At 59.1% G+C, this 69,402-nt stretch overlaps 1 protein-coding gene across 1 annotated transcript; it reads right to left on the minus strand.

Moving 5' to 3' along the window:
• Positions 1-6,398: 6,398 nt before the first annotated feature.
• On the minus strand, positions 6,399-37,234 carry CDH22 (cadherin 22). The gene is made up of 9 exons (XM_054979911.1): positions 37,187-37,234; positions 36,580-36,747; positions 35,917-36,104; positions 34,356-34,609; positions 25,641-25,777; positions 12,425-12,546; positions 11,230-11,347; positions 7,330-7,581; positions 6,399-7,081 (listed from the first exon to the last, which is right to left on the minus strand). Exons 2-9 carry the CDS (start codon positions 36,668-36,670, stop codon positions 6,567-6,569), a joined length of 1,677 nt encoding a protein of 558 aa, XP_054835886.1. The 5' UTR covers positions 36,671-36,747; positions 37,187-37,234; the 3' UTR covers positions 6,399-6,566.
• Between the last annotated feature and the right edge of the window lie 32,168 nt (positions 37,235-69,402).

The following is a 69,402-nucleotide window of genomic DNA, read 5'->3' on the forward strand; positions in this document are numbered from 1 at the left end:
GAGCCAGCGCCCGTTCTGCCACACACCCCATCCCTGCTGTAGCAAAGTGGTTAAGTGGTTGGGGTAGCAACCTGCACTCTACCAGTTCTAACCCCACCACTGCCATGAGCTCAGTTGGTGGCCTTGGGTCAGCCCCTCCTCTCAGCCCCAGCTCCCCAGCTGCATTGTGGGGATAATTATAACACCAACTTTTTCTCCGCTCTAGGTGAGGCACTGATCTGTCTAGAAGAGCGGTATATAAGCACAGCTGTTGTTGTTATCCCACCGCACCCCACTCAGTTCCTCCCGATTCACATGGGGAGTGTTAAGCCAGGACAACTGTGGGGCCGTGCTTGCTGGCTCCCCTGCTGTGTTTCCAAGCCCTCTGTGCAGACTGCCTTGCCAGGCCTTGGGCTAACCAGAACTCCTCAGTTTTGCTTTGTGGGCAAGAGGCAGATCAAAGCCAGTGTTATCTCAAAGCTTCTTCAAGCACCTGCTGCTGGTTGGATCCTGCAGGCGTGGGCACACACACATGCATATAAGCTGGGAGAGGCAGGTGCCATCTCCAGGGGACTGGTGCTGCCGGAATGGCAGCTGGGCAGCTCACGTGGGAGGGGCAGTTTCCCTGGGCAAACTTCCCTTCGCTGGTCAGCACATCAAAGGCGGAGTGAAGGCGGGGGCAGCGCTCATTTCCTGTGTCCTGGAGGGGCCTGAGGAGTGCAGAGGGCATCTGAGGGCAGGCCCGGGGGGGACGCTGCTGTTCCAAAGGGCTGTGGGCTTCCTGGTCTGATAAAGAGCCCAAGCTTCAGGCCTCCGCTCCTGCCTCCCTTTCTAAGTGCGCTGTTGTCGTCTCCTCGCTTTCCAGGCCCCTGTTTAGCTATGGGGGAGGGGGGAGCCTCTTTCTGGGTGGGCGAGGGCTGCAGGCTCTCTTCCGTGGGGCGCATGGGTGGGTGTTGCCTTTCCCTGTGATGGGGACAGAGCTGCAGCGGTGGGAGATGGATGGGCGGGGGGGGGGGCGTTGCTGGCTGCTGGTCCCTCTCATCCAAGGCGGCCCTGGTTGCCATGGCAACAGGCCACGAGAGCTGGTGCCAAATGCCAGAATGGCCCACAGGGGTGGGGGCACAGCAGCCAGTGTGGGCGCCAACCTCTCTCAGATTTCCAACCTCCGTCAGCCCCCGTCCCTCCCTTCCTGGCAGAGCCTAGCGTAGGCCTGGCATGGAGTGGATGGTGGGGCAAGCAGAACACCCCCCCCCCCCGGATGTCCCTGCTGGGCAGATGAGGAATGCTGCTAGCAAGCCGCCCACCCCACTGCCTGCCTGGCAGAGGAGCTCTTGCTTTTGCTTCTCTGTGCCAACTCCCCTTGGCAGAGGTCGAGAACAGTGACCGCCTCTCTGCTGCGGTGCTGCCCACCGGTGCTGTTTTGCAAAGGGAGGCATTTCCTCTGTGAAGGCCCCCCCCCCGGAGGACCATCCAATGTCCCCCCCCCCCCCCCGGCCAGGCGTGTTGTGGCTCAGACGACTTCCCTCCGTAGTGCTGGTGCAGGAGGCGCCTAAGAGCCTTCTGGTCACGTTTCCAAGACAGGCTCCCTGCGGTGGGGTGAGGGGTCTGAGGCGCCACTCATGCCCAGCCTTCAGTGACACAGGAGGGGACTGGCGACCCACGGCCTGGTTCGGACTCAGCCGTTGTGTGCTGGGCCCAGGAGGGGAGGGGAGGGGAGGGGTGGCCCGCCCTTGGGTCACTGGCTGGGCCGGGGTGGGGTGGGGTGGAGATCAGTACTTCAGGAGGGTGAGGCCCTGATCATCACTTTGAAGGAGAACAAACTGAGATTGAATCCAGTGGGGGGTGGGGGGGATCCATGCTGGTCAGGCGCTCAGCTGCTCTGCAGAGGAAGGCGGCCCTCCAGGGCAGTAATTTCCCCAGCTGGACAAAACAGACAGAGAGCAGGAGGACACAGGGGCTCACGCGGCCTTTCCCCTCTGCATCTTGCCCCCAGATGCTCATCCCGCCAAGGAAGGTCTAATCCTGCTACCCTGAGCTAGGCCTCGGGAACCTGCGCGCTTGACTACCTTCCCAGCTGGGAGGGCTGCCCAAGAGGAGTCTGCAGCCCTTTGAGCCCCTCCCCAGAAGTCAGGGGTGCCAATTCTCTGGGGCATCCAGCAGCTGCCAGGACAGGGCAATGACTGGGGCTCGCTCAGCTGCCTCTCAGCCGGCACCAAACTGGCCTCGCGTGCGGTTCTCTCACCACCCAGTTCCACTTGGACACGGGAAGCTGCCTTCGGCGGAATCAGACCCTGGGTCCATCAAGGTCAGTCTTGTCCACTCAGCCTGGTGGCTGCTCTCCAGGAGTTGGGCCGAAGTCTTCCACACCACTCCCTATCTGAGCCTGTTCATTGGAGCCGCCAGGGACCGAGCCTGGGACTCTGGCCTGCAAGTCTCTCTCTCTCTCTCTCTCTCTCTCTCACACACACACACACACACACACACACACACGCGAGTACTCACTTCAGCCCTGCTGCACTGAAGGCCCTGTCAGGATTGGGGCCTGGTGGCATTTTTAAACCCTGTAAAATGGTGGCAGCACCTAAAGGTCTGACCGGAGGATGCTGTCATGTCTAGTCTGCCCCTAAGATGGCCTGGCGAAGCGCTTGCTCAGTGGTGGCCCCTTCCTGATGAACACGTCTCCCAGAAGGGGGAAGGAAGGCTCTCTTTCTACAGAGCTTTCCCCCGGCAATGGTCATTAAATCTCTTTGGCTTTTAACTGAACATCTCAGCAGGGAAATGTGTTATGGAGGGCTAGTTACAACGATATGGCACAACTTGGTATTAACTATTATCAAATACTTTAATTCCCCCCCCCCTTTCATTTGTTAGTATTCATTTATTTGACACCTTTGCACCCCACCTGTCCTCTTCCGGCACTCAAGGCACTACAACTTTGGGAACAGTCGTAAAAAAAATATACTGCTTACGGGATTCGAATTGCAACATAATGGAACAGACCGGGGGGGGGGGCACTTTTATAAGGAAACAGGATTATAGTCTACGGCAATTCTGTACTATATGCATCATCTTGCTTTTACTGCCACTGTCTTCTACCTTTGCAGTTCACTATTGTTCATGGTATGCCTTGTCTTTAGACAGTTTTCTGTTTGCATTATACATCTAATTCCCAAGTGTGGATACTTAAATCTGAGAATTTGCACCCCTGGGCTACAAACCGGATGATTCTGCAAACTTGGGGACAGACGAACCCCCTAGAAAAAATACCTTGTGGGGTTTTAAATCCCCGTAAAACAAGAGTGCAAGCTCTGCACACACACACACACACCACTAACCCCCGGGACAGAATCGCTGCTTTTGAGGGTGGGCTCCATGGTTTTAGACCCTGCAGTCAGAGGCCCCTCCCCTCCTAACCCCCCTTCCCCGGCCCTCTCCCACTTGCCGGGCAGCGATGAGCCTCGGACCCCCCATTTGGCGGGATGCCCTGGAGAGCCTGAGCAGCTGGCAAGGTCTCTGCCAGGCCGATCTTGTGCCTCAGGCCAGCCGCAGCCAGATTGCCCCGAGTGGCCCCCTCCACTCTCTCCAGAGGCCCCCTTAGCTGCTTGCCTGGGGTCTGTGGGGCCAACACGGGGCTGTTCAGCATCGTGCCACACACGGGTCTCGTCTTACGAACATTGCAAAGAATGTCTTTGGACCTCCTTGCGGGATTCTGTGGCAGGGAGCTTCCATGCTTGCTCTCCGGAGCTCGGTGACCGAGGCCCAGAAGGAAGACCCCAGACCAGTCAGAGTTCAGCCAAGCAGCCCCTGTCCGGGGGCTTCCCACCAAGGAAAGGCTTGCATATGCCCCCCCTCGCCCCCAGCTTTGCAAGTCTGGGCTCCGTTTCTTTTCCTGGCAAGCCCCCAGGAGGCATGATGGGTGAGCAAAGCAAAGAGCCCGTGAGGCCTCCTCCTCCTGGCAGACACCCCCCCCCCCCCGGTCTGTGGGCTCCTTACCGGCATCAGGTCTCCAAGGCAGAGGCGGCCCTTCTCATGACCTGCGGCCTGGTCTTTTTAACTGGGGCTGAACTTGGGGACATCAGAAGCTCCTCCGCCACGAGGACAGGATCCCACCCGAGACGAGGCAGGGGAGGTGAAGCAGCCGCCCCTCCTCTGGCTTCAGCTGCCTGGCTCTCCAAAGGAGGGAGGGAGCTGAAGCGGGCCGGGAGAGCAGCTCTCAGATCCAGGGGGCTGACTAATTGATGGGGCTTGGGGGGGGGGGCGAGGGGCTGCTGGGGTGAAGGTTCTTTCCGTGGCCTAGCCGGGATCCTCCGGTGACTGCAAGCCCATTCAAGTCAATGGGAATTGCAAAGTACGGAGTCATGAATTACAAATTATGAATTGTAAATTATAAATTATATGCATTACAGAAAGATGTGAATGAAGAATTCAGCTTCTCTTGAGGTCCACATGCGAATTCAAATATGCACCACTCAGACTCCATGACTCCGGCTGCCCCTCTGCTTCCAAGCCCAGACCTGCTGCCAGGGCCAGCACTCAGCAGCGGAGTCCCTTTGCCCGGGGCTGGCTGGGCTGGGCTGGGCTGGGCTGGGCCTACCTGCAGCACACGGCCAACTTCAGGCCTTCCTTGACGGAGAGAACCCTCCCCTGTAGGGAACGATCCCGTGGCCTGCGGATCCTGTCCCACCCCCAGGCGGTTCCCAACTGGCCTGCCCTTTCCCACAGCTGGAAGGAGAGGCCCCTGGGGGGCAGCGGCCTGTAGGCTCGGCGGCCTTCCCGGAAAGAGGCTTTGGAGTTGGAGCTCCAGCGGCAGCCCGGGGGGCTCCTCCCCAGCATCTGTCCTGCTCTCCTCTCAGGCAGGGCAGCCAAACCTGTCCCACCCTCCCCACCCACCCACCCGGAAGGTCACACAGAGCTCGGCCCCCACCCATGCAGCCAGGGCCCAAAGGAAAGAAGCAGGAAGGACTCCAAGAAGATGACAAGGAAATCATTTATTTCCGGTCCAAGGCCTTGTGGAAATCACAAGGAGGTGGAAGTGGGTCGGCTGACGTAGAAAACAAAGCAAACTTGACACTGTCCAAGGGCTTCACGAGGCTGCCACCTCCTCTCTGCAGGGCCTTCCAGGACATGGCCTCTGCCCCGGGGTGGGGTGGGGGCTGCTCCTCTACACAGGGTGGACAGGCAGCCGGGCAGGAGGCAGTGCCGATGGCAGGTGCCTGACACACGCACAGGGGGAGGGGTCGTCAAGACGGCTGCTCCGTGTGGGGCAGTGTATGGAAGCCGGGGGGTGGGGGGAGTCAGGTAGATACCCTGTTTGGCCCATTGCGTGTGAGCTCAGCTGTCCCGGCAGAAGAGGGCAGGAGCGCTCACCCCCCCCACAGGGGGCTCGGAATGCACAAAAATGTTCCTGAGGAAGAGAGCAGGTTGCTGCCTCTGCTCCTGCGCTGGCCCCACCTTGCAAAAGGGGCAGCCCAGTCCCTTCTCTGGCACCAGAGGCGAAGTCACAGTGAAGGCCACCGAGCCCAGGCTGCAGGAAGCCAGTCCCCCCCACCCCCCCACCCCCGCCGCCCAGCTCTCCCGAGTCCTCAGCAGCCAAGAGAGACCTGGAGAAATCCTGAGAATGGGCAGTTCCTCTTGGGCAGCACAGAGGAGTGGAGGGGCCGGCCAGGACAAGGGCAGGGGCTATGGCAGCGGCTGCTGGGAGGGAGGGAGGGGAGCTGGTCAGAGGGCGAGAGCCCCCCAGGCAGGGGCCAGGGCCAAGTGGGAAAGTCCTCCACGGCTGGGCCTATCCTGGGCTCAGAACAGACCACCCGCGTTTGTGCGGGGGCGGGGGTGGGAGTGGGCACACAGAGGGGCCAGGTCTACTCAGAAAGGGGCACCCAAGCCAGACACAGCAGCCCCACCCTCCGAGTGGGTGCAGCGCCTTGCTGCGGGCCTGGTCAGGAGGACAAGAAGCCGAGAAGAGGCACCTTGCAGAGAGCTCCTCGTGTGCAAGGAGGGGCGGCCTGCCATTCCCTCCCAGGAGAAGACCCTGAGCAACGGCCCCTTGGTGGGGTGGGAGGTCAGAGGGAACGTGGTCCTTCTTTACATGGGAGCAAATCCTCGGCCCAAATCTCCCCCAAGAGCCCCTCCAGCACTCACGTCCTAAGACACGCCCCCTCCAAAACCCCTGGTGGGGACAAAAGAAGGAAGAGGCTCTTGGCAGAGACCCTGCTTAGCTTAACAAATCAAGGCCTGTCAAGTGCCGGGAATCAAGCGACAGAACCCAGGCTGGCAACAAAGCCTCCCCCTCCTTCCCGGAGCGGCAGCCCCCTCCCGCTCCCAGGCATAGTGACTTAAATGATTATTTGCCCCCCCTTAAGAGTGTTTCAATGGTGGAGAAGGGCGGAGAGGGGATTACGCCCCCCCCCAGCTGCCTGACTCAGTCTGTGGCGCCAAGCCCCCCTGCCTCTCTTCCCCCCCCCGCCCCGTCTTCTGGCCAAGACCCATGGCTCATCTGGGCAGTGCCCGCCCATGCAGTGGCCTCACAGAGCCACAGTCCTTCTGGCATTGCCTCCAGGGGGCTCGATGGGCTCTCCGCTGGCCGGGGATTAGGACTCTGCTGCGTCCTCCTCGCCACGGCGCCCAGCGTAGAGAGCCGCCAGCTGCCGGAAGCGGGGCCCCCAGCTGTTGAGATAGGAGAAGTCCTGCTCGGAGCCCGTGGAGCGGGAGTTGATGGAGCTGAAGGAGGTGAGAGGGGAGTCCGCCCCTTCGAAGGCGTAGGTCTGGAAGGAGTCGTAGGGGGGCACCGAGGGGTCCTCGTCCGCCAGCCCCACCTTCCTGCTGATGTAGTCTCTGAACAGGGAGAAGTCCAGGTCGGGGGCCTGGCCCCACTGCGGCAGGGATCGGAGTTCTGAGGGCAGGCCCGGCCCCCCCTCGCCGCCCCCTTTGCTTTCGCTGAAGTCGTAGAGGCTGCGCAGGGCCGACATGTCGTAGGCTTCCGTGTCCTGCTCCCCGCCCCCCTCGTCGTTGTACTTGATCACGTTGTCCCGCATGTCCTCGTCCTCCTCGGAGGCCAAATGCCCCTTCTGGTGGCGCTTGAGGGTCAGGATGAGCAGCACCAGCACTGCAGGGGGGGGGGGGGGAAGGGCAGTCCTTTTGCTCTGGGCCAGGGGATCCCCGACCCCTGCCCAACAGGAGAGGGGCTAAGCAGGAGGGAGGCCACGCACCGCTTCAGAGCACGAAGCCAGGGAGCTGCCCCCTCAGCCCTGCCAGCCTTTTCCAGAGACTAGTCTGGATGTGGGGGGGGGGGGCTGCCCCCCAAGGTGGCAGGACACGGCTGAGCTGCCTGGAAGGCACGGGAGTGGTACTTACCCACCAGAATGAGGGCACAGACCAGCAAGGCGATGAGCGCCCCGGGGCTGAGCGAGGCGGCCATGGCGTAGGCTGTGGCGTTGCAGGACTGGATGGTCCCCGAACTGTCGCAGCCGCAGACACGAATGGTGAGGGTCCCCGTGCTGCTCAGAGCCGGGGGTCCGCTGTCCACCACCAGAATGGGCAACAGGAAGAGGTCCTGCTCCCTCCGGTTGAAGCCCAGGCGCTGGGTCCGCACCGCAGCTGTGTTGTCTGGGGAGAAGAGAAAGCAGAATGGAAATCAGGACAAGGTGCCACCAGAAGTCGCAAGGGCCATCCCCATCTCCGTCCTGCCAGGCTGCCCCCAGGGCCTCTTTCATCTGCACAGGCAGCAGTCCAAGTGGCAAAGCTGCCCCCTGCAGCACCCCTCCCCACCAGGGCCAATAGCTGCCCGGCGAGAAGCCAGGCCTCCTGCTGAGGAGTTCGGGGCGGGGGGGGGGGGGCAACCAGCCACTCCTTGCCAATGGGGGGACCACTGCAGAAGATGCCAATCAGAGCTCCACATCCACCCCCCCCCAGCAACCCCCCACAGGACCCCCGCAGCTGCCAAGGCCAGCCCCCTTCCGAGAGAGAGCTGAGAAGGGGGCTCAAATCACCAGGAAGAATCCAGGGAAGTCCCTGGGGGGAGCCCGGGGGGGGGGTCGTGCAGTGCCCTTCCCTCCCCCCATGCACCAGGCAGGGGCTGCATCACCAGCCAGTCCCTCCAGAGAACTCACGGAAATCTCAAGACCCCCTGCCAGGACCACGGGTGCCCCTGCTGCCCTCGCCGGCCTGCCCTGGGACTGGTTCCCCCGACTGGCCCAGCCAGCCTCACCCTCAGCACTGCAGGCAGCAGCCAGGCCCCCCCCGTCCCCCCTTGCCCAGGCAGAGCATGGGTCCGTGCCCAGCTCCCCCCCCAGCCCCCTGCTAGATTGTCAGGATGCCTCTCTCCACCCCAGCCCGCCTCCCCGCATGGGGGTCCGGCTAATGAGACCTTTGGAGAGTTTCTGTTTCCACTCGTCTCGCCTGGAGCTCTGCCGTCCTGGGCAGCCTCCCTGTGTCTCTCCCAATCAGCCGCCAGCCAGCAAAGGGCCCCCTCCTACGTGCAAAGCAAAGCAAGGCAGCCCTGCCTGGGGAGGGGGCTTTGGGTTCACGGCTGCCTCTGCAATTGGCCCAGCAAGCACTAGAGGGATCCCAGAATGGCAAGAGAGTAGGGGCCTCCCCCCCACCCCCATTAGAGCATCATCCCATAGGGCCCATGTGCCTGGAAGGTGGCGAAATGGCTGGCAGCTGCTCCGGCATTTCCAGCCCAGAGAGAGAGGGGGCTGCACCTAACAGCTATTGCGCCCCAGGCCCTGTAGCCACATGAGCAATTTCCTGCTCGTCCCAGGCTGGGCAGCAGAATGTGAGACGGTACAAGGACCTGCACCACTTTGGAATGCAGCCGAGAAAAACACAGCACTCCCCTACTCTTAAAAAGCTCCCTGCCAATAGAAAGCTAGCACTGCAGGGAGAGAGCTAGGCTAGAGTCTCTCTTCCTGGTTAGTTTTCTACTTGCAGGCCGTTTTCAGAGGGAGGTGTTTCTGTTGCCTGCTGTCTTAAGCAGAGCAGCCTATTTGGCTTCTTCCATCTGTCTGGGAAATGCTTATCCTGCACTTCCTCCAAGGTTCCCCCCTGCTCATTTTATCCTCACAACAACCCTGTGAGGTAGGCTAGGCTGAGCGAATAACTGGCCCAAATTCACCCCATGGACTCTGTGGCTGTGAATCTGATTGTCCCAAGGCCCAGTCCAATGCTCTAACCATTGAGATGCACTGCCTCTCTCCTCATCCTGCTTCGCTGTCAAGCTGGCCTCTTTGGTGCTGATTGACTGCATTTTGGGGGGCCAGTCTGGGTGGCGTGAAGAACAGGCTCATTTTGAATCAGCAAGAAGGAGAGTAAGCCCCCCCCCCACATACCCCCCCGAGAAGAAAAACAGCCCCAACATTCAGGGAAATTGTGCCATAGCTGAAGCACCAGTACAGCACCAGTTAAATGTCACCGAAAATGGGCTTTGACAACATGTAGAAGGAGAGAAAATAAGGAGGGAGGTCACAGATATGCCCAAGGCCGACACGCCAAGCACCGCGCACGTGAGGACACCCCTAACAAACGCTGGCCGAGGATCCAGACAGCCTCTCTGTTTGAACTTGAACCTTCTCAGAAAAGTTTCCAAACAGTTCCCTTGAAGCAGACCATTTCTCCTTTCCGAATTAAAAACCAGATTCCTTTAAAAATTATATAAGCACGAGGAAACCCGCCCCCGCCCCTGAAACCACCTTCTCAGAGTCGGAGGCACGTCTTTTCGGCAGCAGCCGACTTGCAGGGCCTGCTTCAGTCCCGCCTCTGAACTCGGCTTCTCAAGGGCGTGTCCACAAGGCAAACTTTCTAGCATCTCCTGACACTACGCCAGGTCTGGAGAGAAGGGGGGGGGCGAAAGGCAGCACTCCCGTAGGAATCCGCTGGGCCCTCGGAGCTCTTCTCAGGCCTCTTTCGCAAAGGGGTTTTGCTGTGCGTGGCCAGCAGGGCACCCCCACTTTGGGGGGAAGCCATTCCTCCGCTCCAGCTCGGGGGAAGGGTGCGGGGTGGCTGCGGGCAGAGACGCCATGTGGGAGCTTTGGCCATAGCTCGTGGGGGGAGGCTCAGCTCCACCTGCTAAATGTCAAAGGTCTGCACCCCCCCCCCTTTAAGCTCTTTACTTTCCTGCCTGGAAGTAGGCAATGTGCGGTTTTTGAAAGGTGCCTTTTGAGCCAAGAGAATGCTGGACTCTCAAGCAGTGCTCACTATATCCGTGTTAGGAGGACAGCTGGCCTGGCCTGGCTCCACGTGCCGCACATGCACAGAGCAGCTCTCGAGCACATTTGGTGATGCTCTTCCCCCTCTGAGGTGGCGTTTCTCTGATGTAGCGCTGCTCCTAGCACTTCAGCTCGGACACAGCGCTGCGTCATGTGGGGGTCCTGGGTTGTCCTTCGGGCCAGGCCATCCATCTGCATCACAACTGCAGCAGCCCTCCGGTGCCTCAAGCGAGGCCGGGTCTTTGCAGTCTGGCCGCCGAGAGCCCTTTTACAGGGAGACTGGGGGCTGGACAGAGCACCCCCCCCCGTTTGAAAAGCAGGCACTGGAACACTGAGCCCCCTTCCGCACACACGTGCACTCCGCCCCCGCCCCCATTGCCTGCACACGGCCTGCCTCCCAAGCAGGCCCCAAGGAGTGCTCCCAAGGAGGGGCAGGTGCCAGGCCAGGCTGCGCCGAGTTCCACGCCTCATGCCCCGTTCTGCTGTCGCACAGGATGTAAAAGGACAAGATTTAAGCGAGAGCTTTGTGTCTCCATCTGGGCTGGCATCCATCAGCAACTCATCTTGGCTCCAATGGCAATATTTATAAATCACATCTCAAAACTGGCTACAAATTTGTACAAAGAAGCAGATGGGCCGTTGGCGGCAGTTTGTCACCATCGATTTATACGGCGCCTGAGAGAGTGGGGAGTGGGGGTGGGCGGAAGGGCAGAGGAGGTGACAGGAAGGGGAGGGGAGGGCACGGAGGGGGCTTGGGGGGAGCTTCAGGGAGGAGGAGGCGGCGGCTGGCACAGACGGGACGCTGGAGGCAGTGGAGCGGGGCCTCTTTCCCAACTGGGAGCCACCCACGGAAGCATCTCCGGAGGTGGCTGGGAAGGCAGCAGCACTCCTGCCCGCACCAGCTGGGTCCCACCAGGGACCGGATCCCAGCTGAGGCCAGAGGTGGGAGAGGAGGGCAGGTGTCCCAGCCGTCTGGCAGAGTAGAAGGGCCCTGGCTGACCTCTAAGGTGCCCCTCCGCGGGGAGGGGGCATCAGGTCAGGGACTCACCCGTGATGTCCAGCAGAGAGAAGTGACGGCTGCCCGAAGCCTCTGGGGCCAGCGTGAAATAAAAGTGGTGGCCACTTTGGGGCTCGTCTCGATCCACAACGCTGATTGTGTGGATAAGCTGCAGAAAGAAGCAGAGCTGAACTCGGGGCCAGGACAGAAGGGGCCGACAGCAGCACCCCTGCCCGCACCAGCTGGGTCCCACCAGGGACCGGATCCCACCAGGTCTCTTCCTCAGAGCCGTGGCGGGACAGAAAGATCCCCCAGGGGCTCCTTCCAGGGCTTGACAGGAAAGCACATGAAGAGGAAGGAATGCCTAACAACACACACACACACACCCCAGCCCCAGAGTGGTGGCTGCGAAAGGCTCCCAAAGCAGGGGAGGCCCTCCTCCCCATCTCCCGCCCCTTCCCCTTCAAGGCTATTTCAGCCACGGTGCCCTTGCCACAATGCTATCCCAAGGCCACTGTTCGGTCTTGGCCCCGCTTCCGTGTTTCCGCTTGCTTTGCTGTGACCTTTCCACACCTGGTTTGATACATTCTTTGTGGAAAGGGTGCAGTCAAGGTGCCCTTGGGTGCCACGTGGATGGGGAGGGGCACATTGGTGCTAGTTCTACCCACCCTGGCACCGCTTCCCTCACCTCAGCCCCTGCAGCCGCCATTCCCCACCCCTCCCCGACACACCAGAGGGCTTTTCCAAACTTTTTTTTTAAAAATCAGGAGTTGCTAGATCACTACATCACTATAACAAGCTGTTTCCATGACTTGCTAGTACCCAGCTTTCCTTTTGAAAAGTCTCTAGTGCTTTTGGGAAGACTTACAAAGAGAAATATCAGGCTGCACCTGCCCCCTTATCTCTCCACAATGAAAAGGGCTGGATACTTGCTTTTTTTTTTTAAAAAAAAAGATGGGAACAAATTGATTGTAGCAATAGACCATTATAATGTTATAGAGATCTACCAATTCTCACTTTTCCCCAAGAAGGCCTGCTGTGCAGTGGTGGCTGCAGAGGGCTGAAGCAAGGGAGATGTCAGGAAACTGTTGTGTGGAAACCTGCTGCCCCTGCCGCCTGCATCCAAAGCAACAACTGCACACAGAACCGTCTCCTGTGGAAGCAGCCTGGCTGCACGAGCGCCCACCACCTTCCCGCAATGCCTACTCTGATCTGCAGCCACTGAAAGTAAAAATGCCCCCCGCACCTCTCCTGGCTGGGCATCCTCACACACAGCAGCCTCAAAAGGAGTGGCAAGTTCAGGTGGGTTGTCGTTCACATCCAGGATGCGGATCTGGAGGGACGTCCTGGACACTTTCCTCTGATTGTCTGGAACACACAAAGGCACAGCAGGCGGACTGAAAGGGCTGCAGCCAGCTGCCCCGAACCCCCCCCCCTTCACTGCAGCCAGGCCCAGGACTGCCCAGAGCTGTGAAAAGCCTCCTGCTGCCCCCCTCCCTCGGCTGAAACCGAAGGCCGTGCCCTGCCCAGCTCCGTGGGCTCTCGGGGGCCATCAGAGCAGTGCACCCCAGCCGTGGCCTGGCCACAACTACCAGGAGGAAGTCGAGACAAATCCAGGGATGGGGCCTCCAGGAGACGGTGGAAGCACGGGGGCAACTGGCCCATGCCAAGCCAAGAGACCGGGAAAGAACCAAGCAGCACTGGGAACGGCCCGGGCGGCGTGCAAATGGCCTGCAGGACAGTCTTTGGGCGCTCCCTTCAGAGCCGCACGGGCAGCGGGGCTGGCGATCCCGAAGACCCCTTTCCGGAAGGGTTTGCCGGTGCTGGGCTAGAGGACTCACGGGTGGGGAGCCCTGGAGGAAGGCAGTGCCTGACCAGGAAAGCCTGGGCCAGCCGGTTTCCAGGGCCACAGGGGCGCGCGAGTTCGGCCTGCAAAAATCCATCCCCGTGGGATGATGCTCACTGACGGGTGCAAGGGGGTGTGTGGCACCTAAAGGTAGCACGTGCAAGCCCCACACTGCATGCGCCCCAGACCCCAGGCCAGGAGCTGCAGTTGAAACCAGCCTCAGAAAAAGATCCATGCCCCCCTCCCCGTCTCTTCCCCAAACACACAAGCCCTTTGTCCACAAGATTGTAAGGGCAACCTGCGAGGCACGGGAGGGGGGGGTGTCTCCTGCATTGCCCACAGTGTGGGCACGAGGGGCAGACCCATGTCGGCAGAGCTTCTGTGCTTGTCATGCATGCAGGGGGACTGCTCCCTCCTCACCTCCCTGGGCAAGGGTCTTGCTTGCTGAGTCCCATCTTCCCAGACTCTTGTGGAGAGGGTGGCGAGGCACTTGCAAGCCGCAAGGCACAGAAGCCCCTTGGTCCGGACGCACACACATACTGTCCCCCCCCCCGCCAAACCCCTCGAGTGACTGCCCTCCCCTGCCACACCCAGCTCAGAAGCATCAACTCTGTCTCTGCCGGCACCAGACCCAGCCAAGTGGCTTTGGACCAGACAGCATCAGAGGATGCGGGGGGGGGGGGGAATCCACTGAGATGCTGACTCACGAGTACTCGCCCCACCCCCAGGGCAGCTGCAGACCCCCCTCCCCCGAGTTGCCACAGCTGATGCAGAAAAGGGGGGTGACCCTACCTGACCACCCCTCCCACTGGGCCACCATTCACTTTATTAAAACATCCGCCCCCCCATCTTTTGACCCACCAAAATCCATTTTACTGTACCCTTCCTACTAAAACCACAGATGTAACATTATAAAAGTAAACATTAAGTCACAACAAAAAGCACAATCTTAGCAAAACTATAAAGGGAGAAATAAATATGTCGGCCAAACTGACCCCTCTGCAGAATCCCTCTTCCGACCAGCCCTCCGCAATCGAGAGCACCCAGGAGCTGCCAGGGCAGCCTGCCTGGATCCCGAGGGCCACGAAGCCAGGCGCGAGGTGGGCCTCCCGAGGCGGGGAAGGGGGTGTCGTGGTGAAAGGCCGGTCCCGGGTTCAAAGCTCCCCTCTGCCAGGACCCCAGGCCAGTCGCATGCTCTCGGCTCAGTCCACCTTGTTGTGATGAGCGAACGGGCGAGCACTGCTGCAGGTCAAACGGGTACCCACTGACATGAACAGCAGGGTGTATAAACCAAGGAGAGTCAGGTGGGGTCCACAGACTCGGTGCCACAGTTGACTCAAAGCTGCTTACAATATTATTCCGCCCTGCTCCATTTTATCCTCACAACAACCCTGTGAGGTAGGTGAGGCTGAGAGTGTGACAGGCCCAGAGTCACCCAGTGATCTTCCCTGGTGGAGGTTCCCATATCCTAGTCCAACACTGCAACCACTACACAACACTGCCTCTCTTGAACTGACAGGCCAGGCATTCGCTCCACCCTGCCTACCTTGCAGGATTGGTTTGAGGGCAACTCAGGGCATCAGCCACATATTTATTCTGCCCTGAACTACTTCGGAGGAGCCACAACTCAGGGGGGAGGAGCTTCTGCCTCAAGTGCAGACAGTCCCAGGTTCAATCCCTGGCAGCGTCTCCAGTCCCAAGAGACAAGGCTGGCTGAGAGGGACCGAGGGCTCACATGCCCTCTAAGGCGGCCTCTGGAGCCTGTGAGTTAGAAAGGGAGAGAGATCTCACAGACGAATAGTCACCACGCAGCCTAGCCAGCAAGGTGCAGGGGGGGCCACACTGGCAGCTCCGGGGAGGCAGCCGCCCAGTGCCCAGTGCCCAGGGGCTGGCAGGCACCCAGCAACCAGGCCCAGCCTCTCCCTGAGATGCAGAAAATTATGCATCCAGTGGAGGGCGGCCTCTTTTTCTCCCCCTCCCACAATACTAGAACTCAGGGGCACCCAAGGAAGTTGGTGGGCAGTAGATTTGGGGGAGGGGGAAAGCCTTGCTGAGTAGTTAATCCGTGGAACTCGCTGCCAGCAGCTTCAAGCAAGAGGGAGATTCTGTCAGTGGCTGCAGGCCAGGAAAGGGCCGCTGCCTGCGAGGATGTCACCTCTGAGCCCGGCTCCAGGAGGCAACTCCAGGGGAAGGTCTCGGCCTCTGGCCCGGGGCTTGGCTGCTGTGCGACAGGCTGCTGGACTGGATCTTTCGACTCCTTCCCAGCAGCTCCAGCCTGCAAAGAAGCCGCCCAGCCAGAGCCACTCTGGTAAGGTCAAGGCCCTGTGCAAGCACCGAGTCGTTACTGACCCCTGGGGGGGAGGGGGGACGTCGCATCAAGACATTTTCTTGGCAGACTTTTTGTTATGGGGTGGTTTGCCATTGCCTTCCCCAGTGGTCTACACTTTACCCCCAGGAAACTGCATACTCATTTTACCGACCTCATAAGGATGGAAGGCTGAGTCAACCCTGATCCGGCTACCTGAACCCGGCTTCCGCCAGGATCAAACCCAGGTCATAACAGAGCTTCGGCTGCAGTACTGCCGCTTACCCCTCTGCACCACCGGGCTCCTTTTTGCTCCTGCAAAAAAGCTGCCCAGCCCAAGCCACTCCGAGTGGCCATCAGTTATTCAAAGAGGTTTTCTACTCAGATAGGAGGGAATTATTGTAGGGAGGGGGCCTCAGATCCTGCGCTAATGAGTTAGGGACCTTGGACTTCATCACTCTGTCGCCTTGCCTGTTATTTGCTGCTTTGCATACGTGCTCCTACGTACTACCTGTGCTTCATGTTGTCTAATGTCAGTCCTAGAATTATGTTGTTTCAGCATTTCTTCAACGCTGTATTGGATCCTTGCTAATGCAATGTCTTTGTGTATTGACATTGTTTATGGAAAGGTCCTTGATACTGACTGTACTAATCTCACACTATTGAATCCGCCTTGAGTCTCAGTGAGAAAGGCGGACGATAAATGACATCAATAAATAATTTAGGGTGCCACGGGGGGGGGGAGGGGCGGGACGGAGCAGGGCAGGCCTCTGCAGCCTGGAGCTGGGTTCTGATCCCGGCAGCTCCGAGGCCCGCCCGAGCGCTCCCAAGGCCGCGTTGCTCGCCCGATGCCCCGCGCCCCAGCAGCTGCGCCCTGCCCATAACCGCGCTGGGCCCCGAATTCCGCGCGGCGCTGCAACTGAGGGCCGGGAGCCGGCCGGCCTCCCCGCGCCGATCTGCCGCTTTGCTGATTAGCGGGGCCCGGCGGAGGCGGCCGGAGTCGTCGTGCCCGAGAGGCCGCGCCATCCGGGGGCGCTTCGTGCCCGGGAGCCGCCGGGGGGCACGTCCCGCTCCCGTCCCCCGCCCTCGGGGGTCGGGGCGCAGGCCCAGGCAGCGGCCAAAGGGCTCCAGGATCCGGCCAGGCTGGCCCCGCCGCGCGTTCCCAGGGCAGCGAAGGCCGGGCCGCCCCCTGCGCTGCGCAGGGCCCCCCTGAACGGGTGGAGGCGGCTGGCTGGAGGGCCACCCCCGGCGCCCCGGGTGCGAATCCCCGCGCGCCGTGGGGCGCCCCGGCCGCAGCGGGAATCCCGTGCGGGGCGCTCGGCCCCCAGCGCCCCCCTGGATCGGGCCCGTGGCGCACGGGGAGGGGGGGGCTCCCGCCGCCGCCTGATTCTGCTGCGGTGCGGTGGGCGAGGCGGCACGATGCCCTGCCGCGCTCGGCGCCCACCGGGCCCCCAAGGAGCGCGGGCGGGGCGAGTCGGGGCCGCTCCCTCAGCCCCGCCCGCCGCAGAGGCCAGGGCCGGGGAGCGCGCTGGGGGGAAACGCGCGTGCTCTCCCGGTCCGCTCCCGTCCCGTCTGCAAACGGCCCGGCGGCTCCCTGGGCCAAAGGCCACCACGCCAGGCACTCTCTCCGTCCTGGGCGGGGCAGGAGCTTTCCCAACCCGGAGCCCCCTTTCGCTCCGCTGAGTCGGCGCCACACCTCACTCCCCCAACTGCCCCCAGCCAGAGTTATTCTTCCCAGCGCACTTCTGGGTACACTTCTGGGCACTCGCAAGAGGAAAGCGGGTGTGTGTGTGTACGTGTGGAAGAGCCAGTCTTTGGGCCAGGCCTCTGCTCTCAATTGCCGCCGCCCCTCCCCGATTTCCCTTGGGCAGGGAAGGGGGCAGCATTGCCCTTCCTTAGACAGCCCCTGGAACTGGCTCCCAGCTGCCTCTCCAGCATTTTCACCGCCTGGCCAAATTTCCTTCCCCAGGCAAGTAAAGGCAGAGCCACCACAAACAAGCCCACCTACCCCCTACCCCCTGGGTGCCCTCCCTGACCCTCGGCACAGAAGTGGCTGGAGGCAGCCCTGGAGGAGCAGAGGTCTCTCTTGCCAGCCCCCTCATGTGGGCTGGAGGGGTCCAGTATTTCTAGAGCATCTGACCAGGCCCAGGCAGTGTCAATGGGACCCATAGATGAAAGGGAGCGGCAGGGAGAAGCTGCCAGCCAGCGTGGCCTTCTCTTCCAGCACCAAGAGAGGGGCCAACCAGCTGCTCAAGGCCCCTGGAACCAGGCAGCTGGGCCACTTGCTCCATTTGGCTTTAGCCCCCGTTTAGCAGTGGCCACAACTGGAGGGCTGCCTTCACCGGAAGATGTTCTGGCCAGGCCCAAAGTATTGTCCGCCGTAAGCCTTACCCAGGATCCTGCTAAAGATCAAGGGCTGCAGGAGAGCAAGCCGGAGCCCCGAAGACAGTCCGCAGCTGGGGATCTGAGACCACCCAGCGGGCAACAGTCAAGCGTGCTTTGGTGGGCTGGCGCAGTGCTGGTGACTCTTCTCCTCCCTGGACCCAGAGCCTGGAGGGGGGCTTTGGCTGAACAGGGGCCTGGCCCCCAGCCTCCTAGCCTGACGCTGCAAGGGTCCACAACTCCACTTTCAAGCGTCTCTCTTGCTTCACTCCATGAGTCGTCCACCAATTAAATGCAAAGTTTGAAGGGTGCTCTGAACCCCGAGGGAGAGAAACCCTCCCGCCAAAGATCCCTGCCTCCCCCAGACCCCTCAAATTGATGTCCCAGCAGATCCTCCTCCCACTGAACCCTGGCATAAGAAGGGATTCCCAGAGTCCCCCCCCCCCGCCCTGTGTGACTTCTCCCTGCTTCACAGCCAGGCCTCCCACTGCTCCTGTCAACCGGCCCAGCCCCCAGCCCCAAGGAGAGCAGAGCTCAGAAATGCCAGGCCACCCGCTACCCACGGGCTCCCCAGCCTGCCACGCCCTCTGCGCCCTCCAAGCACAGGCAGTCCCAAGGCTTTCAACTCTCTTACCTGCGGGGGTGGGGGGGGGAGGTAGGGAGCATAGCCTGCGCTCCCATCTGGAGCCGGCCGCGCATCCAGGCCAGGGGAGATGGTCAAAAATCAGCCAATGCTGTTTTTTAGGGGGATGCCCAAAGGGCCACCCAATGGGACTGGTTTGGCAGAGAGGAGAGCCTTTCGTCACGACACAACGCTAATTCCTGCCGTTCTCTGCCCTAAGACGGGGATGGCCGGCAGCTTAAAATGGAGCCTCCCTGTTTCAAGGCAGTTGAGTGCTGGATGAAGGGCTCAGCCTGCAGAGAAGAGCCCCCCTTATGACCTCCCCCGCAGGACCACAAGTCTAGTCCCTCTCCAGCCACGGGCAAGGATTCTGTGGGGGCGTCGCCTCCTCTCCAGCAGGGCAGGGCAGGGCAGACCCTGACCCAAAAGGCCCACTGGAGGAAAGGGGAGCAGGCCGCCTCTGCAGAGCCGGGAAGCACACCGAAGGCGGCAGCAACCAGCATGATTCGGGGGCCAGGGCAGCCTTCCTACAGGGCGCAAGGGCCAGGGGCTTTTCCCTTCAGGGGAAAGGAACCCAAACAGGGAAGGGGGAGCTGACAAGAGGATCCTAGCAGGAGGCCTGGCTGGAGAACGCGGGCCGAGGGCTGCCTCTTCCTCTCCCACAGCCCCAATGAAGCTGATGGGCAGGACGAGAGTCGGGACTGACAGCAGAAACTACACAGAGAGCCAGAAGTGGGATTTGCAGCCCACGGACATGGCGATGGCTGTTAAAGGGGGCCAGGCAGATGCACGGGGGAGAGGCCGATCAAAGGCTCCTGGCCGGGGACAGGAAAGGGAACCTCCACATTCAGGGGCAGCCAACCTCTGACCACCAGTGCCAGGAGGCAACTTCAAGGGAAGGCCTCGGACTCGTGCCCTGCTGGTGGCCCTCCAGAGGAACTGGTGTGAGGCAGGACTATATGGGCGAGACGGGACCCTGGACCAAGTGGACCCACCCTGGTTTGACCCAGCTTTGGCTGTCAACCCTGTGGAGGCCATGACCCCTGGGCACGGCCGCCTCTCCTCCAGCTGGCACTGCAGCCCTGGAGAGGAGCAGCCCCGGGGAACAGCAGCCTGGCTGCGTGGGAGAGGCAGGAGGGTGACAGCATCAGAGGGCACTTGGGAGTCAGCCCAGGTGGGCAGGAGCGGGGCACGAGGCCTTCGGAGAGGAAGCATCGCCTCCCTCGGCGCTCTCCCCCACTGGCATCCCAGCTCGGCTGACTGACATGCAAATTAGTTTAATTATTTCTTCTTCTAAAATAAATTATATTTTGCAGTGGCTGCAATATGTTGTGTCAGGCAAAATTACATTCAATATTTTTAAGCTAATTGATGTCAGCCTTGAGAAAACGTGATTGACAGCAGCAAGGAAGTGAGCCTGCTACCTAAATGCTTTCCTAAATTAAAATTAAACATGCCGTTTTCCTGCGTTTCCTCCAGGAGTTGGGGTGCCGTTAATCTGAGAAGGCCACGTGGTGTGTGTAGCGGGGGGGGGGGGGGTTGACAGTGCTGGAAAAACACACAGAACAAGTGGGGGGAGGGGGGCTCTCAGCTATGATTGGCACCTGCTGGTTCCACCCAGGAGCTCCCCGCTGAGGGACTTCCGGCAAGAGGAACCACCTCCAGACCTGGATCTGCTCAGCAGGGAAGTTGTTCCGCATGGGTAACAGGCAAGTGCCAGGGGAACGTATCCAGAAATGCAGCACAGCCTTTGGCGATGCAGACGGGGCTGGAAGGGGGGCTTGCAATAAAGGGAGAATGGGGGGTGGGGTCACAGCAGCCCCCTGGCACTCCCACTGACTTGGCTGCTGCATCCCCTGGGACCTCACAGCACAGAACTCCCAGGATGGGGTGGGAGCCCTTGCAGGGTGCACCACCCTCAGTGCTCAGGTCACCCACCCACCCCAGCCAAGAAAAGCTCCCAGGCACAGGAAATCCAGGGAAGCTCTGGGTCTGCCCTTTCCTTTGGGAATCAAGGATGCCGGTGCGGGCCGAGGCTTCGGACCACAGCCAAGCAGCCTGGGTGCAAGAGGGGGGGGGGGGGCTGCTGTTCTACGCAGCAAAGCTTTCCTTACAAAGCCCCCTTGTTGCTGTGGCTGCCAATGCAGTACAGTGGCAAGGGGGCTTCTGAGGGGCACATCTTCCCTGCCCATCCCCACTGTGCCCGTTCTAACAACAACAACAACAACAACATTCAATTTATATACCGCCCTTCAGGACAACTTAATGCCCACTCAGGGCGGTTTACAACGTATGTTGTTATCCCCACAACAACAAACACCCTGTGAGGTGGGTGGGGCTGAGAGAGCTCTGAGAGAGCCGTGACTAGCCCAAGGTCACCCAGCTGGCTTCAAGCGGAGGAGCGGGGAATCAAACCCGGCTCTCCAGATGAGAGTCCCGCACTCTTAACCGCTACACCAAACTGGCTCTCAGTCCCCATGACAGCAATGAGCCTCCCCTTTCCTGGCAGTTAACACAGCAATATGTTACCAGGAAAAAATCCTCTAAAAAGCCCCCCCCCCTTGGTGGGGAGGAGCAGGAAGGAAAACAGCTACTGCATCAAACCTGGGGCAAACACCCCCCCCCCAATTCCCTCCCTCCCCGCTGGGGCAGCCCTTGCTGCAAGCCAGTCTCCCGCCCAGCCCTCTGCAGAGCAGAGCAATTCCGGCTTCTGCCAGGGGCTGGCTCCAGCAGGGCTGTGGGGGCGGGGGGGGGGCTTGCTCCTCTTGGGAGGGGAAGGAGCAGTAGGTGGCCGCCTGCCCCCCCCCAGCCCTGCCCCAGCTCAGCGGCAGGAGGGTAATTAAACAGCAGTCCCAGCACCAGCACTGATTAAAGCCCGTCTCCGCCAAGAAGATTTATCTTCTCAATTACCAGCAGTGGACACAGCAGTCAAGGGCCCATCATTTTACATGAGCACCAAAGAAAACAAGGAGAGAATCACTAATATTAGCCCTGGGAAGGTAAACAGCCTGCGCCAGAGGAAAATTTATTTGCACAACGCCTGCCTCTGCCACAGTCCCCTCCGCCACCTGTGCAGGGGTCCAGGCCTGACCCGGTCCTGGCGAGAGCAGTGGGTGCCCCACATCCTGGCCCGGGCCTGCCACCCCCCCAGAGCCTGCGGTGCCTGCAGCTGGGAAGGGGCCCTCTGGGACGGGGCGGGGGGGGAGCTCTGCATCAGGATACTGGCACCCCCAGCTGGCACCCCCACTGAAGGTCACAGTTCCAGAATGGCTGGAAACAGGGAGGGGCCCAGGCACCTCCAAAAAGCTGAGGCCCCTTGAGCAGGTGCTTCCTCTGCACTGGGGAGGTCAGACAAAAGGGGGGGGGTGCGCCTTACCTCCAGGCCGAGACAGAGGGTGACACGGCCCCACCCGGAAGGTGCAGGTCCTCCCACCCCAGTCTTGGCAAAGCAGGTGGGGAGAGTCTCCCGCTGTAGGCCGCAGCCCAACACTACAATGCAGGTGGGTAGACTGCCCCCCACCCCACCCCCAGGGGGGGCCTCCGCTCCTTCCCCTCCCTCTGCAGCCCAAGCTCAGGCGCTGCTCCTGACCCCTCCCTCGCCGCCCGCTCTGAAGGCCTTCCCTTTACCACTGCCCTTTCCAGCAGAGGAATCAGACATAAACGGCACTTTAAATTCAATATCCGCCATTAATATTTCATGATTACAAAGCGCTCCGGATAATGTCACTGGCAGGAGCGTCTGGACAGTTAAAACGGATGAGTCAGAGTTTCCTGACAGAGAGACATCGGCACGCCAAGGCCCAGCCGGGCCCAGCGCCGGCACTAATGCGGCCTGACAGCCTCTCAGTAGCCGGGCGGTTGACTGGTCGGCAAATCGGAGCTGCTGGGGGAAGAGATTTGCCTTCTGAGTCCTGTCGCCTCGAATTTGCTGGCAAGAGCCGTGCACCAGGCAGTCCCTCCGCCCCACTCGGTGGCTGGGCCTGGAGAGCAGAGACCGGAGTGCCCCCCTGCCAGAGAGGCCCCTGCTCTGAAAGGCAGGACTGACACGCCCGCACCTCCACCCGCACCCCCTGGTGGGGCAGACCAAGGTGCCCGTCTCGGCCTGCCCATTAGCCAGCTCAGTACAGGAGACTGATTGCCTCCTGGTCCTTTTGGCTCCAGCACCGGAACGTTCTAGCCAGTTGTGGAATTGGAAGGCCAGGCCAGGCCACACCCCAAAGCAGGAACCAGAAGGCTGGGAAACATCCCACTTTGGAAAGTGAAATGCAAGAGCGTGCAGACCCCCCAAGCAAGGGGCACTTCAAGATGAAAGACTCCTGGCAGGCATCAAGGAGAAGTCAGTGCCGCTCCCCGCCCAGCAGAAGCATCCCTTTGCTCAGAGGATTTGCAGAAGGGAGTTGCATTGGAGCACCCTCCCCCCCCCACACCCACACAAATACACACAGGAGCCAAATCGCTGCGGCCATTGCTGCTATGACCCCTTTCCTTTTCATTCCCCTCCAGGAACAGACTCAAAGCCTCCCTGAGCCACAGGAACAGGCGGCCACTGCTGAGCCTTCAAGCCGAGCTGCAAAGACATGCATTGCACCGGGGAGGCAGCAGCACCCCCCCCCTCCAAGGGGGACCAGCCAATCAGGCACAGGCGAGCCAGGGCAGCCCAGGCAGGCAGCTCACATGCACACTCCCAACCAGCCCGCCCCCGCAAGAGCACCCATCACTCAGCTGCACACTTGAACACCACCTGCCGCCCCCCCCCCCCCCGCACAGGCTGCCCAGCCCAAAGCCACAGGCACACCCCGCTGCCTTCTTGCCCTGGCAGCTCCTCTAGATTCTTCCAAGCATGGCTGGGCCATTGCCCCCCAGGGACACTATGAGTGGCTGTGGAGCCAGGGGTCACTACCGTCCCCACAAGCAGCTGCTCTCTGTGCCTCCCTCCCCCTGCCAGCGCACCCCCTCCGCTCTCCTTCCTTTGAAACCCGGCCACGCTTGTCGCATTGCCACCCCCACACAGGTGCCCCCCCCTTCTACCTGCCTTTGCAGGGAATATTTATTCTGCTGACTCCTTCCTCTCCCCCTCCCCCTTTCTTTCAGCAAAGCTCTCCAGCCCCACAGGGGGAGACGGGGGAGGAAACTTCTTGGTCCCCTTTCCGAAATCTGCTCATCCGCCCCAGAGACCCAGCGGAGGGAGGCAAGCATCAAAGGCTGGAGCCAGCGGGACCAGGCAGCCTTTGTTTCCTCTGGTCTTTGTTTGAAGTGTGGCAGAACAGCTTTGCCGCTCTTGGCTTTCCTCTTCTGGGAGAGTCTGGAAGACGGGAAGGGGGAGCAGAGAAGGGCCTCTGAGAAGCAGGAGGGAGGGCCAAGCAGCACAGTGGCGCTCACAGGACCCGGATTAAACAGTGCACTGCTGGGCCAAGCAGCAACCTGGGGCCGGCAGAGCCCTCGCCTTCCACAGCCACCCTTCCGCCACTCACAGGAGTGGTCAGACGCCAACTGCCACTCTTCCCAGGGCCGCCCTGCCTGCCTGCCTGCCTGCCAGACAACAGGCCAGTCTGCACAGGCTGTGGGTTGCAGAAGGAGGCCAGAGGGAAGCCTTGGCCCACAGCACAGCCCACGCACCACCAACGTCCCTTTGGCAGGCAAGGGGAGCCAGGCAGCCATCCGAGGCAAACCCAAGTGCAGAATCGTGTCTGAAAGAGTGTGGAATGCTGGGCTGGGGGGTGGGGCTGGGGGGCAGCAAAGCTTCTCTTCTGAGCTCCAGGAATCAGTTTATGAAAGACACGACACGCACCTCTCGCAACTTCTGCACTGAAGGTCCCAAGGCAATGAGTGGAATAAAACAGTCCTTCCAGCCCCAGAAGCCCCAGAGCATTCAACGGGCGTAGCCCCAACAAAATCAAAATCCAACTGCTGTGAACAGAAAACCGCAAAGCAAGAGTGGACGGGGCAGCTTTCCGCTGTGAGCCGCAGTGAGAGCAGCTCCAGAGGCGAGGTGCCCCCAGGCCCCGTGCCCAGTGCTGCCTCCCCGCCACGGCCGAAGATTTGCTCCGGTGGGCATCCTCTTAGGTGAGCTCGCAGTCCTGGAAGGACCTGGCCCCCGAGCCAGCGGCCTTCCACACAGCAACGGTTGGTTCCTTGTGGTCGCCCCGTTTTCTCTGCCGCCGACAATTCAGCACAGCAACTGCCGCCGGGATTCCAGAGGGGCGGGTTTTCCCACTCTCCCAGCCACATTTCCTCATCCAGCCACCGTCCCCGTTCAGGCCACTGGGGGCCTTTTTCAGATTAAAAAAAAAATCAGCAACGGCTGGATCGCTGTGACATTTTAATGCCGTAACTCTCTCTCTATCCATTGGGTCTCTCTGAATCCCCAGCATCCATTTTTCAAAGAAGTCTCTGGCCCTTGTCTTTCAGAGATGGTCAGAAAAGGGCTGGACACTTAATTTTAAAAAAAAATGAAAGCTGGGGATTCAGAGACCCAACAGACAGACCCTTACGTTATGATGCTAGAACAACCAAGCCAGTTCCAGATTTTTTAAAACACCCCCTCCCCGTGGCACAGGGGAGGAAATGGCAGCTGTGGGGGAACCAGGGAAAATGGCACCAACTTGGATGACTCCTTTGCAAGCACACCTTACCTTCCACATGGAAAGCAAATGTGCTTGAGCTGTGTACTGGAAGGAAGCATCACATCAAACAGTTTGAGAAAGCACAGAAAGACGAGGAGTCTGCAATGAGGCTGCGTGGAAGCTTGGAAACAATCCCGGGCAGCCGAGAGCTCAAACTGGAGCAAAAAGTATGTGTGGAAGCCATGGCTGGATCTAGCAGCACAGGCGAGATGCGGTCTTAAACTTTCTTCCCAGCTGCATGCTGGCTGCTGTTTTTCACACTAAGCAGAACTAAGCAGAAGCCACTAAGCAGAACAGGCAGTTTTCTGCCGCCATCGCCATGGGCGAGGCCAGGGGAGTCCTAGGGAACAGCCCTCCAAGGGGGGGGGGGGGTTGGAAGTCTTGGGGGCGAGAGAGACACACTGCGGTAGGAGGAGCACAGCAGGCCCAAGGCCACGGCAGCTCAAGCTCTCTGGCCAAGCAAGCGGCTTGAATGGAAGAGTAAGGCACAAAGTGCTCACACGCAGCTCCTGGAAAGTCCGCTGGGGCAGCAGTCCCAGTGCCCGTGTGCTCGCTACAGTCCTGGCTCACTTTTGGCAAAGGCAGCCCCCACCTACCATTTCCTCAGGAACGGCGGTAGTGCACATGGGGCTTCCATGCCCTGCGCTGCCCAGCTTCATCTGCCGCCCCTCCCCTTTGTCTCACCTGCCTCCATGGCCAGGATGGTGATGTTGTGCCAACCGGCCGTCTCCCGGTCCAGCAGCTTGCCTGTCACAATGGTGCCCGTCTCGGGGTCGATGTCAAAGATGTGTTCCAGGTCGGAGGTCCGGTCGATGGCATACCTGCCCCCCCCCACAGAAAAACAAGAGAGCTGTGAAGGGGCTGCCCAGAAGGGAACGCAATGGGGCGCTGAGGGGTGGGGAGGGGTTCTAGCACAGCTAAGCCTGCCCTCACCCCCCACGGAATCCAAGGGCAAAGAAGATTCCCATTCTCAAACCGATGCAAATCAACCACATGCCTGAGTTTTCTCCTTCACTTACATAATGCATGTTGCTTCCTTGAATATTCTTTTGACGAATATTAGAAAAGTGCACAGAGATAAAAGGGAAGTCTGGAGCTGGCCGGGGGCCGGGGGGGGAAGCCATAAAGAACAAGCCAGCAGCTGTGGGGGCACCAGGCCCTCCCACGACTGGCCTGCCCTCATCCGTCCCCACCAGGCCCTCTTGAATGAAAGGCAAGACCTTCGGGCACTGGGTTTTGCACCAGGTGTTAGAAGCAAAGCTGGCCCAACCGGCTGGCCCAGGCACGCCCCCAGGCTGCCCCTCCCCCCACTGCCCTCTCTGGAAGCCCCCAACTTCCCAGCACTGGCTCTGGACCAGCCATGCGAATTGGAACACGCACTCACAGAGAGCCAAGCTAAGAACCAGCAGGTCACACCTGCAGACGGTTGCCTGCCGCTTGTGACGGTGCTGCAAGGCTTGGCAGTGTGCGTGTGCGTGTGCACACAGCGTCTCTCCCATGGCAATCCTTCCTGCACCCCCCCCACCCTCCCCTGAAGAGCTAGCACACTGGGGAAGGGATACATTCCGGCACACTCACGCGCACGCAGCAGGTAGCCCCCCCCAGCCTATTCACCCCCCACCTCCTTTCGCCAAAGAGCTGGTACAATAAAGTTAATGACTGGAGTGAAGGAGGAGTGGAGAGGGGATAAAATCCAGAGACAAGACCAAGGAGAAGGGACAGCAAATGCCACCCTGGCCAGGCTCCAAACCTCAAATGTCCTTGGGAGATTAAAGCCCAAGAAGAAAGGCCAAGGAAGGAGGATCCCAGGTGGAACGGGAAAGAAAGCAACGCCAAGTGGGGAGCCCCCAGGACTGCCACAAGCACGTCCCCCGCAAAGCCCTGCGCAGTCCAGGAGCCCTGGTTCCCTACAGAGCACCTTCAGGTCCTCCCGGGAACGGACCAGGGAGATCTGGCACGGGGGCCTGAAGCAGCTCTGAATACAGCCTGGTTGGTTGAAACCTGGCCAAGGAAGCCAGGCTGGTACCCAGAGCCAGACCATGGCACAGCAGACCCAAGGAAAGCACAAGAGAACACGCCTGGGTGTCACCTACAGCTCACCACTTCAACCACTCCTACAGGCCATGGCTCAGTCGAAGAGCCTCGGTTTGGCGTGCAGAAGGTGCCAAGTTCACTCCCCGCCACCTCCAGCTAAAAGGACCAGGCAGGGGGTGATGAGAAAGACCTTGGCCCGAGACCTGGAGCCCTGCTGTCATTCTGAGCGGACAAGACTGGCCTTGATGGACCGAGGGTCTCACTCATCTGAAGGCAACTTCGTGTGTGTCCAATGACCCACGGGCTCTCCAGGTTAAGGAGATTCTTCTTTCACAGTCCTCGGGTGGGGGGCCACTCCTAACTTACCAGGAGCCCCCCGCAACCTAAAAACAGCTTCTCTCACCCAGAACCTCGGACCACCCGACAGAGAGACAAATCCAAGGACAGGCCAGCCAACAGATCAAGACACCAACTTCATCCCCCTGTACACTCGGGCAATACTCTTGTGGGATCTAATGACGTCAGCTGCACCACCCTGCGCATTATCCAGTCTCATCCACGCCCTTCTATTCCGCCACTACACGAGAGAATCATTGGACACAAATCAGACGTAAGACACCACAGCATTTAGGAACCAGTGCGGGGGCATTTTAATCTCCCTCCACAGACTATTACAGAACTGAAAACCACTGTTTTCAAACAAAAAAAAGTCTTCAAAGGAAATATGCAGCATGAAAGGGCTGAATTAGAAGTCATCAAGAAATTAAATAATACATATCATCCAGGCTTAAACAGAGACTTGGATTTCCTTACTCATCATAATTTCAGGTCTCACTTTTTAGAAACCTTAACGGACTGTTAGTAACACTCCATATCATACCACAACCCTTTAGAGATGTCTACCAATTCTCACCCTTCAGACTGCTTCTTCCTTAATTAGCGTGTTGTGTACCTGCTGCTATTACCCTTTTATCTTCTCGGCAGGCGAGAGGAGGTCTGACCTCTCTCCTCATCCCTTCTGTATCGCAGCCCAAGCTACTTCAGTCCTACGTGATTCAGGGCCCATGACTGCTGGTTGCTGAATTGCTCCCTTCCCCTTCTGTAACATTCTGGATAAAAATGCGGAAAATCTACTGCTTCTGAGGAAGTGAGTTCTGACTCATGGAAGCCCATGCTGGAATAAATGTAGCCAGTCTTTAAGGTACCACTAGACTTCTATTTTAGTGTGGTGGTTAAGAGCGGCAGGACTCTAATCCGGAGAGCCGGGTTTGATTCCCCACTCCTCTGCTTGAAGCCAGCTGGGTGACCTTGGGTCACTCACAGCTCTCTCAGAGCTCTCTCAGCCCCACCCACCTCACAGGGTGATTGTGAGGGTAATAATAATGTACTTTGTAAACTGCTCCAAGTGGGCGTGAAGTTGTCCTGTAGGGCGGTATATAAATCAAATGTTACTCTTATTCTTATTATTTTGTTCAGCTTGCCTGCTGGAAGGGAAATGCATCCATGCAAGATGGTCAGTGGAGGAGGGGGGCAGCTCTGTGGCTCTTCCACATCCTTATCTTAAATGTGTTCCTTGCAATATTTTTAAGGAGTGGCGAGGGGGGAGAGATTGAAGGAGCTTTTCCAGAGACCATCAGCTGGGGTGGTGGGAAGGTAGCAAAGCAGAGGAAGGCAAGAGAAGGGTTTCCTGAAACAGCCACCTAACAGCTGTGCAAACCTCCAACACGTGAGCCAGACGTTCACCTAGGAAATCATCAAACGGAGAATAGGCATATAGAGAGGTTGGGCCTCCGCCAGGCAGGCTGCAGGTGCCCAGGGCATGAGTGCACAAGTCCGTTTTCAAGGGCAGCCCCAAGGGCAGCCATTGCAGCAATCAAGCCCAGAAGCTCCACAAGCACAGATGAGCACAGCCAGTGAAGAAAAGGACAGAGCATATATTACAAATTATTAAAAAATATATAAAAACACAAAGGAAAAAAATATACAGCTAAAAAACGAGAAAAAAGAAACTAAAGAAACTAAAGAATTTGTAATACATGCTCTTGCGTTGTATTTTATATCGTTAATAATAAAAATTATTCTGAAAACACAAAGGGACGAAGCAAGCAAAAAAGGAATCTTATCCACCACTCCAGCTGGGTGTGCAACACCCCTGGGCTCTTCACCCGATCAGGTAGAGAAACCAATTCGTTCCCAAGCGAGCCCAGAACAGAGAGGTTCCCTGGCATTACCTCCGGCCATTCTGGTTTCAGCTTCAGTCTGTTCCCCTCCCCCATTCCGCCACCTCCTCCCAACACGGGCTCCAAACAGAGGCTGAGTTAGAGGGATACAAATTTGGGGTCCAAAGCGGCACTTGATCTCATTCAATGACTTCATGTACAGCTTAGACAGCCATCACCTGGGTTTTGAGGAAGCCCAAGAAGCCCATGTAGCATTCCCCGGGGATCAGTTTGTACCCTGTGGGGCAAGGATGAACAAAGCCCCTGGGCGTGACCTCAAGCACAGTCCCTCACCCTTCAGGAAAGCCGAGGAAGAGCGTGGTTCGTTGGATCAGAAGCCACAGAGAGATCTCCAGGTGATCTCCAGGTGAAGAGCAGCCACCCAGGCGAGGGCCCTCTCCCTCCCGTAACGAAACCAAACTGAAATGAGCTGAGGAAGGACCGATCAGGAACAGCCGCGGGGGCGAGAAAGAGAAGCTGGAGAACGGTTGCGGACTGGCCGGACGCACGCCCAGTCCTCCTGGCCTGCAGTTACGCAGCCAGAATGGGGAAGGCGGGGGGGGGGGACTGTGTGGTCCCCGTCAGAGGAGATGAGAAGGATGGTGTCAGCCAAGAGAGAAGCGCCAGCACCAGAATGAGCTATGGAGGGTTTCACTTCTGGGGGTTCTACCCTCGGGCCAGTCCCAAAACTCTGCGCGGGACCTGGTCCTGCTGACTGTGGTGACAGGGTTTTCTTCACCACCTCCGTACAGTCCTGAGTCCGGCCTCTGCTACGGCCAGTTGAGAATGCCACGGCGGCATTCGAACAGTCACCCTACCCGCTTCACTGCCCTCGGTCCATCAGTGAGCCAAACCGCCACAGCCCCTGCAGATCTGAGAATCAATGCGCCAGTTCTCCTCCCTGCACATTCCATATCCCACCGAGGATACCCCTGCAGCTGCCAATATACTTAAAGGGGCTCGTCCTAAATTAGCGCCCCCCCCGCCACCTCTGCACAGATGGAGCAGGTGAACTCAGACGATGCTTCGGTCCGGCAAGGGGTGATCTGGCCACACCAAGGGCCTCCTTGAGCCAGCCAGCCAGCAGGGTGCCGGACTCCTGCTCAGCACAGAAGCGCAAGTCTGGCGTGGTGGCCACCGTGGTCAGGAAGTCCTCAGCGGAAAGAAGCGAGGAAAGCCGCAGGCCTCCCAGGAACCAGGCCAGAGGCCTCTTCTGCCCCTCAGGCAGGGCACCCAACCAGCCGCTCAACAGACGGTGCCCCCAGCAGACGCTGCAATCTGTCCCTGGCACCTGACACGTGAGGGACACACACTCCAAGCACAGCAGGCGCTCTCTGCAGATGAGGCGGCAGGCGCTGAGGGGAATGTGCCTGGGGAGGAGCAGGAAGGAGCATGTGGGGGGGGGGGGCTGTGACTGATGGCTCCGGAACAGAGAGTCCGCCTGCTGGTCTGTGGGCGCCAGGCCTGTGTCAGAAAAAGCGGCACTCCTGATCACACGAACAGTGTGTGGGCATACGCACGCCTTTCTTGCGCCTGTGGGCTCCATGCTCCCAAGACAGCAATCATGCGTGGAAACAGCAAGCGCGTGCACGCTGCTGTCCGTGCACAGAAGGGCTTCTGTAGAGGGCGCGCCTCTTTGGAGGCCCTTGCCAGGGGCAGCCAAGATTGGCCAAAGGAAGACGCGGCCCCGAGCAGGCCCCTGGATTAGCTCCCAGGCGGGCAGAGGGGGGCGGGGCAGCCCCCCAAGCGGAGGCTGCCCTCGGGCGCTGGCACACCGCCCAGCACAGGCAGGGCTGCTGCTTGACTGGCAGCTGTCCCCCCCCCCCCCGCCGTGGCCGCCTCCTTCTGGGCCCTTCTGCTACGGGTCCGTCAGGCCAGCGGTCAGCCCCGGGCTTCTCTCCCTGCCGTACCAGCAGCCCAACTGAACCGAGGAGGGCGAAGCCGTGCCCGGGCAGAAGGGCCAGAGGCGGAGAGCCCCCGGCGCTGCGGCAGGACGGCAGGCCCCGCCGCCTGCTGGCCGCTCGGCTCGCCCTCGGCCCTCGGCCCGGGCTGCTGCCAGTCGAGTCGGCGCGTGTAATGTGCCGCCGGGTTTCCTCCGGCCTGTAGCGACCCTATGAACGAAAGACCTCCGGAGCGGCCCATCTTTGGCCGACTGCCGGGCGGGGCTTCTTGGAGGCCCTCGAGGCCTTCCTCTTCCCCGCCGCCTTGGCTTGGCCTTCTCGGGGGGCGGCCGGAGCACGAGAGCCTCCGGGGCGTCATGTTCGCCTCTAGGGAGGATCCGGGCCTGGCCGGGCCTCCTTCCCCCTTCGGTGTCCTTTGCCCGTCGCGTTTCCCGCCCAGCAGATCTCCTCCGCCCCCCCCCCCAAGGCCCGCCGCCCTTCGCTCGCCCGGGCCGCCCCGGCGCCTCCGCCTTCCGGTGGGATCAGCCCTCTGCCTCGGGACATCGGGGCCCCGCGGCCGCGCCGCCTTGCACCCGCCTCCCCTCCGCGGCCGCGCGGCCCTCCCCGGGGCTGGCCTCCTTGCACCGGCTCTCCCGCCGACGGAGTCCGTGGCAGCTGCTCCCGGGCCGGGGCTGCGCTGGGCGCCTCCCCCAACCCGCTGCGCCGCAGCCTGGCGCTTCTCGGCCTGCGGGAAGGCACCGGAAAGGAGCTCCGGCCGGGCCCCGTCCGCAGGCCGCCCCTTCCCTCTTGGCACGCCGCGCCCGTCGCCAGGCGCGCTCCTCCCGCGGCTTGGGTGGGAAACGCGCCCGCTCGCCAGCCCGCCTCTCCGCCCCGAAGGAGCCACATATGCGGGCGGGGTGGGGGGGGGAGCTGCGCTTGGCTGCCCGGGCAGAGGAGAGCCGGCCGGCCTGAGGCGTCCTGAGGCCGGGCCGAGGCAGGCGTCAAGGTGCCTGCCGGCAGGAAGCCTGCCCGGGCGGGGGGATTCAGTGGGGCTCAAGACCCCCCGCCCCCGGGCCTGGCGGGAGCCCGTCGGGGCAGCGTCGGGCTGGGCGCCTGCGGGGCAACCGCTGGCCTTGGCCGGCCGCTCAGGGTTGTTGGGGGCGGCATCGGGAAGAAAGGGTGGGCTAAGCAGGCAGCCCCTCAGCCCCTCCTTGTGCCCCTCTGGAGCAACGTCCCGCTGGGAAAGGAGGACGGGTCCCCCAAAGGAATGGGGAAGGGGAGGGAGGAATCATAGAGTTGGAAGGGGCCATACAGACCAACTAGTCCAACCCCCTGCCCAGTGCAGGATCAGCCTAAAGCATCTCTGACAAGTATTCATCCAGCCTCTTCTTGAAAACTGCCAGTGAAGGGGAGCTCACCACCTCCCTAGGCAGCTGAGTCCACCTCTGAACTACTCTGACCGTGAAAAAGTTTTTTCCTAATATCCAGCCGGTACCTTTGTGCATGTTCACAGCCCATTGCTTCGCGTCCTACCCTCTGCTGCCAACTCGAACAGCTCCTTGCCTTCCTCCACATGACAGCCTTTCAGATATTTAAAGAGAGCAATCATGTCCCCCCTCAGGGCGAGGGACGCCCTGCCACCAGGAGGCCAGGCCAGGCCGCACAGGACTCTGCCCCTTGCTGGGGTTAGGGGCCGTCATGCTGAAACGAAATCCCACAAGCCCTGGTGCTGCTGGCTGGGAAGGCCGAGGCCCGGTGGGATGCTGTTCTTGGCACCCCACTCAGCTAGCCGAGGGGTTATTGCTGGTGGAGCAGGTCAGTGCAGCGGCAGAGTCATTCTGCAAGCCCCCTTTGGCCTGGAAGACGGCCGCCTCCCTTGACTCAGCCGATCTGGCCCCGTGGATCCCTGCTAGGGTTACCTCCGGGCTGGACTGTTGTAATGCACTCTACATGGGTCTGCCCTTAAAGACAACTTGGAAACTCCAGCTGCCACAGAACACTGCGGCCTGGTTACTGTGTGTGTGTGTGTGTGTATGTGTGTTGAAACAGAATATGCATTTCAAACCCATTCTGCAGACACTCCACTGGTTACCAATCGGTTACCAGGTTCAATTCAAGGTCCTTAATGGTCTTGGAGCCACATGTGCAAGTCCCCTCTCCGGCTCTGTCCCTCCACCCACTGCTTCGGGCCTCTGAGCAAACCCCTCTGAAGGGGCCGCCCTGCAAACCAGCGAGTGCCAGCAACAGCCCGTTCGTGCGTGTTCTCTGTGGGGCTCCTGCCTTGTGGAACAGCCAGGAAGCCCCCCCCCCCCGTCATGCTTCTATGATTTTACCCAATGTGCAAAACAGAAGTGTTCAAGAGGGCATTTTTGTCAAGGGATTAGACCAGTAAAATAAGGGAACAGGAATGTAGTCTGTTGTGATGCCTGTTGAATGTATCTCCTTTTGTTGTTGTGTTTGAGACCCATGTCATTTTTTATTGGTGGTTCTTGCTGTCCGATCAAATTGCTTTTTAAAGTCCACCTTGACTAAAAAAGTTTTAAAATCATGCCAAGGTGGAGCTCTCATTCCTCTGGCTGGTGTCCCAAAGCAATTCCAAGGCGTTCACTGGGTCCCAGAGATTGGGCTCCCAGAATCTGGGCCTCTGCATCAGGTTCCCGTGCGGCAACATCTGCCCAGAGCCTCCGGGGTGCCCCGTCGGCCCTCTCTGCTAGAACCCGGTGCCTTCCCAGTAACTCCAAGGTATTAAAATGAGGGCAGGACCAAAGTGGCCGTACCAGTCGCCTGGCCTTTAAAAGATGGAAACTGAGCCGCTGGGGTGTGTGCGGCCCCCTTTCTGAAACGAGGGGAGCTTTAGGGATGTATGGGGAAAGCATTGCTCCTTCACTGAACCACTGGAGGAGAGAGGTGGCTGAGGTGGGCTTTGCAGCAGTGAGGGCAAAGGAAACGGAGGCAGAAGATCATCGCGGCTCTGCATGGAAGGCCCTGGAGTTTTGGGTCGGCTGTCCCCAAGGATGCCTCTGCAAACTTCAGGGGCTAGACACGCGTTCAAGGGCTGCCCTTCTCCGGATTCTCTCCCACTGGGGGAGCTCAGTGGCCGGCTGGCAGACTTGTCGATGGTGCCTCCCCACAGGCTCAGGTAGGCCCTGCCGCCTCCTGCCGCCTCCTGCCACTCTCGCTCGTGCGCCTGCCCAGTAACGGCCCGGCCAGCCCCTCTCCCTGCCTCCCACCAGTTCTCCCAAGGAGTTGAGGAAATTCTGCTTTACCGGATGGGATTGTTAGCTGCGTCTGGGTCCAGGGCAGTGACCGCGCCCACCACGGAGCCCACGAGCGCGTCCTCCTGCACCTCCATCAGTCCATGGGGGGGCTGGAACTCTGGCGGCTCGTCCACATTCAGCACAGACACCCGGACGATGGCCTGGTCCCGGAAGGTGCCCAAGTCGGCAAAGCGAGGGTCCGCATACTTGTTCAGGGCTTCCACCACCAGAGTGTGCACTGGCTGGGCTTCAAAGTCCAGGGCCTGAAAGGACCAAAGAGGATATGGGGGGGGGGCGAGGTGAGACGCGCCCCAAGAAAGCCTCTGCCAACCCCCCACCCCCTGCCCAGGGCCTAGGAAGGGCCAGGTGGACTCCCCCCCCCCCGGAGGGGGCCCAGGAGGGCTTCCCGTGTCCAGCCCAAGGAGCACGTCCACAGCTGGGGAGGCCTGGGGGGCGGGGCGGGGTGGGGGCGATAGGGAACAGCCAGCGGAGTGCCCTGCCAGCCAGGTCAGGTGCCCCTCCAGATTTTTCAATTTATTTAAATTATATTTTATTTATTTAAAAATCGGCCACAATGTTGCAGAGGCCGCACCAGCTGCCCTCTGGGCCCTCCATCAGTGACCTGGACCAGCCCCGAACACAGTCCAGGAGCCAAGGAGAAGCTCCTCCTGAGGCCAAAGCAGAACCGTGTCCTGTTGTTGTCTCCCCAACCACACAGGCAGCCAGCGATTCAAAGGCCAAACTCTGCCAGGCAAAGGCCAAACGTGCAAGGGACCCATTCGCATTCGGCAAAAACTGGCAATCGGGGGCAGTCGTGGTGCTGTGGAGGCAGGGTGTGTGCGGGGACTGGCAAAGAGTCCCAGCCACCCCACAGCAGGCTCCTGCTGCCAAGGAGAAGCCAGGATCGGCACAGCCCCTTGCCAAGCCCCCTTCCCCAGCTGGGCACTCCCTTCTTGCCTGGCACCCGTGCCCCCAAGTGGGAAGGAGGATGCGTGTGGAAGCCCTGGGGGGGGGGCGGAACCACCAAGGGCAGACTAAGGAGGGCCAGTGGCTGGGCTTCTGCCCACCGCGGCCATCCTGCAGAGCACAGCAGCCTCCCTCCGCCCCCTGACGCCTCGCCCGTCTCCTTTACTTGGAATCATTACCATGGCTCTCTTGGCGGAGGGCTGGCCTGATGCTCCGTTCCTGCCCACAGGCTGGAAGAACAGAGTGCCCTTTGGGTGTGAGCCTCCTTGGGTCGCTTGCCTTTGAGTAAAGGGGGAGGGTGCCTCTCCGAGGTGTGCAAGCCAATGCAGGGAAGGGGGGGGCCCTGGAGACCAGGCCGAGAGCGGCGATGGGAGGCGGGGGCAGGGAAGCAGCGGGGGCAGGAGCCGGGGGGGGAAGTGCTGCACGTGGGAACGTGCCGCCCCCAAGGGGCCCCAGGGCCTTTTCGGATAGGCCATACAGACATCCATAAGAGCAAAGAGAGGCCACCACCCACCCACCCGCACCCAGCCTGGCATGCTCAGCCTCTGCTATGGGGAGGGGGGCATCGAGACACCCCCCCCCAGAGCTCAGGCCTCTCGCTCACCTTCTGCACAGAGAGCAGAGCTTCCTGGGACTGGCTGTCAGTGGTCACCCGGAAGGCTCCCAGGCCTCCCTCGTCCTTGGCCTGGTAGGTCATGTCCGTGTTCTCGCCCACGTCCGAGTCTTCCGCCTTCACCCTGCCAACCAGCGAGCCCACAGGAGCCGTCTCCACAATGCTGAACTGGTACATCTCTGGCCAGGGAGGGGAGGCGAGAGCAGGAAGAACCAGCGTGAAATCTTCACTGGGGGGGGGGGCAGGGAGGGGCACGAGGCCACAGCTTTGCCTGCTGGAAGTGGGCGCCCCTCAGCCCAGCCGAGGCCTTAGGAACGGAAGGGGGCAGGCAAAGGGAGCCACACCAGGAGGACTCACACAGAAGGTCCCAGCCCCCCCCCCGCTCCTCCCGCACAGGCCTCCAGAGAGCCCTCCTCCTCTTTCGTTTCCAGGGCTTGAACGGCCCACTGGCATCTCCTTGGCACTGTGGTCCAACCAGCCATGGACCCCGCTTGCCTGGGCAGGCTGTCCCCTGGGACCTTTCCCAGGCACATCCGCTGTGACCTCTGGCCCAGTGGGTGTGGCAGCGCCCCAGTTCAGCCCAGAGGCACGCACGCACGCACGCACGCACGCACGCACGCACGCACGCACTCACTCACTCACTCACTCACTCACTCTGTGGGAAGCGAGGGGGGTTGTCGTTCACATCCGTGATGACGATGGTCACTGTAGTGGAGCCGGAAAGACCGCCCTGCTGCCCAGCCATATCTGTGGCTCGGATCACCACCTCGTAGCGGTCCTGGGTCTCACGGTCAAGGTTGGCCACGGCTGTCCGGATCACGCCTGCAAGAGGCCAGGGAAGTCCATTATTCGTACACACAGCAGAGGCCTGGGGGGGGGGAGGAATAAGCACCCCCCCCCGCCGCCCCTGGATCAACCCACACAGTTCTGAGCCCAAAAGGCTGGGGAAAGGGGCAGGCGCTTTGCCAAGGCCCCCAGGTGGCTCTTGCAAGATGGCCGGCCCCCAGGAGCGACCAGAGCACGGAAGGCACAGCCAAATCAGGCGGCGCCTAGCAGCCAAGGCAAGCTGCAGCAACACATGCAAAATAACAACAGTGCTGAATCCACCCTAAAAGCCCAGCCTGTGTGTGCAACATGTGGAAAGATCCCCCTTCGGGCTTCGGAAAGAAGCTGGCTTGGCACAGGGCTGGCTGGCCAGTCCTTGTGCCAGTCACACAGCTGCCCCCTCTCCTCCTGAACGCAGGAGGGCTGCGCCCAGCACCTGTGTGCCTCTGGGGCCGTCACGTCACGCTCCATTGCGGGGGGGAAATTTCAATGTCTGAAAATAAGAGTGCGAAAGCTCTCTGTCAAAAGAGCCGATGCCACGCAAACAGATGCCACGCAGGGACTCTGAAAACGAAAGCTGCCGCCCAAGGGGTCTGCCCATCTGAAGCCTGGGCCAGGGGAGGAAAGGCAGGGGGCACCCCACAGCGCCAGCTCTTCCGGACCGCCCAAGGCTTTTGCCATCACTGCCGTTCGCATCGGCTGCCCTCGGGCTGGACAAAGGCCACCCTTCACCAGGAAGTGCTGCTTAAAGCCAGGAGGGCAGTGACCCCTGGGAGGGGCATCCTGAAGAGGAAGGGAAGGGCGGAGCAGGGCCTGTGTGGGGCACCGGCCGAGGGGCCGAGGGCTGTGAGGCCCCTGAAACTCAACTGGCCAGGGAGGGGGAGGAATCCTGCTGGGGGTGGGGTGGGGGGATCTCTCAGAGCCGCAAACTTGGGGAGGGGGACGCAGTGCCCTCCCTCGCCAACTCCCTTCTGGCTGCAAGAGCAGGGCGTCAGAGCCAAGGATTTTCCCTCACTGTTTGTTTTACCAGCTAAGATAAGCAGCAGCTGCTTGTTAACAGATCTGGTCCTTCTGATGAACTCCATCGCCGGCTCTATAAATAGCAGCCGCCCCTGAGGAAAGGGGAGAGCCTGGGGGAGGCCACGGCAGCGGCGGCGGCAGCGGCAGCGGCGGCAGCACCACCACCAGGGAGAGGCGATGCTAAGACAGGCAGTGCCAGGAAGGGCCAGGAGGGCTGGGGGGGTGGGGGGGTGGGCACCAGCTGGGCCTTTTCAGCTGAGATGCTCCAACGCATGGTCCCCTGACAAGACCCCCCCCAGCCTCCCTTCGCATTCTGCTTCTGTCTCATCCTCCCCCACACCCACCTTTTGCTGCAGGGCCAGCATCTGCCCAGGACTGAGCTCCCCTCCCCTCCCCTCCTGCCACCTTCCCGAGGGGGTGGTCTCCAAAGCCTTAGGCAAGCCCCTGTACCTGAGCCTGACCTACCTTGCAGGGTTATTGCACTGAGCTGCTTGGCTATGGAACAGGACAACGGGGGACTCATGGAGCAGCACAGAGCCGAGTTGCACCTGCAACCCCTTCAGAAATGGTCCCATCATTTAAAAGTCCCCTTAACCTAGCAACCGCCCCATCTTGTGGCAGTAAATGCCACCTTAATGACGCACCGTGCAGAGTGTCCCATTGCGCTTGCCCTGAATGCTCAAGCGGGTGACCCCGAATTCATGTACACCAAGGGGCGAATGGCCCCTGCTAGGCTCTCCAAAGAGCAGCAGCGATGGGGGGGGGGCGGCACTGGGGATATCCTGAGGGCGAGGGGAAAGGTCCTCCAGGCGCCAGAGAGATGCAGAAGGGCACCTGCAGCCTTTTTGCCCAGAGAAGCAGCTGAAATTCTCCCCACTTGGATCAACTGAGTGCCAAGAGACCCCATGGTGGGCAAGACCAGGAAGAGCCCTTCCCGTCTTACCCCTCAAGCTCCCACCCTGCCCCAAAGGGAGAGAATGGGCAGGGTGGAAGTGAGCCGCTTGCTCACCTGCAATGAAGCGCCAAGGCTTGGGGGCCTGCTCCTGCACAGCCCGTGTGGAGGCCACACACCCACCACTCAGGAAACGCTGACCCTGCGAAGCAGGCCCCTGCCTCCAGAGCCTTCTGTGGCAAGCTGACGAGGCCTCCGAGTCTGGCAAAGACACTGCTGCCCAGCACAGAGGCAGCACGTGGCCAGGCTGCCTGCGGCTGGTGTGGCTTAATTGGGGGGCAAGGGAATCCCGCGTGGGCCAGGGCCCCCCCCCCACACACACACACGCGCGCCGGAGGAGTCAAGGAAAGAGCTTCCGGGAGAGTAGGCCTTGCGGACAGGCTTGGGCCTCGCGCCTCTCTCTCTCGAGCAAGGCAGGGGCCGCTCTGAAGGAGGGCCACGGCTCTGAGGCCAAGCCGTGGCTCTTCATTTACTGACAACATTTCTACCCTAACCCTTCCTGCTCAGTCCGCACCGCCAAGGTGGCCAGCCCTTAGAACAGCATCATGAAAATAAATCCTGGGCCCCATTAAAAACCAGAGCTGAAAAACACACACGAAACAAAACACAGCAAATGAAAACACACGGCAGGAGCGAGGGATGGCCGGGGGAGCACCAGACAGAACGAAAGGGCCTTCGCCCGCGGGCGGAAGGGCAGTGCGCGCCTGGAAGAGGGCCACGCTGTGAAGGGGCCGCGATGGCGGAGAAATGCCCTTTCTCTCCTGCCTTCACCACCACGGAGCAGGCTTGGCCCCGAGCTCTAGCCCACGCCCTGTGGGATCCCTCCTGAGGTCTTCCTTCCCTGTTGCCTCTCCCATTGTCCACAGCCCTCCGTAAACAGAGGGGCCTCTTGGGCTCTGGCAATGGGGGCATTTCCTTGTTCCAGAGGCCAAATCCAGGCATCAAATCCCCAAGAGCCACCAGAAAGCCCTTCGGATGCATCTGGCCCCGGGGCGGCCCCTCGCCCGTGCGGAATCCGCTCTCTCTGTCACTCTAGACCCAGGCACACAGCTCAGTGGCCCTGACAAAGGAACCATCACCGGTTCTCCCACCCGCCGATCACCTTCCTCCTGCTCAGAACATAATACCAGATCCAGCGTGTGACCTGACAATGCGGAGGACCCGTCAGTTCCCAAGAGAGGCTCCTGGTTGTCATGGAAGCCAGGCATTGCTGAGCCGCTCCTGGCGAGGCAGCCTCCGCATGGATGCGGAAGTCCCCCGGGAGAACCAGCCTAGGGGTGCTCAGCACCCCACCAAGGGCACCTCCACCAGCTCAGGCAGGAAGACTGTCGGGCAGCGGGTGGGCGGCACACCAGCAGCGTCCCAGTCCCCTCTCACCGTCCCAATGCCGGGCAGCGGCAGCCTGGGTCCTGCAGATGGCCTTGTGCTAAGAGGACAGAGCCCTGCAGATGGCGCCAGCACAGCCTCCTGCCCCCCCCCCGCCCCAGAGATGCACCAGGGAATGCCCGGGGGGGCACCACTGGAAGAGGCCAGCCCCTCCCCCTCTCCCACTGCATCCCAGTGATACAGGCCAGGTCAGCCCTCACCTGCAAGAATAAATCCTCAGGGGCTGCTGCTTTTCCTGTGACCAACCTGGTATTTAGCAAGCTTTTACAACTCAGCAAGTTGTTGACTGGACCACCGGCATCAGCCCAGAGGGGGTAAAACTAGAAGGGCAACAGCCTGCAAATGTCCGCTGTCCTCCCCCCTCACCCGGCCTGCCCTCTCCCCCCCCCGCTGCCCTCTATTAATTGTGGCACCACCCCCCACCCCCGCTGCCCTCCCTTCGACACTCCAACCTGCAAGGAAAACAACAGAAAACGGTGAAGAACGGCAGAAAAAGCAGAACACAGACAGGCACTGAACAACAGACCCACCCAGATCGGGACAAAGAGCAAAGGCACCCAGAGGAGAAAGGCCAGTCCGCACAGGAGGTCCTGCGCCTGATCCCCAGGGCCTCTGGTAGGAGGGGCCTGGGAAGGACCCGGGAGATCCAACACCCGAGGGAGGAGTCCGCACAGCACAGAGGCCAGACGTGACCAGCAGCCTGAGCAGTCCGGCCAAGCCAACGCCCCCTCCCCTCCCCCCGGCAGCCCAGAACAGGTTGCACGGAGCTGCAGCACCTGCCCGCCCTCCCGCCACACTCCAGCAGCTGCAGCGCCCCAGCGGAACAGAAAGAGCGCCATTAATCAGAGCGGTCTGGGGCATTTCGTAACGGAAATGATCGTTTTCGCTGCAGCCAATGTGGGGAGCTGGGTGCAGTCAACTGCAAGAACGCCAGCAGGCCACAGCCCAGAAGACCCCAGCTCTGAAGCAGGCCCAGGGGCTACCCTGCAGTCTTTCCACGGCGCAGCAGAACAACAGTGGAAGTTGTAGCTCTCTCCCACAAAGGACTGTGGGCCATTTCAGCTGCACGAGCCCCCCACCCCCAACCGGCCAGTGGCTCAAGACCCCTGCCTGGGGGCAGGGTGCTCTCCAACATAAGCTCGGGTCCTTCTTGCGTCTCAGGGTTGCTGCTGCAAATCTCGGGGCGTGTGTGTAATTTTCCCCATTCCCAGAAACAGGGATAACCTCCCCACCGCCAGCTCAGCCTCTTTTGGGCCAGCCCCCCTCTGACTGCCTCACCGCCCCCCCCCCCCATTCAGCCTCGCACTTCGCCCTCCAGGCAGCGCCTCTCCTGGCTGAACGGGCACAGACGCCTTCCCCGTGGGCCTGCCCGTGCTGCAATGCCCTGCGCACCGCCACCTCCCTGCCGGCAGAAGGACTGCAGGGCCTCCCTCCCCGCCAGGGCCCAGCTGCAACTGGGCCAGGCAAGACCAGCCTTACCAGAGGGGAAGCCAGAGCTGGGACAACTCCTCAAGTCCACACCAGCCAGCCCAAGCAGGGCCTGGTCCTTCCATTCCAGGGAAGGGGCTTGGATCAAGGAGCAAAGGCAGAGCTAACCCAGCCCCCACTCTGCTCGGCTGGGCTCCCCCAGTCACCTGCCTCTGCTGGCCTGGCTGGCTTGGCCCAGGCCGCAGTTCCAGCAGTGGCTGCTTGGTGGAGACTGCTGGGCTTACTTAAAGTGCAGGCTGGCCGGCTTCTTTGTGGCTGTGATGGCACAGGAAGGCAGGCACTGGGCCCTGGCTCCCAGGGTCCTGTGTTCGAGACCCCTGCACCTCATGCCTGTTTGCACTGCTGGGGTTCTGCTACTCGGACCGTTATCAGATGGTGATGCCCGCTCCCTTTGTCTCTCTTCCTCAGTTCAGGGATTTGCTGAATTCAAAGGGGTTCAGTCCCTTGGGATGCCTTACGAAGGCGGAACCCAGGCGCTCCTCTGCCTATTGCAGCAGGCGATGCCGCTGGGGGTGGGGGAAGGGGAGGCAACGCAGTGCGCACTCCCTGATGTTTCAGGCGGGCTTGTGTGAATGTCGGATCCCCAGGCTGACCTCCTGGCCCAGTGCAAAATCCTAGGGGGCTTGACCCCTCCCCCCCAGACTGTGGCTCACACTGGGGCCACATCTTTGAGGTAAAAGCTGGCATCACCTGGCACTCAGCACCAGAAGGGCTGTGAATGCCCAGCTCCTGCGGAGTCACACGGGGGGATGAGGCCTCGGGTGCCCCCGCGGCAACGGCACTCATTCTGACCCTTCTGCAAGGCCTGCTGGGGCCAAGGAGGGCACCCTCTGAAGAACAGCACCAAGGGGAGGGCCCTCCGGGAGGGGGGGCAATGCCATCTCTCAGAAGCCCCTGGAAGGGAGCTGGGAGCGGAGGCCATTATTAGCCGGAAGCTGCTGAAGAGCCAGGCTGCCCCCCCCCCCGGTCATGGCACAGCTCGCTTGTCAGGTGCCCCACCCCTCCCTCTTACTATTAGCCCCTGCCCCCCAACTTGTAGGGCAGCAGGAGCACCCTCTGGGAGAGCCCTCCGTGCCACAGCTGCCTTGGGTACCGCGCCTGGCCCACTGCAGGAGCAAATGCAGCCCCAGCCGTGGCAAAGCACACGCCCCCGCCCCAAGCAAAGGTTCCTCCTGCATGCACCTTGCACACACACACACCCGTGCCAACCCGCTTGGGCAATACACTCCCTGGAGAGCCAACACCTGGCAGCTTCTTCAAAAGTGGTGGGAGGAAATGTTCAGGAAGCCCCAAGCATGGGGGATGCCAGATACACAGTGGCAGCGCCCCCCCCCCCCGCGAGTCACTTTGGAGTTGGAGCCTGTGCAGGGGGTGGGAGAGGGGCAGCCCTCCTAACAGACAGGCGCAGAGGACTAGGGGAGGAGGGAAAGGCAGCCTCAGACTGCAGAAAAGGAAACTGAATCCCAACCCCCCCCCCCCGCCATGAAATATTAATTTCCCCTTTAGTTTGGTAAATACATCCACAGTTCCCAAGAAGGCCCGGCAGGCAGTTTGCCCTCCACAAAGGAGGCAGGCTGGGCCCACAGTCCCCTTCCGCTGGGCACCAAGAGAGTCCTCCCCTCCTTTGCCCAGCTCCGGCCCTTCCTGTCCCACGGCACCTCCTTTGCAGAGGGGGGGGGGGCTGCAAAGACAACAGAACTCCCCAGCGGAAGGCCAAGGACGCCTGTGCAGAGAGGCGCCCGGCCCTCCCAGGGGATGCTCCCCAAAGCCCGGCCACAGAGGCAGGGGGGGTCTCCATCCAGCCTGGCCAGCAATTGCGAGGCAGGAGAAAAGCAGGTCAAAGTCAAAAAGGAAAAGCAAGCGGCTCTCCATGACCGTATATTACCAAAAATGAATGTGCCAGATTTTATGGCTCCTTTTACAGCGTTAATGATCAGGAGGGCTCAGCAAGTTAAGCGGCTGAGATGGGCAATTAAGCCTCCTGCTCCGGGCCCAGGAAGGAGCTGCCCGGCACCGTTGCCTGCCAGGTGCCCGTCAGCGCCCAGCAAGGTCTCTCTCCTTGGCCTTGGCCCCAAGTTAGGTGGTGCCAATCCAAGTTCTTTGGCAGGCCCCACATCCCAATGCACTGCGGGACCACCTGCTGCTTCAGAGGACGTGGTGGCATCGCTGGGGGTGCGCCTCGGCAGGGCAAGAGGGCCAGGCCATGGGGCTCTTTGCTGGCATCTCTCTCTTCAGCAGCCCATGCCAGGTGGGGCTAGTCCAAGACCAGAGACGGGGTGCGTGGGTGGGTGGGAGAAGGGCAGCCCGTGTCCCATTCCACGGCCACCTCTGCTGGGCCGGCACACACAAAGGCTGAGGGGCCGCCCCTCCTCGCCCGACTCCCTCGCCAGAGCCTGCTGGGGGCGGAGCTGGGCCCACGGGCAGGCCAGGAAGCAGGGCCAAGCCCCCTCCCCTCCCCTCCTTGCAGGCAAAGAGAAGCTCCAGGGCAGGAGGGGTTCCCTGTCTTTCTTTTGATCAAGGCGGGTCCTGCCCCCCCGCTCTGCTCCCTGGCATTCCCACCCAGCGCCAGCCTTGCCTCCCCCTGAAACAGTCCCAAGGGCAGCCATCGGGGCATCTGTCAGAAGTTGTCGGGCAGCAGGTGGGGCTGGCGGTCCAGGGGGAAGGTGGGCTCTGGAGGCGTCTTGGGGGGGCTGGTTTCTCATTGGAGATTTCACTGGATATTCTGATTCCCCCCCCCTTTTCTTTTTTTTTTACTAAGAGATAGAAATAAGGCTATATCCCATTGGGAGAATGTTGCTGATTTTAATACGGATACTTTTGTGCTTTTTGTGTTCATGACTCTTTGTTTCTGTATCGATGGTTATGGTGTGAGCTGCTTGGGAAGGTCTCTGGGGAGGCAGCATATTAGTCCTTCCAAGAAGTAAGCACTCTGGGCCTGGAGGATCATGAGGCTGGTGGCCCCCCAGGCTCTGCACAGGCCCAGGCGAGCCCCGAAGAGAGCCACTGAGGGGGTCCCGGGTTCCAATCCCACGAAGTCAGCAAGCCCACGGAGCGAGAGAGGGGGTTGTGGCAAGGGCAAGGCTGCCTGCTGCCGGGACTGCCTGAGCGGCTGGGAGGAGAGGTGGGCTCCGGGCAGACCGGCCGATCAAGAGGCAGCCCAGCACCGCCAGGCGCCTCCCCGGAGCCTTTCTTGCCTTTCCCCTGGAGAAAGCCATGCCGGCCCTGCCAAGGAAGGGAAGGAGCCAGGCTGGGTACTAGGCTGGAAGAGGGGGCAGCGAGTGACCCCCCCCACCCCCGCCCCCGCCCCCACCCCCTGCCCTCCTCCTCACCTTCATTCCAAGGGGAGGCTGTCATAGCATCATCTGCGGGGGATTTATCACAGGCCCCTTTTACAGCCCGCTTTATTAGAAGTTATTAAAGGCCAGAGCGCCTTCCGCTGCGCGCCCATTAAATATTAATAGAGCATTTAGAAAGCCATCCTTAATTTAAAGTGTTACCTTTAATCAAAGGCCCGGTGCTAACAATGCTGCTCTCGCAGAGCCTGCGGGGGGGGGGCAGGGCAGTGCTGCAGTCCTTCAGGGATGGGAGAGCGAGGGGCCGAAGGCGGCAGAGCAGGAAGGGTTGCCCCCTGCTCACCCCTGTGGAGCCCCAGCAGACACAACAGCTGGGCAGCTTCACCCCAGCTCTGTGTAATGCACTGGTCAGAAGTGGCGGGGGGGCTCTCCCAATGCCAAAGGACAAGGGAGCAGGGCAGGCTGGGCTCACCATCTGTGACGTCACCTGGGCTCTGCTCTGGATTGGAGGGACCGTCCCAATGGCTCGGCCACCTTTGGCATCGGGAGAAGGGCCTCCCTGGGGCCAGAGGCGGAAGGATCAAGATCCTTCCCCCACCTGCCCATTGAACAGCCCCGCAGGGGGGCAGACAAGGGAGCCAGAGGCTGCAGTTCTGCATCTGGAACTCCTCCGCCACAATTTGGCCCTCCAAGGTGCCGTCAGGCCCTCTTGCCAGCTCCCTTGCCTTATCCTGCTCTCTAGGACTGCAGCATCTTCTGTCCCAACCCCAGCCCTGTGGAATGGCTTGCTAGAGAAAGTCAGGAGGAGCCAGGGCGAACAGACGTGAAACCCTTTGTCCAGGAGGGCCTTTCACGCAGATGCAGGGCCTGGGAATGTGGCAGGGGCTGCCCTTTGCAGCCAGCTTTGTGCATTCGGGGGCTGCCTTGTCAGGGTCCTACGTTCACTGCTGAGAGTTGCAGTCGGTGCCGCTGAGGGCTAGCAGCACAGCCACTGTGGGACGCCTGCAGGGGAAACGGGAATTACTTGCTTCATCTACAGCCCGTCTTTCTTGCAGAGACTCAAGAGGAGTTACTGTAACTTGAAATACTTGTTTCTTTGTTTATGCTAGTTATCGTTCCCCTTTCTCACTGAGGCCGAAGGTGGATCACACAGTGTAAGCCAACCACTATCATGATCATTATTCGAGTTTTGTAGGCTGCCTCTCTACCCAAATAAGGTCCCCAAGTTGGCAAACATTAAAACGTTTAAAACATTTTTAAAGTATAAAAACAAATTCAATAAAGACGCACAAACAAACACATGACACAAAGGGAGGAGGGCCAGTAACAGCTTTTCATGGGGTCTTCACATGATTTTAGCGGCCAAGAGGCAAAGATCGGACGCAAAAGCAGCCGCCTTCGCAGAGTCCAGGATCCTGTCAGCATCCGTAACTGTGACTAAGCCGAAATGGTCCATAAACAGACCAGAGGGGTGTATTAAACCTAAAAATATGTCAGCCCGTCACTCCCCTCCTCCCACCCCGCCTTCCTGATGCAAAAGCCTCCGCCCAGTTGCTTTAAGCCCCAGTAGATGGGGGGGGGGGAAGCAGAGAGGGAACTCCCCACCCCACCCCACCCCGCAGCGCCCTGGCGGCTGCGATTCCAGGTTCCCTCCCCACTGAGTGTGACTTCAGGGCCAAATAGGCCTGAAGGTCAAGTCACCGAACTCCAAGGGCCGGCTGTGCTGTTGGGTCTAGAGACAGCAGCCAACCGGAAGTCACACAGGCACCCCTCCCTGGCCTGCCTGAGCGCTCTCTGGAGCCCCGGGCGGGCACTCACCGGTCTTGCTGTCCACCGTGAAGTGTTGCTCCCCCTCCAGCACGCTGTAGACCACCCTGGCGCTGCTCCCATAGGTGGGGTCATCCGCATCCGAGGCTGTCACCTGCATGACGGATGTGCCTGAAGGGAGACCGCCAAGAGAGAGTGAGCAGCCCTGCGGAGCCCCCCCTGCACATGCCCGCGGCAGGCTTGGCCCAGCCCCACCTGCTGTCCACAGGGGCACAGCTCGATGCCATGCACTCAGTGAGCCGCCCCCCCCCCCCGGGCCAGCCAAAGGGGCACAGCCCTGTGCCCTCATGCACCACGCACAGCAGGGCAGGAGGAGAATAAATGGGGTGGAAGCCCCTCCAATGGCGGCAATTAAGGCATTGATTTCCAAGGCTGCCTCGGCGAGGGGGAGGAGGCGCCGCTCGGAGAGTCCCGGAGATGGGCCTAATTTGACAGCACGTCCCATTTGACGGAAGTGGGTTCCAGGAAAGGAAAAGGCGCTGTGTGTGTGTGTGTGTGTGTCGGGGAGAGACTGGAGCTGCCAAGAGGCAGGATCACAGCCAGGCAGAAGTGGGGAGGCAGAAGGCAGGCCCCCCCCGCTCTCCACTGGAGGCCCCGGCAGGAGCAGCCAAAGGCCCCAGAAGGCAGGCCAGGCAAGAAGAGAAGGCAGCATGCGACACACCCGCACACCGGCTGCCTCCATGGCAGGGGTCAGTCGGATGCCTGCCCCAAAGATGGGCACTGCAGGAACCTGTCACCAAGAGGGCCCCCAAAGACAGGGGCTCAGTGGGGCACACCCGACTGTGGCTTCCAAAAGAGCTCACAGAGACCCCAGCCCACCCCACACAGTGCCCAGGAGGGATCTCCCCCTCCCACCAGCAGCAGCTCCAGCGTGGGACACAGCAGGCCTGGGGCCAGCTTGGCTGTGGGCCACGGGGCTGTTAGTAGCACATGCTCAGACCCCCCCCCCTTTCCCAAATGCAAGGCTGCAGGTCTGATGAGGAGAAAGGGGAGCTTCAGCCTCCCCCTTCGGATGTTTTTCTCTTCAAAACTGTCCCCCCAGACGTGTCCCACTCGTGGCATGGGGTGGGGGGCAGGTTTTCCAGTGGAAAAACAGCAAGCAGGGAGAGGACTGCGCACCCATTCCTCCTCCCCTCGAATCTGCAACTCCACACGGGGGTTTTCATGTTTTAAAGAACGTGGCAGGAGGGGGTTCCACCTGCCACTCATCATGGGGCCCCACTGAGCACGACTCCTTCCGGCCGAGCTGGCTGCCTCCCCCCCCCCCCGTGAGTGCGTAAGGGCTGATATATATGAGGATCTGGAGGAAGCCCCACCCACCCCCAAGCGCTTGTGTGGGGCCCAAACTGATGCCGAGGCTGTCCTGAAACCTCCATGGAGGACTTGCTCCTTTTCATCCTCACAGACCACCTCCGCCCCCCACTCCGCACACAAATATCACAGCCCTGCCACTCCCAAGAGCAAGGCCGGGAAAGCGCCCAGCCCAGCCCAGGCCCGAAGCGGCTTGGCCAGCAGCGAAGCGCCCGAAGGCAGGAAGGCCTTCTCCCCTCTGTCCGAGGGGGGCCCAGGCTCAAGGCCAGCCCCAGAGTGCGGGCTTCTCTTCGGCTTTTCTCTTCCTGCTCAGCCTCACAGAATGCACCCCCCCCCCAAGGCCAGGGGGCTCCTCAGCAGTGCCCCCCTCTGAGGGCTTCTGGTTCCAGGCCACGCAGATGCCTGCTCCTCTCTCGGAGCGCGCTCCCCCTGCGACTCAACCCAGGGCTGCTCTGGCCATGGGGCAAGATTAATTTGGGGCAGGGCAGCACGTTCTGCCTCTCAGCTGTGCGGAATCTGCCTCTGTCATAAAAGCTCCCCCACACATTAAAGCGACGTTAAACACTGGCAAACGTTCAGCTCCCCTTCGCCCACCCGGAGAAATAATTAGGCACATAAAATGGATAAAGACGAGGCCCCTCCCCATCCGGCTAGCACCCCCAGGAGGCCACAAACCAACTCACTGCACCATGTGAAATGTCCGGAGTCAGCAAGAATCTCTCTCTCTCTCTCCTTGCAGAAAAGGGGCATTGGCTAGAAGAAAGGAGCAAGCTCCCGGGGAAGGGGTCTGGCTCCAAGCAGCAGTCCCACCTAGGTCCTCCCCCCATTCAGCCAGTCACCAGATCTTGGAGGCAGCACAAAGAAGGTCCCCGGAGAAGGAGGACCCGGCAACCGGTGGCAGGTGGGGGTGGCCTGTGTGGTGGGCCGAGCTGCTCCAAGCAGGCGCCCTGTACGGCATTCCCCATCTGCTCACTTGCCTGGCCAGGAAGCTCACTTCTGCAGCTGCTTGCTTGGAGGGGGAGGGTCCCACACAGCACAGCGCCCCCTCCCCCTCTGCCCCTTGCCTTGCCTTGGTTGCCCTGTGCAGGGGAAGGGCAGCTGCATGGCAGTTGGGACCCCCATAGCTAGGACTCCCAGGGACGGCTATGCAGCTTCGGGAGGTGTTTGAAGAAGCAGACCACGTCACCGTTTCAGGCCGGATTCAGGGGTGGGGAAGGCTTCGTCCCCCTGGCTGATGGTCTTCACAGGCAGAGCGACCACGTGTCCCTTGTGGGTTCCCCTGGGTCTTTCTGTGGCTTTCTGTGCCGTCCTCAGTGGCAACATTCCGCAGCCTGGCGGGACTGAGAGTAGGCGCCACTGTCCTTCAGGGGTTAGGCTCTTCCTTGGCCGATTCCAGAAGTCGGTGGGGCTGGAGCACTGCTGTTCAGCCCCGTGGCATTCATGCTCTCTTCAGAGAACCCCAGAGTTGGAAGGGGTCTTACAGCCCATCTAGTCCAACCCCCTGCCCAATGTGGGAACAGCCTATAGCATCCCCGGCCAGGATTCACCCAGCGGCTCCTTGAAGACTAACCGTGAGGGGGAACCCTTCACATCCTCGGGCAGCGGATGCCACTGCTGGATTGTGCTTAACAGGAAGAAGTTCTTTCTAACGTCCAGCTGGTGCCTTCCCTCTCGTAGCTTAAACCCCTTGTTTGGAGTCCCATCCTCTGCTGCCAACAGGAACAGCTCCCTTCCCTTCCCTCCCCTAAGTGACAGCCTTCTATATACTTAAAGGGAGCAATCGTGTCTCCCTTCAGCCTCCTCTCCTCCGGACTGGACATTCCCTGGTCCATCGGTCTTTCCTTGCAGGGCTGGGTCTCCAGGCCCCTGATCACCCTGGCTGCTCTCCTCTGCACCCGGTTCCACTTTGTCCACATCCTTTTTGAAGTGAGGCCTCCACAATACTCCAGGTGGGGCCTGACCAAGGCAGTATATAGGGGGACAATGACCTCCTGTGGTTTGGATGTTATGCCTTCCTTGATACCCCCGAAGATTGCATTCGCCTTCTTCACTGCTGCATCACATCTTGTCCCCCTGCTGTTTAATATCAACATGAAAGCGCTGGGAAATCATCCCGGGAACGGAAGTGAGGTGCCACCAATATGCAGGTATATTTCTCCTTAACAGCTGTGGAGGTCCTGAGCATGTGCCTGGAGACAGCAATGGGGTGAGTGAGGGCCGGCAAGCTGATAGTCCACCCAATGGCGAGCGGCCACTGTGCATGGAAACTTTGTGTGACTCACCTTGACTCATTTTTTTTGTAACTGCCAGGAAGAAGGGGATACCAGGAACGGGATTCCTTGCTAGCAAACCCGTTGCGGTTACTACTTATTGGATTATGCAAACTTAGCCGCCACGAGTTTACATTTTTTGGTCTGTCACTTTATAAAAGTTATACACTTGCTGTTAAAAATTTTTTTGTAAGCTTGTAGCTACTGTTGACTTTGTATTTGTCCTTGTGCACTCTGTGGTTTGTGAAGGTAGCTTTGTGATATTGCGAGTATTTGTTCCTTAAGCGTTGCTTTCTGTCACTCGCTTTCACATTGTGCCTAATAGTGGCTGTTGCCAGCTTTATCACCACTTAGAGTTTTGCATCATTACTATTTAACTTTGTGATAAAAGTATTTTTGAAATTGTTTTGACATAGAATCATAGAGTTGGAAGGGGCCATACAGACCATCCAGTCCAACCCCCTGCCCAGTGCAGGATCAGCCTAAAGCATCTCTAAAGCATTGTATCTGTAAATTTGATGTCGTAAGTTGGTCACGGTTAGATTTTTGTCTGTTGGTTACGCCTGTCCGAGACTCTCTCTTATTTGGTTGGAAAGCCTTAACAGGCTTGGGTTTGGGGCGCCTCTCCCGTGCTGTCCAGCCGGCCAGTCTGGGTCTGCTGCACAAGCCCTGCTCTCCGCGTCCCGCTTGCAGAGGTGAGCTGGGTGGCAACCAGAGACAGGGCTTTATCATTGGTGGCACCTTCCCTTGAGGTTTATCATCTTTTTTGGTGCCAGGACAAAACCTTTACTTTTACCAGGCCTTTAAACTAAGGGTTTTAATCTTTTTTTTACCTATTTATAGCCTGCTTCCAGGTTGAGGGCAGTTTTATGGATAGTTTTTAGGCTGCTTAATGGTTGTTTTATGCTGTTTTTGTGCCATTTTCTTCCTTTTAATGGCTTGTTTTTAGGACTGGTAATTTAGACTGCAATTATGATTTTATGGTATTGTTTTTGTTTGTGAGCCACCTGGTGCTGGAGGGGCAGCGTATAAATCCCCTACATGAATCGATCAAATAAATCACGGCCTGCCTGCTTGCCTGCCAAGGGCCCTGCCAGGGCTTTCCATCCACTGCCCACTGCCTCCCCCCGCCCCCCCCCCCCGAGCAACTCACTCGGGTGGGAAGCAAGTACTTGAGCGCCTCTGCTCCAAAGGCTGCCCAGTGGGCCGTGCGGCCCCGGAGCTGACCTCCACCCCTTCCGAGGGGAAACCTGGGGGCAAAAGCAAGCCCCCTCCAAGCCAGGATCCCTCTGCTGACACACACACAGTCTGGGTTAGTCTCCTACCCCCCCCCCAAGGAGCCCTGGAATGGGAGCCTTGTGCCTGGATTGCCTTTGGTTGCATTTGCTGGGATACTGGGTGGCCAGCAGCAGGCACAGGATGCTCTTTCAAAGGAGCCCCCCCCCATACCCCAAAAGAAACAGAGAATTTCCGTCCTGCCTCTCTGTCGAAGCATCCCCAAGACAGCAACGTCTCCCCCCTCTCCAGCACGGGGGTGGGGGGCGGGGGCAGAGCAGCAGGCAATCCTGGGCTCTGCCTTGACGCCGAGTCCCACAGCAGCGGAAGCCCCCTTGCCAGCGCCCAGCCTCCTAGGCTCTGGGGCACATCTCTCTCTCTCTCTCTCTCTCTCTCTCTCTCGTGCCGCTGGCTCTTAACCACGAGCACCAGCATCGCTCTGCTGCGTGCCCAGCTGGCTCAATCAGGCTTCCCCAGAGACTCTTTAGCTGGCACTCCGAAGGGGATTTGTTTTACGCGCAGCTCTCTCTCTCTCTCCTTTGTTTGCTGCCTGCTAATACAGTTCCCCCCTTGCCTTTATCTCAATCAATAAGTGGGATTTAGAGGAGCGCGCAAGGCCTAAGGCGGGCGGGCCCCCCAGCCACCACTAAGCCCAGCAATAATGCAGGGCTGGCCTCCTTCCGCCTCTGCCCAGCACCTGGGCCTTGCGCTGCTCTTCTCATGGGGGCCAGCGACAGAGACCCCCAAAGAAATACCCCCCCTTCCATGGCTGGGAGAGGGATGGGCCAGGAGGCAGTGCGCAGGGGCCAACACCTGACTGCCGGTGTGATCTGAGTGTCGGGCCACGATCCTGGGAGACCCAGGTTCGAATCCCCCCATATGCTCTCGGGGTGGCCTGAGGCCCCTCACCTCCTCTCCGTTTAGCCAACCTCACCGGACTGTGGAGGAGTGAATGCTGTCCTCAGATGCTCAAACGGTGATACAAATGAGCAACGGTGAAGGCGAGCATCTGCCCGACCCTACGTGGTGGCCGGAATCATTCCAGAGACCGTTTGCCTTTCCTTGGGGAGGGGAGCTCGATGGCCCCCCCCCCGGATCCCCCGGGCCTGGCCTGGCCTGGGCCACAGGCAGCTTCCTCCTCCGCTCCCTCTCCTCCTCCCCACACAAAACAAGAAAGCCAGTCAAGGGTTTGTCACGGTCCAGCATTCCTTGCTCCGTTTAGAGCGTGTTTTTCTCACCAAGATTCACGACAGATGACAAATGATTTTTTGAAACAATTGGTCGGACATCCTATGACATCCGACAAGTAATGCAGTGGGGCTTGGGCTCGAGGCCTGGGAAACAACACAAACAAACACCAAGAAACCTGCCTCAGGCGTGGCATCCCATCATGCAGAAAGAGGGTCACAGAGGCAGCAGGTTCAGCTGCAGCAAGAGCAAGAAGGTGCACACAACAAGCCCTGCAGTGGACACGATCCGGTTTCATCCGTGGCCTTCATGTCCGTGTGGCTTTTTCTCACCTCCGCTTCCGTCTTCAAAGTCTTGCGCCGCCTGTAGCTTCCTTGGCTTGGCCTTTAACAATGCTGGTATTTTGACACTCAGTGGTTCCTTTCTTAACCTGTAGTACACTTTCACTCCGAGATCCAGTCAATGTAGCTTTAGCCACCCTGCAAATAGCCTGAAGCTCACACTAGATTCCTGGGGGGGGGGGCAATCCTCCTCCCTGCAGCCTGGCGAGATCAATAAATCTCCAGGCTGACAGATGCGTATTGAGCACCAGGCACGGATTCCGCCGGATGCTGGCTCCCTCCCACTAGGCCTGTCGGGCCTCCGTCTGCTGCTAGCCAGCCAAGCCAAAACCCGGCCAGAAACGGGATCCCACTGGCAGGTGACGGGCAGCAGAAGTGGGGGAACGCCCTGGTCTGCCAAATGGCTGGCGAGTGCCGCGATGCACAGGCCACGAAAAAGCCCCTGTTGGGTTCTGAAGGAGTTCTTCACACAGACGGAGCCCTGGAAGAGGAAGCCACTGGGGGCAAATCAGAAAAAAACATCCACTCCACCCAAGGCTGCGATCAGCAAAGCAAACTCATGGAAGAAGCAGAAAAGCACCCTTAGAAATCCAGCAGCCGCCCACAGACTTTGCATGCCATCCGCCTCCCGCCCCTGGAGAACCCGGCCCTTCCAGAGAAAGGCTCTGCGGCAAGGTGCGGCTGAGCACAAGGCGCTCCCCCACCCCCCCACCCCCAGCACTGGTGCTTCCGCTGGCCTTGGGGGAGGAGGAGCCTGGCAAGGGAGCGGCTGTGCCTGCTCAGTAGGCAGCAGGTCCCCGGCTCAGCCCCAGCGGCAACGCCATTGAAAAGGCTCAGGCAGCGGGTGATGCGAGGGGTCCTGCCTGGACCCTGGAGAGCTGCTGCCTGACAGAGGAGGCCAGAGTCTGGCCCAGGAAAAGGCAGCCAGAGACACGGACGGCCGCGGGACTCGCAGCTCCCCTCAAGTGGGGCTGGCCAGAAGCAGCCAGAGGCCAGGAAAGGCGGGCCTTGTTGCGGGGCTCCCTCCTAGCCGAGGCCCACTCCCCATGGGCCAAGCAGGCTCTCCATGAAAGGCAGCACAAACCTCTCCCTTCAGGCCCTGGGGGAGGTGAGCCAACCCCCTTGGTGCAGGAAATTAAACTTAATAGGCAGAGTTTAAAGCCAAGATTGCGCATTGGAATGCGTGAGAACAGACACACACTCCAGTATAGCTCTGTAAGAATACTTTACTACATAAAGAAAATAAGAAATTTCTAGCTGACTACACCTTGTTAGTAAAAAAAGATGGATCAAGACTCAGATCAGAGAAAGAGCAATAAAACTTCAGTATACAGCATCACTTAATTGCCCCCCCCCACCAATAAACAGGTTGCCCAATAGAAAATCCTAATTCTACTTCATTACACTTAGAGACGGCCCTTTCCACTGCCGGTGGGAGTCCTTACTCCTGGCCTAAGTGGTGACATGCACAGAAGTTTAACTGACACAGTTTAACTCTTTCAGGGCTGACATGAAAACGCTTGCTAAATCCCAGCGCTCAGCACCGCCCAAGGCTTCCTGATCCTGGTGGGGGACCCCCCCACCCCCGTTGCTCTCGAGCAGCTGACAGAGGCAGGGGGGCAGGGCAGCTGCCTTCCACGGGGCTCCGCTTGTGCCTGCTCCGAGAGTCAGGAGTCTGGGGGTGACACTGGACGCCTCCTTGTGCCAACGGAGGCCAGGTTGCGCCAGTGGCCCAGGCTGCGTTATTCCGCTTTGGGCAGGCCGGGCAGCTCACGCCCTACCTTTCGCCCCAGGGCCTGATGAGAGTGATCCATGCAACGGCCACCTCCAAACGGGACTACTGGGCTACTGCTTCCCTTGGGCCTGATCCGGAAATTACAGCAGGTCTAGAACGCTGCTGTATGCGCCCTTACCTGTGTTAAGTACAGGGCGTGTATTACCTCCGTCCTACAGCAGCTGCACTGGCTCCCCCTGGGGTTCTGGATAAGAGTCAAGGTTTTGGTTTGAAACTTTAAAGCTCTTAGCTGACAGGGACGGCATACCTACTGGACCTTGCCCCCCCCCCGTCTGTGCCCTGGAGAGTGCAGAGATCAGCTGACAAACGTCTGCCAGTGGTCCCGGGACCCAGGGAGGCTAGGCTGGCCTGGATCAGAGCCGGGGCCTTTTCGGTCCTGACTCCGACCTGGTGGAACTCTCTGTCGGTGGAACGGCGGCCCACCAAGATCTTCTATCTTTTCCGCAGGCCTGCAAATCTGAGATGTTCCACCACCAGGAGTCATCTGGAAAGCCTCCCAGCAGGCCTCTTGGCGGAGGGGGGGGGGCATCTGATCATCTGGCCCCCTGTGCCAGTTAGAAACTGCAAACTGAGCGGCCTGTTCCCCCACCTTCTTCCCATCCCCTGGGTAAGACTGGCAAGGGGGGGCGGTCTTTATGGAACTGCTGTTTTTTTACTGTAAAGCATGTATTTTTATTGCTGTAACCCGCCCTGAGCCCGTCCGCGGGGAGGGCGGGATAGAAGCCTAAGCAATCCATCGAAGCCTCCCGCGCTCCGCTGCCCAGCGACTCCGGGGCCTGCCCTCGAGTTCGGCCGGGGCCCAGGCCCGTGACGGCCCCTTTGCCCTCCCTCGGGGGCGGGCGGGGGGGCGAAGAGGCGCCTCTGGCGGCCGGGCGGGGGCGGCCCCGGGAAGGCTCCGCTGCAGGCACGGACTGTCGCCCCCTCCCTCCGCCTGGCGGCTCTGGGCCAAGGCGCGGCTCGGCCGGCCACGCAGCGCAGCGCAGCGCAGCCCGGGCGGCCCCACTCCGGGCGCCGAGGCACGTCCGGCCGCCGCTGCCGAGGCGGGGCTGCCGCGGAATCTGCAGGCGGCGGCGCGCCTTTCATGTCGGGCGCGCCTGCCTGTGATCTCCGATTAGGCCCCGGCGCCGCTCCTTTGATGCGCCCCGGCTGCTCCATCGGTGCTCGCGGGTTTGAAACCACCCGAGGCCCGGCTGAGGCCGCCCCGAGAGTCGCGCTCTCCCAGCCCCGCAGGGCCCGGAATAGGATCCGGAGGGCCCCCGTTTCCCACGCTGGGAGGGGCGGCCTGAGACGCGGCTGGGCCCAGCCCTGCCCAAGGAGCGGAACCGCCTCTCGCGGCTCTGCCGCCGAGCCCCAGGGCGTGGGGACGGGCCGCCGTGGCGCAACAGCGAACCAAAGACACTCTGCACATGCTCGCGTGCTGCTTCTCTTCCTGGCTTCGATGCCCCCCGCCCCCCCCCCGGCCAAGGATCACGCTGCTTCCAGCACCGCCTGCCCGGGTCCCCGCCCCCAGCCCCCCCCCCCCGTCCCGCTGTCGATCCCAAACGTGCCTTCCTGCGCTGTTTTCAGGAAAGATCACAGACAGGCAGACAGGTAAGTCTGGCTCTTCCCAGTCCCTCCCACTTCCGCACCATTTCCCCCCCCCACAGCTGCCACTCCCCCCCCCCCCCCGCAACAGAAGCTCTCTTTAAAAATCAGCCGTTGAGGTATCACTGTAATGTTATGACAAGGAAGCTGCCAACTCCTCTGAATTCCCAGCTTTCATTTTTTAACAGCGTAAAGCACTAGCCCTTTCCCTTGTCTTTCCCCTTTTATCTCTACAACAAAAGGGTCTAGAGCCTTGCTTTTTAAAAAAGGAAAACCTGGCATCCAGAGCAATTTTTAGACAGCCCTTATAACCTTATAATGCTGTACAATATGACAATTGCTGGTTCTAAAAATCCCTGGAAATCCAGCGGTGTGTGTGTGGGGGGGGGGCTGCTGCTGCAGGGGAAAAGGAAGCTCTGCTGTGGGGCCGCCCTGGTGCTGCTGTGCTTGTATCGGCGGGGGGGGGGGGGGTGGCGGCAACTGGGAAGCCACGCAAGCCCCCCCCCCCCCCGTGTGGAAAACACCAACACTTTTGAGCAGGATGTGGAAACAGGCAACTCTTCATTTTGTTGGCAGTATGCGCGTGTGAAGGCAGTCTGGGCTGGAGCCCTGAATCCCACACAGTACAGGGAAAACACTGGCCAGAGAACACAAGGTACGCCACCGCCGCCCCCCATCCACTTGGCTCAGCATTTAGTCCTCCTGGGAAAAGTTAAGACCCCCTCCCCTTCAGACAACTCACCTAAAGCGCCGTCTGAAGGGGGGGCTCGTCCACCCCAAGCAGACAGCAGGGCCCTGGGGAAGTTCTCAGGCAGGGCCACATCTGCACCCGGGGCAGACACACTCTCCTGCCTCTCAAAATATGAAGGCTGCATATTTGGCCCCTGTGGCTAATGGCCTCTCCTCCACAGGCATCCACATTCCCAAAGCAATCCGTATGCGCATCATCCCATGGCAAGGAGTTCCTTAGGCTGAAGAGAAGACGCGCTTGCCTGGGTGAGTCTCCAAGAAGACGCTATGCCTGGCCATTTTTTCTCTCAGTGGCCTTCCACCCCCTCCCATTCCCCCTCCTCCCAGCCCCAGACGTAACAAGTGGCCAGCCATGTGCCTTCTAGAGCCACCAGTTCCAGAGCGGCTGTGCTGCCAAGGAAGGAACTGAGCCAGGCAGAGGCCCCTGGGGCTCTGAGAAGATCCCGCCCCTCCAAACACGCCCTAATGCCCCAGGCCTGCCCCAGACAACCAATCCAAACCTCAGGGGGCTGATGGGTCGCTGCCCGGAAAGCACACATGAAACCAGCCTGTGCCACGACTCCCGATGATGATGATGATGATGATGATGATGATGATGATGATGATGATGATGATGATGATGATGATGATGAATGCATAGCCTGCTTTTCTCCCTGAGATCCAAAGCGGATGAGAGTGCGAGTGAAAATACAATATCAACAACAGTTACGGCATCCACTGAGCAAAGTACGGTAATGGACATCAATCTGTTGATAATCTGGCACTCGCTGCGTTTGCCTTTAGCACGTAGTTCATTTCCCAGGTACTTGCTTTTTCCTTTTTGGGGGGCGTGAGGTAAACAGTCTCCCTTCAAAGCAGCCTGACTGCATGAGAACAAAAGCCTTTGCAGACATTTGCTTTGGCCACCCCGTGTAACGTGCATGCACATGATGGCCTCCGTCCTCCTGGTGCGCATGGATTTCCCACCAGTGCTTTGGTAGGCATGAATTCACGCCCTCAAAAACCTGGATTTCTGTTCACACGTACCAAAGCAGTATACTCATGGAAAATATGGGTGTTGGCCCAGTCACACAAAATGGCAAGCCCTTGTGCCAGGAGGACCGTGCGTAGCACATGCCGCCCCTGCACATGGTTGGCGCACCACAACGGAACCTCCCAAAAGTGCTGCACATTCATAAACTCCACGTGGTTCAAGGCCTAGTAGTAATCTAGCAGCACTCCCCTGAGGACTAACACCCGTCCCAACATTGCTAAGCCCTCCTAGAAGACGACACCAGTGCCCACATCCCCAGCTCCACCCCACGAGTCCCAGGGCTCGGGCTGCTCGGGACTGGGCCGGCCTGGATGGAGCCTGTACAGCAGGCCTCCGGGCAGAGCGATCCCCTCTTCGGGGAGGTGGGAAGAAGAGTGCGAGGGAAGACACTAGCAATGCAGGGCCGTTAGAGGGCTCAGAGGGTGCCGAGAGGGCGCGGTGTGTGGGACTCACCAATGGGGGAGAGTTCCGCCACGCTCCCGATGTAGGGCCCCCCCAGGAACCGGGGCTCGCTGTCGTTGACGTCTTGGACCTTGATGACGAACTCCGACTCGGGCTCCAGGAGCTGGTCGGTCTGGCGATCCCGTGCCTGGGCCCGAAGCGTGTAGAAGGTCTTCTGCTCCCGGTCGAGGCGCTCTGTGGCATGGATGTCCCCGGTCAACTCATCAATCAGGAAAATGGTGCCGGCTCCTTCCCCAGAGATGGTGTACTTGATGGAGCCATCGCCTTCGTCTGAGTCCGAGTGAATCTGGGGAGGGCAGAGAAGAGGTTGGGCCAGACAGGGCAGGGGCAGCTGAGAGGCCGGCAGCAGCCTCTGGTCCAGGGAGAAGCAGCAGGGGCATCGGTGGGGTGCTGGAAGGACCACCCGCCTCTCCCCCCATGTCCCCCCACCTGCCAACAGCAGCCTTCTCCTTGTTCCCCCACTTCTGGTGGCCCCCTGGCATCCATTGGAGCCCATTCCTTTCTACCGTGGCTCCCACTTTGTCCAATGGAAGGAGAGGGGGCGCCACTCCTGGAGCTGCTGAAAGGCCCTTTTACTGTATGTGGGAGGGTGTTTAATTGGGGTTAAGCTGCAGGCATTTCCTTGGTGAGGGGGATTAATGGGGTTTTAGTTTATTTTGTATGTTTGCAATTTGGGGGTTGTAACTGCCTTGATCCACAAAGAAAAGGCAGGTTATGATGATTTTAACAACTGGCCAATCAAGGCATCTTGCACACGGCCAGGCAAGAACTAAGAGCACAGGCTGGAAGTTCCCGGTGCAGCAGGGAGTGCTTGTGGGGACAGTTGGCCACACAAGCCTTTTATCGATGTGGGCAGTGTCTCTGCTGACTCTCCAGGGAAGTGGCTTGCAGTGGCTATGCCATTCTAAGGGCTGCCCTGAGGAAGGCAGCCTGATTTGGCCCACTGGGCCGCCTGCCTTCACCCAGTTGGGATCAGGAGTGGAGCAGGTGGCAATGCCCATCCACTGCCTTCACGAAGCTGGGATCAGATGCTGAGTAGGTGGCAATGCCCACCATTTACCCAGCTGGGATCAGGCACAGAGCAAGAGGCAATACCTGCCCTCCACCTTCACCCAGCTGGGATGTGGAGTAGAACAGGTGGAAATACACATCCCCTCTTCACCCAGCTTGGATCAGGAGCACAGCAAGTGGAAATGCCCACTCCCCCCATCACCCATCCGAGATCAGGAGCAGAGCTGGTGGCAATGACTGAAACCCGCCATCACTCAGGTGGGATCAGGAACGGAGCAGGTGGCAATGCCTTCTCCCCACCTTCCCCCAGCTGGTATCTGGAGCGGAGAAGGTGGCAATGCCCGCCCCCTTCACCCTTTCGGGATCAGGAGTGGAGCATCGGGATCAGGAGTGGAGCATGAGGAAATGCCTGTCCCCAACTTCACCTGGCAGGGATCAGGAGTGGAGCAGGTGGCAGTGCCCACCCCCTTCATCCAGCCTGGATCAGGCACGGAGCAGGAGGCAATGCCACCCCCCCACTTCACCCAGCTGAAATAAGGCACAGAGTAGGGGGCAGTGCCCATCCCTTCTTCACCCAGTCAGGATCAGGAGCAAAGCAGGTGGCAATACCCACCCCTGCTTCATCTGGCTGGGATCAGGCATGGAGCAGGTGGCTAGGCCCACCCTTTCACCTGGCCAGGATCAGGCGTGGAGCAGGTGGCAATGCCTGCCCCCCCGTCACCCAGTTGGGATCAGGTGCAGAGCAGGTGGCAATGCCCAGCCCCCTTCATTCACCCAGGATCAGGTGCAGAGCAGGTGGCAATGCCCGATGCCCCTTATTTCATCTGTCCGGGATCATTAGCAGAGGAGGAGGGAAGGCCCGCCCGTCTGCCCTCTCTTTCTAGAGCCCGTTGTATATTTTCCCACAACAGGCTTTGTTGCTAGTATTAATATAATATCCCTGCATATATCTATGGGGCAGCCCTGTTTGGAACACTGTGCGAAGCTCTAGTCACCATATCTCGAAAAGGACATTGCAGAGCTGGAAAAGGTACAGACGAGGGCAACCAAGGTTGTTAGAGGATCGGCATTGCTTTCCTGTGCAATCAAATGCCAAAACGTTGCCATATCCTTTTATAATGAAGCCAAGGCCAGTTCCCGCCACAACAATTTTAATGAGATAAGCTCCTTTTTCTTGATGAAGCCATATATATTTATCTTTATTACAGAGATCAAAAGGACATATGTAAGCGATTGGACTGGGTCCGTTTATGCAGCATAACAGCAGAGCTCAGCTGCTTTTTCACATCCAAACGATCTCTGTCAAACCAATTACAATTAGCATGTCGCCTCTCATTAGATCCTCTTGCATTCTTAACCAAAAATGGCCTCAAAGTTTTAGTTAAATCATCGTAAATCGCTAAAGCAGCCTTCAGCCAAGTCCAAGAAATGGCTCTCTTTGCAGAACCTGCAGTGTTTCTTGTCGGAGTGTACCTTGACTGTAAGGAACAGCTGAAGAGTCTGGGACTTCATCGTTTAGAAAAAAGAAGGTTAATGGGGAATGTGATAGAGGCTTATAAAATTGCCGCTGTGCAGCATGCCCTGGTAACACCTAAGTTAGATTGCTGCAATGTGCTCTATATGGGGCTGCCCTTGAAGACTGTCTAGAAGCTACAAGTGGAACAGAATGCTGCAGCCAGAGGGATGGCTGGAGTGGGGTCCTAGGGAGCATATCTCTCCAGTCATGTTCCATCTACGCTGACTCCCAGTTTGCTTCTGGGTCCAATTCAAAGCCACATACACGGGGGGCAGCACACCTGGGGGCAGCGTACCTTAAGGACTGCCTTCTCCTGTATAAACCAACCCTGCCCACTCTAGTCATCTTCAGACCCCTGTGCCAGGAGACCTCACCACCTGAAGCTAGATGGGTGGCAACCCGGGAAAGGGCCTCGGGCACAGCACCAAGACTGTGGTGGAACGCCCCCCCCCCCCGGGAGATTTGCCCCCCTCCCTTTGTCCTTGTCTTCCACTAGCAGATGGCGACTCTTCTCTTTCGTTTGGCATATCCCCAGAAAACTCTTTTTGGGCCTTCTCCCTGGTTATGTGTGTTTGTCTGTATGTTTTTGTCATATGTATATATGCATTTAAAATGTTATTTTAAGGTTTTTATATCTCTTATTTGCCACCTTGGGGCCCCTATTTGCAGCATCTAAAAGTTTTAAATAAAATTAAAAAATAGGTAGTGGAGAGTGGGGACTTTTATTGGGATTTAGCAAGTGTTTCCATTTCAGTCATGAAAGAGTTAAACTGTTTGTGTTACTAAGTTAGTAAACTTATTTGCATGTAACCCTGGGGTTTGGATTCCCGCCATAGAAAGGGGCGTCTCTAAGCATAATGAAGCAGAATTAGGATTTTCCATTGGGCAACCTGTTTATTGGTGGGGGGGGGGGCAATTAAGTGATGCTGTATACTGAAGTTTTATCGCTCTTTGTCTCAGTCTTGTGCTCTAAGTCTTAAGATACCTTTTCTAGCAAGATGTAGTCAGTCTAGCAATTTATTTTCTTCCAATGTAACCCTATTTTTCTGTAGTATTCTTACAGAGCTATACTGGAGTGTGTGTCTGTTCTCCTTAAGTCCAATGTGCAATCTCTGCCTTAAATTCTGCTACTTAAGCATTAATTTCCTACAACTTTTCCCTCCCTCTCCCATTATGCTAGAACTCAGGAGCAGTCAATGAAGTTGATGGGAAATAGGTCCAGGTCAGACAAAATAAAACACTTCCTTATTCAAGGAGTAATTAAACTGTGGAACTCGGTACCAGTGGATGAAGTGCTGCCCACGAGCATGGATGGCATTAATAATAATAATAACAACAACGGTGCTTATAGACCACTTTTCTAGACAGCTGAGTGCCCCACTCGAGTGGTGAACAAAGCCAGTGTGGTTGTTATCCCCATAATCCAGCTGGGGAGCTGGGGCTGAGAGGAGCATACCCAAGGCCACCTGCTGAGCTCATAGCAGTCGTGGGAGTCAAACCAGCAGAGTGCTGATTCACAGCCCAACCACATAACCACACGGAGGAGGAGACCAGCGCTGGCTACTGGCTTGAAAGGGAGCCTCCATAGGGAGAGGTAGTAAACCTTGGAATACCAGAGCCTGGGGGCAGCATCACGGGAGGCTTCTGTGCCCTGTTCCTTGGCCCTCCAGAGGGACGGGTTGGCCACAGTAGGAGGCAGGTTGCTGGACTAGATGGACCCTCTCGTCTGATCTAGCCGGGCCCTTCCGATGCTCTACCTGGAACCTGTGCAGGAAAGTAGCTGTCAGCCCCTGCGTCAGCCCGCCTCTCCCTGAGTCATACGTGTAGCACAGTATGTGTGCGTGTTAACGGTGGCATTCTAGTATCTGGCACTGTTGTTGTATGCCTGGTATTAATTTGTGACTGCTAGAGCCTATAAATTATTCCCACTCACAAAGCTGCCTGTGATCCTGCCCCATCCCAGGGCTTGGGGCGTGTCCCAGGCCTGCACTAGCTTCGCCTCTCTCTTGGCCAAAGGGTCCCCCGGTTGCAGCTGCGGTTGGTCTTGGCCCACACGGGATGCCTCACTGTAGGGTCAAGGGCAGAATCCGGGTCCCGGGCTCTCAAAGGGGGGGGCAGTGGGCAGAAGGCTTCCTTCCTTACACTCGGGGTACTCAAGTGTGAAGTTGGGGCAAGACAGGGAATCCCTCAAGGGCCCTTCCACACGAGGAGACGCAGATGCCCAGCAACGGAGCAGGACTGGAAGCCGAGAGGGTCGGCTTCAGGTGGGCACCGTTTTTGGGCCCCCTCCTGCACGTGCCCCTCCCTGTTCCTCAAGCATCACGAGGTTATCCCTGAGCGCCCCATCCGAGTTGCCTTAGGCAGAGCCAGGCCCTGGGCAGGCTGCGTGCGGTTCTGGTCTCCGTATCCCCAAAGAGACATTGCAGAGCGGGAAGGAGGGCAGGAGGGGGCAGCCAGGAGGATTAGGGGGCTGGAGCCCCTTTTCCTAGGAGGTTAGGCTGGAGAGGCTGGGACTGTTCATTTCAGGGAAAAAACGGGTTAAGGGAGGGGGAGGGGGGCACGGCTGAGGTTTATCAAATGGTGAGAAGGTAGGCAGAGAGAACTTTCTCCCTTTCTCCAAAAATACTAGGAGGGCACCCGATGAAGCTGATGCAGGGGAGACAGAAGGAAAGACCTTCTTCATGCGGTGAGTGACGGAGAGGTGGGATTCACTGCCAGAGGATGTCCTGAGGCCCCGAGCACGGACGGCTCTCAAAGGCAGTCGGACAGATCAGTGGAGCAGGGGCCTATCAGTGGCTACTAGCCACAGTGACTGACGGGAGCCTCCACATTCAGAGGCAGTCTACCTCTGAAGACCAGTGCCAGGAGGAGGCAACCTCAGTGGAAGTCTTCGGCCTCTCCGCCCTGCTCTTGGCCCTCCAGGGCAACTCATTGGCCACTACGCGAGGCGGGATGCTGAACTAGATGGGTCCCAACTGGTCCGACCCGGCAGGGCTCTTCTGAGGTTCTTATGGATTTACTCACTGCATTTATATCCCACCCTTCTCCCCAGAGGGCACCCAAGGGGGTCACCCAGAGAGCATGACTGGCCCAAGGTCACCCAGCAAGCTGCCGTGGCAGAATGGGGATTCGAACCTGGCTCCTGTAGAGCTGAGTCCGGCACCTTGATCACCACACCACACCGGCGCGTACAGTCCCTCTAGCCAGCGCCATCTCGCCTGCCTCTCAGCAGCTCTCCAGGGTCTCCTACAAGGCGCCTGGAGTCAAACCTGGGAAGGGGCACACCACACGGGGCAGCCCAGTCCTTTTTCACTGGCGCAGGTAATCCAACGTCGTCCGTCTGGCTGGCAGCTGCTCTCCCAGGGTTCCAAGCAGAGGCGGAGATGGTGGAGCTTGGCCGGGGTGGGGGGTGGTATGCCAAGCCGATGTGGGCACCAGAAGCTGCCACGCACCGAGCCAGGCGGCTGGTCAGTCCAGCTGAGCAATGCCCATGCGTACCGGCAGTTCTCAGGAGTTCACCGGGCTAAAAATGAAATCTCCGTGTGGGATGCTGCATATCTTTTGGAAACAGCTGCTGGGCAGAAAAAGAAACTTGTGACGGCTGCATTTCCATGGCTATACTATTTATCATTTAAATGTCATGATATTGGTGTCATGTGGCTAATTTTGTCTGGTTACTGTGACACTTACTGGGTAATGATACACCGAAGAATTCAGAGTTATTATAAAGTTTAATTCAATATCCAGATTTATGGCTAGCCGTGACTGTTGTGATCCATCAGGCCGGAGGCAGGCCCTGCCCAGCATCACGGAAGCCCGGACTGAACTACCATCGCCACCACGGCCACCACCTTCCTCACCAATTGCAGCCTGCCGTTCTTGCCGAGACTGAAGGCAAATTACAAAACACGGAAAGCAATTCACGCAGACAGCAAAGTCCTCCAATAAGCAACACCGTAGGACTGGGATGGCAGAGCTGGAAAACGGTGCAGATGAGAACTGGGTGAGGCAACAGAAGCTGCCTGAGGCAGGGCATCCCCTAAAGAAGAAAGGCCACAAAGGCAGAGGACACTGCCTTAAAAGGGGAGGGGCTACACCACATTATCCTCGTGTCACGTCCAATCAGACACGCCTTGTGAGTTCCACGCACAGGGTTCCAACGCATATCGAACAGGACTACGGCCCACGAGGCTGGGAGCTTCAGCTTGGCCTGCCCACGTGACATTTTCCCAACATGAAATGGGCCCAGAGAGGCGCCATTGCCCTGTTGGGGAAATGTTCATGTTGTTGCCTATGAGGCTGCCCCACCCGAGGGACCCCTGTACCTGCTCTCCACCAGACAACCTCTGACTTGACCCCCCCACACACACACACACGTGTGTGTGTGAGTAATCGGACCTGGCCTCCACCGTGTTTTATAGCTGTTAACTGCCTGTGATATGAACATCACAGGACCCCTGGATTAACGCAGCCTTGTCTGCAGCAGGGGGAACTCCAGCCGGCTGGGCGGCGAGCGTTGCCGAGTCCCGCCCGGGAGAGCAAGCATGGCAATAGGACATTCACGCAAATGCAGAGCGGCTGGTGGTGATTGAATTTACTGCCTTCCCTGGTACAGGCATGAGCTGTGATAAGACCGGGTCTTGTTTCTGTGATGAAATCCCCACCCTAAGATTGAGGGTCAATCAACCAGCACTGATAAGTTTGATTTTGGCTCTGGGACCCTGCATCTTCATATCTAAATTCATCAAATCAGCTCTAGGAAGATTCACTAGCAAACTGCCCCCTTGTCAGGCAGCAGGAGAGACTTTGCATTTCCTTTCACACACCCCAGCAGCAAGTAATCAAAGTAACCAAACCTTGTAATACCCAGAGACTGACCTATACAGCCTTTGTTCCAACGGCTGAGGGGCTCCCCAGTCACAGGACACATTTTGCCCCATAAGAACCAGGGCTCGTGCCCCATTCAAACTGAGCACGCTGCACTTTCAGATCTGAACGTTATACCCCTGAGGCCTCTTTCCCTAAGTCTCTCTTCTGGCCGAGAACGGGGGACGTTTGAAGCTACTCTCTTCCTCCGTGGACTACTCGACTCTCCTGGATCGGTAAATATACTTCCCCTCCCCCCACTCTATTCCAATTTCTGGCTAGCATCCTAGGACTGTGTGTGTGTACCAATAATTTTTAATTGCCTGTTGTGTGTATGTTGGTTTTTCCTCTTTAAATAAAAATACTTTTTGACCTTAAAACACCAGTTCTCGTCTGCTACCTTGGAGAAAGGACCCCGTAAATAGTGCTTTATTTCTAGGGAAAGAGATGGGGGAACTCTCACCCGGGGCAACTCCTGGGAGGAGGAGGTGCGCCTCTCACTACATGGTGCGTGAGTTCCCAAAACTGCACGATGACATCACTTCTGGGAAGTGATGTCATCATGCAGGCCGTGGAGAGCGCCTGTGCTCTATAAAGGGGGGGGTCCGATTTGACCCAGATAACCCTAAATTCAGCCTAGATTGAGCCTGAATTGGCATGGAAGGGGCTGCTCCGCCACTGGGGAGCACTCCCCGGCCTGGCAGTGGCTGGATCTGGGCTATTTTGGGCCAAAATGGGACCCAAACTGCCCGGATCAGCCTGAAACAGGTTGCTGCCACATGGTAGAGCACTGCCCTGCATGTCAGCGGCCCAAACTTGGCCATTTAGGGCCTGATCCAGGCCATTTTGGGCTCAAAATGGGCCAAAACGAGCCCAAAACGGCCTGAATTGGCCTGGGACGGGCTGCTGCCACACAGGAGCGCGCCCCCCACCGGGCAACGGCCCAATCCTGGCCATTTTGGATCTGATCCTGGCTGTTTTGGCCTCAAGGCCCAAAATGGATAAAAGGAGCCCAAAAAGGCCAGGATTGGGCCACTGCTGGGTGAGGGAGTGTTCCCCCACCCAGCAGAGGCCCGGGTCCTGGCCATTTCAGGCCTGATCCTGGCCATTTTGGGCCCAAAGTGGGCAAAAGTGGGCCCCAAACTGCCCGGATCGGCCTTGAATGGGCTGCTGCCTCACAGGAGAGCATTCCCCCGCTGGGCAATGGCCCAATCCTGGCCATTTTGGACCTGATCCTGGGGGCCCAAAAAGACCACAATTGGGCCACTGTTGGGTGGGGGAGTGTTACCGCACACAGCAGAGGCCTGAACCTGGCTATATTGGGCCCGAAATGGCCGAAAGGGGCCTAAAATGTCCAGGATCAGGCCACTGACTGGTGAGGGAGTGTTCCCCCTCAAGGCAGAGACCAGACACTGGCTGTTTCAGGCCCGATCCTGGCCATTTGGGGCATGAAATGGGGCAAAACGGCCCCAATACAGCCCAGATCAGGGCCAAAATGGCACGGAACCAGCTGCTACCATGCGGGGGAACCCTCCCCCACCTGGCACTGGCCCGATCCTGACTGTTTCCGGCCTGATCTTGGCTACTTTGGGCCTGTATTGGTTTCTAAATGGGCCCATAATGGATGAAATGCCAGGCAGCTGAACCCTCCCCTGCCTAGCAGTAGCCCGATTTCGGTCATTTTGGTTTTGGTCTGGGTGCAAACGGGTCCAAAATGACCCAAACAGGCCATTTTAAAAATACCCATGCGACGCCAGTCACGGGGGGGTGGGTGGGTTTAAAGTGCCTTTCCGGGGTGTTGTGACTCAAAGAAAGCCCTGCTGGTGAAGATATCTCGTTGTTACCCCTCTTGTATAGCCTTCCTCCTTGCTCCTAATTCTTCCCACTTACTCACAAGGAGGCCCATTCCCGGTAACAGAGGGGCCTGGATATCAGAGCAGGGGCCCCAGAGCTAGCAGGACTGTCCTTGGACGCTCACGTGGGGCCGGCAGCCTGCTGGAATGCCCCTGAGAGCAGGTGGATCTTGCCTCCAGCCTCCAGAGTGCTCTCACACCCACAACCTCACGCAAGGACTCAGTCTCGCTCGACAACCACCAGGGACTGCAGAGCCCTCTCCACAACGCAGCTGCTCAGGCTCTGTCCAACCAGCCCACTCCTCAGGCCACTCCATCAGCCTACCCAGGTCACTGCAGTCCCCTGCCGACTCACTGACCAGGCTCACCTTTGGGCTTGCACACATCCTCCTGAGATCGATACCCCTAAATTCAAACCGGACCCCGCTGCCTTGACCCATTCCTGCTGGGGGCCCTGAACTGTGCAGGAATAATGAGCCCACAAGAGAATTCCCCAGGGACGTGTAGCCACTTCAGAGCCATCAAAATGACATCTCGCGCCCTCTGGCTCTGAAGCTGGTTCTGGTCCCGCTGACATCACTTGGATGTGCCCCGCCCCTTTCTTAAACCTTCTTTCAGGCCTGGATCCACAGCGCCTGGTAGCTGGTTCTGTCCACCCTCATTGTACGAACACCTTTTGTTCCTTTCTTTGCCTGGATCCCCAACATCATAGTTGGTTTTGACTCAAGACTTCTCTTCAACCTCAGGCCCGCCTCTGCTTCTCCTGCCCTGGATCTCGGCACGTCAGGCCCCTCTTTCCAGGGCAGCCAATGTACGATTTCCCCCTTTCCTTTCCTTTCCCCATAGACTCCCCACCTGCCCACCCAGTTGGGCAAGGGTGGAGGGCAGCTTTGCAAAGACTACCTTCGCTCCTGCTTTACGGCTTGGCTTTCCCAGGCACTTCAGTTTTTCTAGCTTTGTATCTTGTTAGGGGAATAAAGATTTTCTTGTATTGTCGAAGGCTTTCATGGCTGGAGAACGATGGCTGTTGTGGGTTTTCCGGGCTGTATTGCCGTGGTCTTGGCATTGTAGTTCCTGACGTTTTGCCAGCAGCTGTGGCTGGCATCTTCAGAGGTGTAGCACCAAAAGACAGAGATCTCTCAGTGTCACAGTGTGGAGAAGAAGTTGGCAGGTCATTTGTATCTACTCAGGAGGGGTGGGGTTGAGCTGAGTCATTCTGTAAGAGTTTCCCAGGGTGTGGAATGCTAATGGTGGGAGGCTTCACTGTATCCTGAGGAGGTTCTTTTGCATATGGATTGGGGCTTGATGCGCTAATCTTCTCTGCAGGGCTATTGTCGAGTATAGAGTGTTTTGTTAGCCTGGTGTTTTTCAGAACTGGAAACCATGCTCTCTTCATTCTTAAGGTTTCTTCTTTCCTGTTGAAGTGTTGCT

The sequence above is a fragment of the Eublepharis macularius genome, chromosome 5 (assembly GCF_028583425.1).
Source record: "Eublepharis macularius isolate TG4126 chromosome 5, MPM_Emac_v1.0, whole genome shotgun sequence".
NCBI classification, from domain to species: Eukaryota; Metazoa; Chordata; class Lepidosauria; order Squamata; family Eublepharidae; genus Eublepharis; species Eublepharis macularius.

Excerpts from the sequence above, each read along its gene's own strand:
- CDH22 (XM_054979911.1), bottom strand. The coding sequence starts at position 36,670 with ATGGCTGGGCAGCAGGGCGGTCTTTCCGGCTCCACTACAGTGACCATC. Across the intron at positions 36,105-36,579 it reads CCCCCCTCGCTTCCCACAGA|AGATGTACCAGTTCAGCATT; the intron begins GTGAGTGAGTGA and ends CTCCCTGGCCAG. Across the intron at positions 25,778-34,355 it reads GCAGCTAACAATCCCATCCG|GTATGCCATCGACCGGACCT; the intron begins GTAAAGCAGAAT and ends GGGGGGGGGCAG.